The sequence below is a fragment of the Cryptomeria japonica genome, chromosome 9 (genome assembly GCF_030272615.1).
Source record: "Cryptomeria japonica chromosome 9, Sugi_1.0, whole genome shotgun sequence".
Taxonomy (NCBI): domain Eukaryota; kingdom Viridiplantae; phylum Streptophyta; class Pinopsida; order Cupressales; family Cupressaceae; genus Cryptomeria; species Cryptomeria japonica.
Genome location: NC_081413.1, coordinates 493,345,811 through 493,417,899, shown reverse-complemented (window position 1 = coordinate 493,417,899; position 72,089 = coordinate 493,345,811). Strand labels below are relative to the sequence as shown.

The 72,089-nt window shown below is 35.9% G+C and overlaps 1 protein-coding gene across 3 annotated transcripts; it reads right to left on the bottom strand.

Moving 5' to 3' along the window:
- Window positions 1–43,231: 43,231 nt before the first annotated feature.
- Window positions 43,232–49,401, bottom strand: LOC131079681 (uncharacterized). 3 transcript variants are annotated; one of them, XM_058017698.2, is made up of 2 exons: window positions 49,072–49,401; window positions 43,232–46,317 (listed from the first exon to the last, which is right to left on the bottom strand). In XM_058017698.2, the coding sequence occupies exon 2, from the start codon at window positions 46,042–46,044 to the stop codon at window positions 43,519–43,521; it is 2,526 nt and encodes an 841-aa protein (XP_057873681.2). In that variant the 5' UTR covers window positions 46,045–46,317; window positions 49,072–49,401; the 3' UTR covers window positions 43,232–43,518. The 3 variants fall into 3 exon arrangements, with proteins under 3 accessions (XP_057873681.2, XP_057873682.2, XP_057873683.2); XM_058017699.2 differs by having other exon boundaries at window positions 43,232–48,991; window positions 49,072–49,396; XM_058017700.2 differs by having other exon boundaries at window positions 43,232–48,986; window positions 49,072–49,396.
- Window positions 49,402–72,089: the final 22,688 nt, after the last annotated feature.

The window sequence follows — 72,089 nt, the reverse complement described above, 5'->3', positions numbered from 1 at the left end:
TACCAGCATTTATTTAATCCAAATTCCAACCATATAAATGACTAAATTTAATAAATTTACTAGCAACTAAATAATCTAGATTTTATTTAATTAACTAAAATAGATTATGATTTTTCCTTTTCTGCAAATTTAAATGACAAATTTTAATAAATTTAACAGCAACTACATATAACTACTTATTTTATAAATATGGAAACCTTAGAGATGGCTATAAAATCCTTGCTCTTATTTTCTGCAAATTAAAAAAAAAATACAATCATAGATAAAATAAATTCACAGGATTAAATAAACTGATTTTTTTTTTGCATTTTCCTGGATTGATCTAAATGCTTTTATTTTCAGCCTCCTACATGCATGCAAGTCAAATTCATTTCTTTCCTAATATTTGAGTTTAAATGCATAAAAGGAATAAACAAATCTCTTTTCTTATCAAAATATCCTAAAACACAGCAATGTTATCTTTCAGAAATTTTAAAAAACTAAACCAAAGTTACTTCTTTCTTTTCTGCAGTATTGCATGAATAATTATTACATAACGTTAAACTTATTTACAAGACTTTATAGTCACTTTACAAATAGGTCTCTCCTTTCAAACAAGTGAGGACTTCCAAAGTACATAAATTACATTTACACCATTTTTCTACAACAACTATATCTAGCCACATCTACTTGTCTTGCTATTTTCTTCTAACAACCTGCAATTAAATCAAAAGCTATGACCATGGAGAGCTCACCTCCCAGCCTAGGCTAACTAGTAGCCACCCCTGAGCTCGGAGAACCAAGCCCTAGACAGGTAACACACATGCAAACACAATAGACAAAAATTACACAAACTCAAACACAATCCCAACCCAGGCTTCACTACACGACTCATTGTGATGTCCTTTCAAGGGTGGTAGTGGACCAAGTACCCTGAGGAGACTGCAAGTATGGAAAAACATATAGCCACCTCATGGAAAACCAAATACATCAAGTATCACAACCCCATATTCCTTATGCCCCCCAAGGCATTCATGCCTTATTTCCCTCCTTATGACCCCCAATACATAAACAAGCCATGCAGCAAGGGTCACATAAAATCCCTTGTGATCACTCTCATAACAAGAGCCTCTCACTCGAGGGTTGTCACTTCTACCACCCACAAGATCCTCCTCTCTCTCAAGAGTAGGAGGTCTTGATTACTCCTAAGACACATACAATGCAAAAACACAAAACACCAAATAAATTTCCAAGAAATACATGTATGAAAACTAGTCTTTTACACAAACATTTCTTTCAAAACACATGCAATAAGAAATCATTATAATAAAAATGCAACCAACCTTAAACTGCCCAAAGGTATGCTAGATTTGTTGAAGATGAGTAGCCCAATTCCACGGTTCTTCTCTTTCTACCCTTAGCCAAAATCCTCAAAACCAAATTCTATCTTTTTTTCTTTTTTTTTTCAAAATTCTCGTCTCCAAAAATGGAGAGTGGGTGATTACCCACTAATTTTCTAATTCTTTCTTAAGAAGCCCCTTGTGAGAGTTCTCACAAGTTTCTAAAAACTAAAAAGGAAGGTAAGGTAAAATAGGAAAGGGAAATCTCATTTGAAAAGGAAGGTCTTCAACTTAGTTCAAGTCTTCTAGTTCAATTTTCGCACACCTTAGAAAAGTCACTTTTTAAGGTGTCTAAAAGGTCACATGGGAGTAGAAACTTGCCTAAAATTACCCCTAACCCTTAGGTATACCTTATGGGCTTTAGGAAACCCTATTAAACTACCCCTAGGTGTCCATTTAACCCTTTTTTAACCCCTCTGAAGTTTATTTTCGGGTCAAACCTATGTTGACCATCCCAAAGATTCTTTACCCAAGGCATTTATGACATCACATTACATTAATTGAAAAAGCTATAGTTAAACAATTCCCACCAAGAGACAAATTTAAAAATTCAAACATAAATCCACACATGTGTCAAGTGACACAAAGAAAATACTTTTACAAATTTATACATGAAATTGTGTCTCTTGTGGATTTTACATAAATCAATTAAATAACACTTAACACACATGCATCATTTACTGTTACGAATAAAATACAACACAAATGGGGTGTTGTCTCTCCAAATAGACAAACCCTGGCTTTATGAACATACATAGGTCTAGGTTTGGTTCTCCATAATATTTCCATGGTCACATGGATATCTTTTCCTGCGCCACTCAAATACACATTAGTAATTTCCGATAACCTCATATAATATTAAACACATGAATTAGAATACACATCAAACACTTTGCATACAATTTACATTTGAACAATTCAATATATCTCATATCCAAATAATTCCACATAAGAATTTATCATAATTCTCCTAATTTTGGTCCACACATAAAACATACATCTTAATTCTATCCTCATAATAAAGTCCTGCAAATCCAATAATGACATACATCATCTCCAATTTATCCTATTCTAGAATCATATAGAGTTCTATATCATGAAGCATCAACATTCATCAATGTTATCCAAATCATGGAATCATATAAGTTCTAAATCCAAACATAGTTGAAATACGTTAAATCAAGATTATCCAATCAATGGATCTTTTAGGATTTCAAATTCATAACACATCAAAATGTACACCTCAAGGTGCAATAACTCTATAACTTGGTTCAATTACTTTTCTCACCAATCTATCTGTCTAACACAGTCCATTCTTTTGAATTATAAAGCATTTATTAATAGGGTCAAACATGGTCAACTAAGTTAATCAAAGCTTGGTTTGGGGAAGGCCTTACATTATCACAAAGAGATGAATCTACACCTGTTAATCTAACTAGATACAAATCTATGATAGGAGGTTTACTGTATTTAACACAAACCAAACCTGATATTATGAATGCAGTATGTATTGTTTCAAGATTTCAAAGTAATCCTAGAGAAAATCATGAATCAGCAGTAAAAAGGATTTTTCGGTACTTACAAGGCACTATAAATCTTGGATTATGGTACCCCAAAGATGAAAACTTTGAATTATGTGCATACACAAATGCAAATTGGGTAGGAGATGTGGATGATAGAAAAAGAACCACCGGCGGAGCATTCTTTCTTGGAAACAGATTATTCTCTTGGTTGAGTAAGAAATAAAGTTGTACATCTTTATCAACAGCAGAATCAGAATATTTTGCAGCAGCAACTAACTATACACAGGTACTCTGGCTTAAGCAAATATTGAAAGACATAAAGGTAAAATGCAAGGAACCTATTACTATCTATTGTGATAACACTACAGCAATTGATATATCTAAGAATCCGGTATTACATTCTAAAACCAAACATGTTTCTATCAAACTAAATTTTCTAAGGGAAAATGTTGAAGCAAAGGAGATAAAACTGGTTTATGTGAATACCAAAGAACAGATTGCAGATATTTTCACTAAACCTTTTCCTAAGGAGACTTTTGAATATCTTAGAGATCATCTTGGAGTCATACCACCACCGGTAGAGACTTAGACAGTTGATGATTATCATCAACCGGTAGAATTAACAGAGAAATCTTTTATTCTGGTCTTTGATGGGAAGCTACTTCTCAGGGGGAGTAGTTGGTATACTAAATTGATTGGTATTTTGTATATGAACTTGGTTTTGTTGTAACTTTGGCATTTGATGTCAAAGGGGGAGAGATTGGTATGGAAAAACTTTGAAAAACACAAGGAAAACACATGTTGCTCCCAGGGGGATAAATTGTTGTTTGGGAGAGATCATTACTCTCTGTATCTATATTTTGATTTCTAGTTATGATCTTTTTAGAAATTGTTGGTTTTTGGTATTTGGCATTTCTGTTTTGGCACTTTGATGGTTTTTCCATCTTGTGTTGCCATCAATTCCAAAGGGGGAGATTGTTGGTATTTTGGTATGGTTTTGTCATTGATGTCAACACCTACTAAACTCTTATCAACTCTGGCACTTTGGAGAATCAGCAACATTCACTGGCAAGCAAGTGACTCATGCACAGTCACTGGTATCTAGTACACCGGCAAGATATAATGATCACCGGCACTTGGAATGATATGGAAAACACATGGTTATGTCGAAGACATCGTTTGGACATCTTGTCCTGGAGTTCTGTTTATTAGTATATTCATATTTGCATATTTGATGTTACCAGCAAATAGGTCCAGCGTTACACCGGCAGGTTTATCTTTTCTAGATCAGCATGGCACGCTATGGAGATGATTAATTATTGTTGTAAATGCATTAAGCCGACATGTTCAATCGGTTATTGCATCGGACATTGTATTGTTTGTAAAATGTTTTTATTGTAATATCTTGTAGAGCCGACCTAGTAAAATTGGTCATAGGTTATGGTATAAATGTAAGATCTTATTTGTAAGATCAAATGTGAAATACGAAAAAGGATTGTGTGAAGGTATATGCGAGAATAAGCAGAGCTATACACGCAGACATCATTTGAAGATTGAAGGAGGGTTTTTGTGAAGACAATCAGAACTACACCGGTACTGAATCCAGCATATGAAGATGCTATTTTGTGCAGTACATTCTTATTGGATGTAACCATTCAACTGTAGTCAGTGTGATTCCCATTTTGTGATTGAGCAGTGAGCTCTAAGTGGTTGGCCTTTCTGCATGTGCAGACCCCATTTATGTACACTTACTATCTGCAGTAGTATCATCCGATTGTGGGTAAGGTTTCCCACCGTGGTTTTTCCCCTTACAGGGTTTCCACGTACAAATATTGGTGTTATGTGTTGTGGATAACTTTGTGTTTATGTTTCATGCACTAATCCTTACCGGTATAGCAATTAACTGTTAAAACTATCTATCGGCATATTAAACTAGTTTACCGGTATTAAGCATTAAGTTGGTTAAGTTGTTTTTGGTTTGAATTTATTTGACAACCGATTCACCCCCCCCCCCCTCTCAGTTGTCTCCAGGACTTAACACTAATGTGAGAGTTGATGAAAGCAATATGAGATAGATCAGATCTTGCGAATATGATTTAGATGATCAAGATGTCAGTTTAGATAAAGAAAAGCAAGTGTAGACCCAAAATCAAATTTAGATTATTTTGGAAAAGCCTGAGAATGAAGGAGAAGGTACAAGTGCTAGTGCAGAAGAAAGAGCTTAAGAGTCTGGAAATCAGGAAAATCCTAAGACTCCTAGGTATGTAAGGTTGAATCATTAAAAAAATTAGATCATAGGAGATAGAATAAAGGTGTGATGACTTTAAGAAGAATTATTGAATAATATTGCTTGATTTCTATCAAATGTTGATGACAAAAAAAGTACTAGTGGTGGTGCATTTTACTTAGGAAAGAGATTGGTTTCTTGGATGAGTAAGAAGTAGAATGCTATTTCTTTATCTACTGCAGAAGTTGAATACATTGTTGCTGCTAGCAACTGTACTTAGGTGGTATGGTTGAAGTAGATGTTGGAGGATATTAAAGTTGTTTTTGATGAGCCTACTGCTATCTATTGTGATAATTCAAGTGTTATCAATATTTTTAAGAATCTGTTGCTGCATTCAAAGACCAACAATATATCAATCAAGTTTCATTTCTTGAGAGAAAAGGTGAATGAGAAGGAAGTTATATTGGAGTATGTATCTACAAAGGAACAAATTGCATAATCTTCATGAAGCCTTTGCCTAAGGATATTTTTTAGTATCTCAGAGAGAAGCTAGGGGTGATTTCCCCTCCTAGTGAGAACTAGGATGCATGGATTTGCATCAGTTTGGTGGAATTCACAAAGATATCTTGTGATGCAGATTGATGAGTGAAGTGTTGACATCAATGACAAACATCAATGCAACACATAATCAATTCCTCAAAATTGCCAACAATCTCCCCCTTTGGCATTGATGGCAACACTAGATGTTAAAAACATCCAAGTGCCAAGAAATGCCAAACAAGTCTCCCCCAATGGAAGACATCCAAGAAATGATATATCAATGAAGTTTTGAACCAAATAACCAAACATGGACTAAACTCCCCATGTGATTGATATCTCTGTTAAGCTTTGTTTTTCACATGTATATATCTCCCTCTTTACATCAATGCCAGAAATTTGACATACACATCAAAGAAAAACCATTGATCCTCTAAACCACACAGTTGACTACTCCCCCTGAGTAGTAGCACCAACTCATCAATATGAAATGAATGATAGTCATTGATCGTTATGCTCATTATTGATGATTTCCTTGGTATGTTCATGTTGTGCAATATTATTGGTTGACTGGATGATTATGGCATGTTGTGGATGTTCATGGCATGATTGTTGAAGGTGTTACGCCTTTGAGGCGATTGAGTTAGATCTATACTATGTCTTAGTTGACATTGTTTTGGTTTGCATGTAATGTTGTAGCGTGTATAGTTATATATTTATAATTAATGATGAGTGTTGAGCCAACCTTGAAAGATAGGTTGATAATTTATATAAATATATGTAATAATCATATGAGAGATGTATCTGTGTGGTATCTACGAGTGTATCTAAATGTGTGTGATTGAATAAGTGTGCGAACATGATATTTTGAAAGTGTGAAGAAGTGTGGCAGAGCAGATCAGATTGTGTGCTTAATTGAAACTGTAACCAGACATGGGGAGATGCTACCTTAGTAGTTAATGATCTTCTAGATGCAATCCAAATGTTTTTGTAATGCAGTGAACCATCTAGGGTTGTTGCCCTTCCTCATTTGAGCAGTGAGCTCTAGGTAGTGTGTTTGAATGCATGTGCATTCCACATTGTAATATTTATATACTTCTAATAGGGTATATTTATATTGTGAATCTCAATCTAATTGTGGTTTTTCCCTTAACCAGTTTTCCACGTTAAAAATCATGGTGTTCTATGTTATTGATGTGGTATTATTTTGTGCTTTCATTTTTAATTATCAGATATGAAATTTAGTTTGAGTTGAATAAAGTTTGTGAGCAAACTGATTCACCCCCCTATCAGTTTGTTGCCTTGTTGCCAACAACATATACATATACACATACATACATTAAAATATATATATATATATACATATACATATACATATACATATACATATATATATATATATACATATACATATACATATACATATATATATATGTATATATGTATATGTGTGTATATATATGTATGTGTGTATGTATGTATGTATGCATGTGTGTGTGCATACATATTACGAATTCTCCTTTGTTTTCACTGAATATCCTCTAGAAAATGCATAGCTTAGGAAAGCAACGCTAATATGATCTGGATTTCATGTTTTCATAAATCAATATACTATTTCCATTCAATGTACTTAGTGTCTAAAATAGTTTGAGGCATACAATTTATAATATTTTTCAGTCAACCATAAAAAGTCATAGGGTCCAAATATATAAACAACAACATTAGTCATTTTTTATCATATTTTTATAAGTTTGTTCTCTATTGTTATACATACATACATATTTATGCATGCATGCATATACATACTTATATATATTCATGTGTGTATATAAATACATACACATGTATATGTATGTATATATGTACATATATACATATGCATATAGCTTCATGAAAAGTTTTTAATAGCCATAAATGGTTATAAAACTCTGACCATACGAAGCCCAACTTTGCACATCCTTGATTGAAAGGTGCTTATTAATGTTGGGACACCCTAAATAACTAAATTAATATTTTCATAAATCAAATTTATGATATATATATGTTGTTAAACTTTATATGTATGTATGCATATGCATTATGTATGTATGTGTATGAATATGTATATGTATATTTTCATATTATTGGTACATGTACGTTTTCATATGTATATGTATGTATGCATATGCATATGAATGTATGCATGTATTTAGCTTATTCAATTACATGATGTGAAATATTCATTCTTCTTCTTGTACACAAGATTGTTGTTGTGCGTGCAATATTGTAAGGATGATTTGATACGGGAATATTACTTCCCCTAATTGTTACAATTTTTTTGTAGACATGCGAGAGCATCAAGAGCTAAACCAAGTATGTGGATGATCAACATTACAACGAAACTATGTTTGTCAACACACTAAATTACATTGGGAGATTTTAGTCTAAATTCATTGACATTTTTATGATTCTTGGTATATTGTGTTCATATATTTATTGTTCTTATGAATGCATATTTGTTTGGATGATTAGATCTATGTATGTTGGACTGCCAATTGCATCTTAATGTTTTGGTAGGCATGTAAGGACTTCTCGAAATGGAATAGAAGACATCAAGTGTTAACCACAGCTAAAGTCTTTGTGACTTTACTTTGGTAATGATCCAGTAGACAACATGTGTTGTTATGTATTATTATAAGTTTGTTTTCTATTCTTATATGTTTGTTATTTAGTTTACACAATGTAATATGTTTGCTATGTATGTATGTATCTGTGTATACATGCACACACATATCAATATATATACAGACACATACATATAATTTGCATGTTGAAATGTTATGTTATCTAAATGTGTGTGTGCGTGTGTCCACACACACACATATACATATACTTATACATATACATATGTTGGCCATTTGGTGGAATTGATTATGTGTTGCATTGATTTTTTGTCATTGATGCCAACACTAGTTGTTTGAATGCTTTACTAGCACCCTTCTAGTCCTACTAGGTTGACCGGTTTCTGGTTGATCTGGATCCGGCATGATCTGCTAGGCTCCAATATAGTTTGGTGATGGAATTGGCTTGTTCATGATACTCATTCTTATATTCGATCAGTTGGTTTTGGCCTGGTCATCAGATGCTATCATGCTTGCTTAGAAGCTTTCTTTCTGGTTCCGCGAGGGTTTCACCGCTAGAGCTCTTGATGAAGATCTTTGATGAATTGCATAAGTGGTGATGGTGCAACTTCTAGTGGAGCTTCAAGATGTTGTTGGTGAACATGTTCGAGACTTGGTGGATGGAGATTATTGGTGTAGTGTGTGGACCTATACTAGGTCCTGGTTGATCTAGGTTATGGACTAGCTTTAATGTAACGTGTGGATTGTGCCTCTCGATGTATTTCTAGGATTTCCTAGGTGTTGGATATTGTTTGTATGGTCTAAGGCCGATATGGTTTGCAATTATGTAATGTAATTGATTTATTATCTAGTGGTGGACCTAATTGTTTGGTCTAAGGCCGATATGGTTTGTAATTATGTAATTGTAGATCATCATGGTTATGTTAGAGCTCATGTTCAAGGAATGTAATGTGTGAATAATGTAATATCATTCAGGCAGAGGATTTGGTCGATCATTGGAGATTGAATTGGGTTTATGTAAGAGTATTTAGTCCCCTGGCATTGAGCTTAACTGGAACTGTACTCAGGCATATAAGATGCTATCTTTTGCAATTCATCACTTCTCTAAATTGTAGTCTGGATTTCTATGTAGTTAGTGAGGCTCCTTTTGTGATGAGCAGTGCGCTCTAGGTTGTTAGCCTTCTGCAAGTGTAGGCCCCTCAATTGTAATTCACATACTTACTGCAGAAGTATTATCTAACTATGGGTAGGCTTCCCACCGTGGTTTTTCCCTTTACCGGATTTTTTGCGTATAAATCTTGTTGTCATGTGGATGGCTTTTATTCTATGATTATTGTTTATGCTTAATTGGTTTAACTTCTATTTCGGTATTAATGTTTTGGGTTCCGGTATTAAAGTTTCAAATTGCTAATAGATCTGATAATCTGTGACAATTGATTCACCCCCCCCCCCCCTCTCAATTGTCTTCCGATTATTTAAATTGTCTTACAATTGGTATCAGAGATTTGGTCCTCTCTACAGAAAGCTTAACCGCTTGAGGAAGATCCTATGGCAACTAACAATTCAAGTTCATCCAGTTCTTCTGGAGCTATCTTTTGGAGGGATATTCTGAGGCTTGATGGAACAAATTACACAGTATGGAAGATTTGTATGGAGACTCATCTGAGATGTCTTGGCAAGGAGATTTGGGAGATCACACATAATGGTGTCACACCTTATAATCCAGGTTTTGGCAATCCTCCTCCAGTAAACCTGGACAAGGAGCTTGAGAATGATTATAGAGCAAGAGAAGCCCTCTTGTGTGCACTTTCTTATCAGTTTTTCACATTCAGTGTTGCCATCAATGCCAAAGCGGGAGATTGTTGGCAATATGTTGGATTTGGTTAAGTGTTGTCATTGATGTCAACATTGTATCCCGGTTGGAGACTATCCTGGTTAGAGACTATCCTAGTTGGATTTATCCCGGTTAGTCTTGGTGATCTTCTTGGTTTTGGCTGTGATTTTGATCTGGTAATGATCAGATCTCTGGAATCGATCTTGGATGCTTATTCTGGTGGGTTACATGCTTTCTATATTCTATTGGTTCATGATTTGGTGTTTTGGTTGTTATCGCTTTTGGTATTTGTCTTTACCAACTTGCCTCTGCTATCCCGATTAGCTTTACCGGTATGCTATTTTGGTGACTTGTTCAGTGGATTTTGGGTTTGGCTTATGGAATCGATTTTTCTCATGTTGAAGGTGTTTCTTGATCATGTCCCGAGCATTTGGTGACTTTGCATTGGATGGCGTGTTATTATGATCAAGTCAGCCAAAGACCAATCGGTTCATGATGAAATGTGTAAATAATAACATGTCGACCCAAATCACCAAGAACATCTTCAATTGCATAAAACTTCACGTAGTTATATCTTGTTTTTCTTTTACCAGTTAGGGTTGCTTACCAGTTATATCTTGTGATCTGTTACCGGTTTTCGGTATCTTGCATGGTGTTTTGTGTTATGAGTTGCAAGGCAGGGAAATCCTTCATTGGATCTCCTTACCTTGACTGTGTCAAGTGGTATCAGAGTTGGTTTGTGAACCTATTGATCGAAGAATACATGAATATTGTTAGCATTTGACATTATAACAGACAATGGAAGATTGTTGGCATTTCAATAAGGATATTGAGAAGGTTGTTGATGATTATGGATATAACTGATTAAGGATGTTTACTATCTTGATATTATTATTTTGTCATCGATGTCAAGAAATTGATTTTCTAATTCAGTATGATGTTGCCATATCTTGAGAAGTATGATTTGAAGAGTATAAAGATGTCGGTAAAAGACACAAAAAGAATATGATGAATAAGGGGATGAATAAGGTATTCAATGGGCAACTATTACCGAGTCAAGCAATGATGAGATCATGATGTTTAGATTGTTTTAACATCATACATATGTTGTAAATTGTAAGGTTAATACTATACTATGTTACCGAACAAGGAACCTAGTTGGTAAACCCTAAGGTTATCGCTATCGGTTAATGAAGGCGGAATGTCTACCGAGTGAAGTTTAGTATTCACCAAGTTGTTACCAAATTGTTACCGAGCTATTACAGAATACATTAAATGGTTACATGCATTATTTAATGAAGGAAGTTGATGAGCTGGAACTGATTAAATGATTGGTATGTTGTGCATGAAGTTTGTTAATGAATCTATGGTAAAGGAAAATCAGCATGAAGATCTACAGCTCAGATTGAACCGCAATACCCTAGCACAAGTTCCAAGAAATGTATGCAAGTTCCAAGGCAGGGTAAAACATTTTTCCGATCAAAGGATTCATTGAACCTGGACAGGATTGAAGATCTGATGGCTATGATTGATCATGGGAAATGTGATCAAGGAGATTAAGCGGTTAGCTAATTGTTTATAAATAGGGAACTATTGATAAACAATGTATGCGGGCAAATGTATGCACAGGGATGCTACATAGTGATTACCGAGCACAGAAGCTTGAAGACCTGTTTGAATAACAGAGTATAGAAGCCCAACAAATGGACAAGATTAGTTCTATGTCTAGATTGTATTGAACAAATAATAATCTACTTTAGTATTTTAGATGTGAAGTTGCAGATAGATTTTTATTACTGTTATTTTGTGAAAGTGACAGAAAATCTCTTAATCGAGTGGACTTAACAGTCTTATTTGTAAAACCCTCTAGCAAGGTGACATTCTGATTGAGTGTTTGAAATCTTTTAACAAGGTCACTTCTAACAAGGTGAAGATCCTAACAGATCTGAGGAAATCCCTTAACCGGGTCACATCTAGCAATGTGTTTGTAATCTTTAACAAGATTTGCTTTTAACCAAGCATACTCTAGAAGAGAATGTTTCTTAGTGGGTCTGAAATCCCATAGTGGTTTTTCCCTATTTGGGTTTCCACGCTAAATCTGGTGGTATGAGGTTTATGATGTTTATATGCTTTTGAGTTTGCATGTTTAGCAGTTTTGGTTATATTACTGAAGTATATGTTACCGAGGTTGAATCTGATGTTTTTATGGAAGATTAAGTTTGTATGATTCACCCCCCCCCTCTCATCTTGTTGGCTATTGGATCTGTACTTACATTAAGTATCTGAACTATCAAATATGTACTGGTTAGTTGGAAAGAAAGTTGAGGTAGCTTGTAGACTTGTTCAGATCATCAAACATGAGGCAATACAAGGCTTGCAAGTAGACCGTCAAACCTAGAGCTTGATCTTGAGGCAGTTAGTGGGTGGAGACTTGAACAAATTGCCAAACTGAGGCAGGCTGCAGAGTGGACCGATAGATCATCGAGGAGAGGCAACTGGAACCTGTTGTTACTACTTATCAGATTGCCATTAGTTTTATGTCAAAGTTATACTATATACTCTAGTCGGTCACTATTACCGAAATATTCAGTCAATATGCACAATCTAGTCGGTTACAGAAGAAAGCAGTCACAAAACATAGTATACACCGAGCTATCTATGGAGTATCTTTTCATATCTATCGAGCAGCAAAGATGACACACCGAGTTAAGCGTGTTACCAAATTCATTGAACCTGGACATGCATATGAAAACATGTTACAAGATCAAGGCACATCTAACCATTATCACATTGGAAATTGCACTAGAAGATTGTGTATGATCTCAAGGTCATCTAACCAATGAAATATTTTACATGGTTATAAATTGTGTTTGTAAGATCAAAGCAATGAATTGGGTCACCGTCTTAAGAGATCTATTTATACAGCATGAGTTAAGGGCATATGTATGAATGTAAGAAGACTATTACAGAGACACAGAGGTCACCGAGAAGGTTTTTAGAGAACAATCGAAGAACTGAGTAAACAGAAGGGTTTACCGAGTTACTATATGGGTTACCGAGGTATGCTACAAGCAAGGTAATCTATTCTAAGCACATAGAATCTGCTATAACATTTCAGATGTAAAGTTGCAGATATTTGTAATGATTTTATTGTAATATTGTGAAGTTGTAAGAGAAAACTTTAACTGGGTAAAAGACTCTAATCAAGTTTATAAATTGTAAAGCCTCTAACCAGGTGCAACATTTAGATTAAGTGTTGTAAAATCCTTTAGCAAGGTAGATCTAACAGATCTTGTTACTCCTAATAGGGTAAGCTATCAGAAATAGCTAAACATGTAGCTCTAACTAAGCACTCTTTATTATTGCAGTAGTGAAGTTGTGGGTGCCATCCCCACCACAGTTTTTCTCTCTAACCAAGAGTTTCTACGTAACCAAAATATGTGTTATGGAGTGAATCATGTATGATTGTTATCTATTTGTTTTAGCTTTATTTTATGTTACTACACTATTTGGTTTATGCATAACAGTAAAGATATTATTCAAGAAAAGTTTTGGAGTACTGATTCACCCCTCCCCTCTCAATACATTAGCTTTCCATATTGGGCCTAACACCTGTAGTCAGATCGTCGAACCCCTGAGGCAATTGCAAGTACCTACTCACAGATTGTCGAACCAAATCAAGTGATGGGACTCACTTTTCAATAAACCCCGAGAGTCTAATGCAGGAGCACCAGAGTAGTTCAAACTGGCACCTTGGATTTGATCCCGTTGAGACATCGATCCCAGTATTGGCCCAATATTGGTGTGCTCCTACCGGTTGGTTTTGAGGTGTATGGAACGAAGAGGAATCAGGTTGCGGGTGATTTTTGTAACTTGTGGATCATTGAGAGATGTTGTTTTGGGCCTTGTCTGATGTTCCTGGAGGACCACATGAAGTTTTATGCATTTGAAGATGTTCTTCGTAATTTGGGTCGACATGTTATTGTTTGCACATTTCATCACGAACCGGTTGGTCTTGGGCCGACTTGATCGAGTTGTTATTGCTTGCAGATGGTATAAAGGGAAAGTTTAGATATTCATTTTGTAGGATAGATGTCAGAGAAAGTAGAGACCAAACAAAGATGTATTTTTCGGAGACATTCTAGTCTAGGGGGACTGAAGTTCGGATCAATGCAGAATAGTGTAGACTGTTATCGGAGGCCTATTTGTCGAGTAGAAGATTTGTGGATCTTAGATTTATGTTATATGGATTGTTTTGTAATCTTGGGTTGTGGTCCAATATGTGTAGCCTTTGAAGGCTTATATAATTCTTTAAATGATTGTAATAATGGATTTATTTGTTACCGATTATATCTTGTTTTCCTTCTACTGATTAGGGTTTCTTACCAGTTATATCTTGTGATCTATTATCAGTTAATGATATCTTGCATGGTGTTTTGTGTTATGAGCTACAAGGTGGGGATGTCCTTCATTGGATCTCCCTACCTTGACTGTGTCGCACTCAAATAGTTTGGATGAAGCAAATGTTGAAAGATATCAGAGTAATTTATGATGAGCCTATTGTTATATACTGTGATAATTCCAGTGCTATAATCATGTCTAAGAATCTAGTTGTGGAGAGTGAGTTAGTGCTAAAGGGGAAGGGAATCATGATTTTCATATGTCCCTTTTGTATTGATGTCAAAGGGGGAGAGAATCATGTGAAAAAATGTATAGTGATCTTAGGGGGAGAAATTATCTGGTAAAGGGGAGAGAATATTTGTATTATGAAGGAGATTGTTGAGAGTTGTTGATTTCTTTATCGCTAATTGTTTTTCACATTCATATGCTACCATCAATGCTAAAGGGGGAAATTGTTGGATATTGTTGAGAAGTTCGCTGAAATAATGTGTTTTCATTCATGTGAACATATTCCTCTATGTGTTTGTGTTGTAGTTAGATTAACTGAGTTGGTTTGGCCAGTGTGTAGCAGATGAGTTGTTGTGGATTAAAGGGTTTTAAGATAAGTAACTCTAGTTGATTCAGCTATAGTTTCAAAGGTTCGCATGGAGATTTGATCGAGTTATGAGATCTGATATTGCGGTTGGTTTTTATGTTGCTTAGTGTTGATCAATGTTTTGTATTTTCCTCCGCATTTCAATATCTTGGTTTCTAGATTTAGCAAAGTGTTTGGGACGTTCATATGTGTCCTCCATTTAGATGGTTCATTATTTGGACGTCCGCAAGTGAATCTTTTAGTTTGACAGGCAATATAGTTGATATTCTTTAGGTTCAATATAATGACAATGGAGATTCTAGTAAGTGTTGATGTTGTGGTTGTTGATGTGGTAATTCATGATGCTTGTGGATGTTTCTAGATTGTGTCATATCCTTGTTGATTGTCCTCATCGATCATTATGCTCATTATTGATGATTTCCTTGGTATCTTCATGTTATGCGATATTATTGGCCGACTGGATGATTATGGCGTGTTCTGGATGTTCATCGCATAATTTTTGAAGGTGTTACGTCCATACTATGTCTTAGTTGACATTTTTTTGGTTTGCATGTAATGTTGTAGCGTGTATAGTTATATCTTTATAATTTATGATGAGTGTTGAGCCAACCTTTAAAGATAGGTTGATGATTTGTATAAATATATGTAATAATCGTATGAGAGATGTATTTGTGTGGTATCTATGAGTGTATCTAAATGTGTGTGATTGAATAAGTGTGCGAACAAATGTTTTGATATTTCGGAAGTGTGAAGAAGTGTGGTAGAGAAGATTAGATTGTGTGCTTAATCGAAACTGTAACCAGACATGAGGAGATGCTACCTTATTAGTTCATGATCTTCTAGATGTAATCCAAATGTTTTTGTAATGCAGTGAACCTTCTAGGGTTTTTGCCCTTCCTCATTTCAGCAGTGAGCTCTACGCAGTGTGTTTGAATGCATGTGCATTCCACATTGTAATATTTATATACTTTTAATAGGGTATATTTATATTGTGGGTCTCAATCCAACTGTGGTTTTTCCCTTAACCGGTTTTCCACGCCAAAAATATTGGTGTTGTGTGTTATTGATGTGGTATTTATTTGTGCTTTCATTGTTAATTATCAGATTTGAAATTTAGTTTGACTTGAATAAAGTTTGTGAGCAAAATGATTCACCCCCTATCAGTTTGATGCCTTGTTGCCAACAACACACACACACACACACACACATGTGTGTGTGTGTGTGTGTACATACATATACATATATTATATATATGTATATGTGTGTATATATATGTATGTGTGTATGTATGTATGTATGCATGTGTGTGTGCATACATATTACGAATTCTCCTTTGTTTCCATTGAATGTCCTCTAGAAAATTCATAGCTTAGGAAAGCAACGCTAATATGATCTTGATTTCATGTTTTCATAAATCTATATATTATTTCCATTCAATGTACTTAGTGTCTAAAATAGTTTGAGGCATACAATTTATAATATTTTTCAATCAACCATAAAAAATCATAGGGTCCAAATATATAAACAACAACATTATTCATTTTTAATCTTATTTTTATAAGTTTGTTCTCTATTGTTATACATACATACATATTTATGCATGCATGCATGCATATACATACTTATATATATGCATGTGTGTATATACATACATACACATATATGTATGTATATATGTACATATATACATATACATATAGCTTCATGGAAAATTTGTAATAGCCATAAATGGTTATAAAATTATGACCATACGAAGCCCAACTTTGCACATCCTTGATTGAAAGGTGCTTATTAATGTTGGGACACCCTAAATAACTAAATTAATGTTTTCATAAATCAAATTTATGTTATATATATGTTGGTAAACTTTATATGTATGTATGCATATGCATTTTGTATGTATGTATGTATACATATGTGTATGCCTATGTATGTATATGAATATGTATATGTGTATTTATATATTCATATGTATATGTATATGCATATGTATATTTTCATATTATTGGTACATGTATATTTTCATATGTATATGTATGTATGCATATGGATGTATGCATGTATTTAGCTTATTCAATTACATGATCTGAAATATTCATTCTTCTTCTTGTACACAAGATTGTTGTTGTGTGTGCAATACTGTAAGGATGATTTGATATGGGAATATTACTTCCCCCAATTGTTACAATTTTTTTGCAGACATGCGAGAACATCAAGAGCTGAACCAAGTACGTGGATGATCAACGTTACAAGGAAACTATGTTTGTCAACACACTAAATTACATTGGGAGATTTTAGTCTAAATCCATTGACATTTTTATGATTCTTGGTATATTGTGTTCATATATTTATTGTTCTTGTGAATGCATATTTGTTTGGATGATTAGATCTATGTATGTTGGACTACCAATTGCATCTTAATGTTTTGGTAAGCATGTAAGGACTTTTCAAAATGGAATAGAAGACATCAAGTGTTAAACACAGCTAAAGTCTTTGCGACTTTACTTTGGTAATGACCCAGTAGACAACGTGTGTTGTTATGTATTATTATAAGTTTGTTTTCTATTCTTATATGTTTGTTATTTAGTTTACACAATGTAATATGTTTGTTATGTATGTATGTATGTATGTGTGTGTGTATGTGTGTATACACGCACACACACATCAATATATATATATATAGACATACATATAATTTGCATGTTGAAATGTTATGTTATCTATATGTGTGTGTGCGTGTGTACACACACACACACATACATATACATATGCTGGTCATTTGGTGGAATTGATTATGTGTTGCATTGATGTTTTGTCATTGATGCCAACACTAGATGTTTGGATGCTTTACCGACACCCTTCTAGTCCTAGTAGGTTGACTGGTTTCTTGTTGATCTAGATCCGGCATGATCTGCTAGGCTCCGGTATAGTTTGGTGATGGAATTGGCTTGTTCATGATACTCATGCTCATATTCGATCAATTGGTTTTGGTCTAGTGATCAGATGCTATCATGCTTGCTGACAAGCTTAGTTGCTGGTTTCAGCAAGGGTTATTATGATCAAGTCGGCCAAAGACCAATCGGTTCATGATGAAATGTGTAAATGATAACATGTCGACCCAAATCACCAAGAACATCTTCAATTGCATAAAACTTCATGCATTTATATCTTGTTTTCCTTCTACCAGTTAAGGTTGCTTACCGGTTATATCTTGTGATCTATTACCAGTTGTCGGTATCTGCTTGGTGTTTTTTGTTATGAGTTGCAAGGCAGGGATGTCCTTCATTGGATCTCCCTACCTTGACTGCGTCAAGTGGTATCAAAGATGGTTTGTGAACCTATTGATCGAAGAAGACCTGATTATGTACCGGTTAGTTGGAAAGAAAGTTGAGGTAGCTTGTAGACTTGTTTAGATCGTCGAACGTGAGGCAATACAAGGCTTGCAAGTATACCGTCGAGCCTAGAGCTTGATCTTGAGGCAGTTAGTGGATGGAGACTTGAACATATTGCCGAACCGAGGCAGGCTGTAGATTGGACTGATAGATCACTGAGGAGAGGCAATTGGAACCTGTAGTCAAATTGTCGAACCCCTGAGGCAATTGCAAGTACCTGCTCACATATCATCGAACCAGATCAGGTCATGGGACTCACTTTTCAATTAACCCCGAGAGTCTAATGTAGGAGCACTAGAGTAGTTCAAACTGGCACCTTGGATTTGATCCCGATGAGACATCAATCCCGGTATTGGCCCAATATTGGTGTGCTCTTACCGGTTGGTTTTGCGATGTATGGAACGAAGAGGAATCGGGTTGCGGGTGATTTCTATAACTTGTGGATCTTTGAGAGATTTTGTTTTGGGCCTTGTCTGATGTTCCCGAAGGACCACGTGAAGTTTTATGCATTTGAAGATGTTCTTGGTAATTTGGGTCGACATGTTATCGTTTGCACGTTTCATCAGTAACCGGTTGGTCTTTGGCCGACTTGATCGAGTTGTCATTGCTTGCAGGTGGTATAAAGAGAATGTTTAGAGATTCATTTTGTAGGACAGAGGTTGGAGAAAGTAGAGACCAAACGAAGATGTAGTTTCCGGAGACATTCTGGTCTATGGGGACTGAAGTTCGGATCAGTGCAGAATAGTGCAGACTGTTACCAGAGGCCTATTTGTTGAGCAGGAGATCTGTGGATCTTAGATTTGTGTTGTATGGCTTGTTTTGTAATCCTAGGTTGTGGTCCAATATGTGTAGCCGTTGAAGGCTTATGTAATTCTTTAAATGATTGTAATGATGGATTTATTTGTTACCAGTTATATCTTGTGTTCTTTCGACCGATTAGGGTTGCTTACCAGTTATATCTTGTGATCCATTACCAGTTGCCGATATATTGCATGGTGTGTTGTGTTATGAGCTGCAAGGAGCGGATGCCCTTCATTGGATCTCCCTACCTTGATTGTGTCACACTCAAATAGTTTGGATGAAGCAAATGTTGAAAGATATCAAAGTTATTTATGATGAGCCTGTTGTTATATACTGTGATAATTCCAGTGCTATAATAATGTCTACGAATCTAGTGCAACATTCAAAGACTAAGAATATATCAATGAGATATAATTACTTGAGAGAGAAAGTCAATGAAGAGAAGATGAAGTTGTAATATGTATCTACAAAGGAACAAATTGTTGATATTTTCACTAAGCCTTTATCTGTAGATACATTTGTCTATTTGAGAGACAAGTTAGGGGTGGCCAACCCTCTCGATGAGAATTAGATGCATTGAGTTTCATCGATCCGGTGGAATTTAGAGCCTTATTCTTTTATCCCGATTGATGAGTTGGTGTTTCTCCTCTGCTGGAGTAGTTTGTTGATTTGGTTGTGTATCCCAAGGAGAGAGATTCATGATTCTATATTGAGAGTTTGATTTTTTTTTTTGGAGATCTTTGGCATTGTTGTCAAAGGGGGAGAGAGCTCATGTGAAAAACTGCTTTATCTATCTTGATCTTAGGGGGAGTTTGCTGGTAATATCTTCTTTCTTTGCATTAACTATTTTTTCACATTCATATGTTGACATCAATGCCAAAGGAGGAGATTGTTGGATTATTGGGGAGATTGTTGGATTTGGTTGATCATTGTTGTTGCTAGGATATGTTGTTGTCGTTGATGTCAACATATTCCTGTGAATTATTCTGGTGAGTTTGGGAAGAGTTTTTTATCTGGTTTTGTATTTTGGTTTTGTTGATCACTGTTTTGCAGAATTCGGTATTTCCTCTGGTATATTCCGATGTGATCAGATCTTGTGTTGAAACTTTGTATTATTATTTGGGATGATCTCGGATATCTTTATTTCAGATGGTTTGTGATTTGGTGCTTTGCAAGTTATCTTTCGTCGTGGCAGTTGTTGATTAGTTGTGTTCTTGAGCTTTGAGATGTTGACCGATAAAGATTTGAAAAGAGGTGTTGGTGCAACTATTCTGGATGATTCTAACACGCTTGCTGGTGTTTCCTAGTCGTGTCCTATTTGTTTTGGCAATCCGCATTGATCGTTGTGCAATTTTTGGTGATTTATATGAACCGATGGATGATTTTCGTGTTATGCGGTATTTCTGGTGGTGTAGCATGTTGCGGTTGATCTTGGCTGGATTTACGGTAGATGTAATCATTTGGGAATTTGAATTAGGTCCATGCTATGTAATGTAAATCATAATATTAGTCTGATGGTCGATCTTTGTATTATGCAATGTAATTTTTGTTTGTGAGTTGAGGGTTGAGGGTTTAGTTGACCTTGTTATCAAGGTTGATGATTTGTATATATAGGTGGGATGCTTATGTAATTTAGGTGTTGGAATTATGTATGCATTATCAAAGAGAGGTGATTGTGTGAACAAGAGAGTTATCATTCAGTGAAGTGTTGTGGTGAGATTGGTGTTGTAGAGAAAACAATTGTGCTTAACCGAAACTATCATCAAGCATTTGTAGATGTTATCATTGCAATTCATTCCTTCTGGATTGTAGTATAAATCATATTGTAAGTCAGTGAAACTTCCCTGAGGGTTGTAGGCTTCCGGGCAAATATCTTTTGAGCAGTGAGCTCTAGGCAGTGTGCTTGAATGCATGTGCATTCCCCATTGTAATATCTCCACATACTACTGCAAATAATCATCTTACTATGGGTAGGTTCCCATCGTGGTTTTTCCCTTAATCAGGTATATTGGTGTTGTGTATTGTGTTGTTAATTTTCTTATCTGTTATTGCTACAGTCTATCAATTTATGTTTTGAAGTTTAATTTGCTGAAATTCGATGAAGACTAATTCACCCCCCCCCCCCCTTCTCAGTCTAGTCTTCCTTCTTGATTGCTACTAACATTAATATGAGCATTTGTTATGAATTCTTGAGTACTTAAGGAAATATTTAAATAGATGCCTTGTATCTTCTTATGTGATTGCATTTCATTGTGGGATCAAGTGGATCTGTTCTCTTGGGAGCATGACCAATTGAGTGCCTTATATATGGTGGATATGGCATTGTGAAAAAAAAATCTGATATTATTGAGATTATGGCAATTGAATCATTGTATTGTGTTTTATTTTGATACCTCATTCAATTAAATGGGATAAGCCTAGGTCTAGGTACTAAAGTGGGTCTAGGGAGTGGCTCCCAACATGCATTCGACCCAAAGTAATATGCAAGCAATCACATTGCAGAGTTTCTTAATCAAGTGATAACATTAATTAAAATTTCAAATGGGATTAAACATCAATTAAGATAATTGGTGCCTCGAACATGCCTTGAGCACTAGTACGAGGCCAAGGATGTATTGGGAAGGCATACTTGCACATGTAGGCACTAGTTCTTACCCAAATTGGTATGTTTGCACATGTAGCATTGAGACTTGCATGATCGTCGTTCTCATTTGTATGAGATAATTCTCAATTCCATATGGTGCTTCCTCATGCACACACATGATGTCACCCCCTACACTAGCACTCTAGTATGTAGATCCTAAAAGTTGAGTAACACCCTATGGATTTACTATTTCTTGACCTTTTGGTTATCTTGTTGTGATATATGCCCTTGGCACATTTTATGTTTCTTTTGTGGGTGCCTCCTTGCCCTTATTGTGTTGACTGAGGATGCTTCCTCATTCTTTTGGTATTTTACATATGGTTGCTTGGGCACCCTCTCTTACTTAACTTTTGCTCTTTGATGCAAGCGATGCATTGTTGGCATTTCCATCTTGTTGTGGTTTTATGACTCTTGTTGGGTTGGCATGTTCATGTTGAGTATTTGCTCCATGTTTGGCTTTTGTGTAAACCCATTTCTCTCATATATGATTGTTTGGGTCATGTGACTATCTCCACGAGCACGGTGGAGTGGACCTAAGGGTACCACATGACCAAGTGGCCTTGCCAACCACTATTGGGGATCGGAGGACTTGGTTCATGACTAACTTGATGGATTCTACCTCCTTCCTCAGTACTGGATTCTTCTCATTTTCTTTTCTCTTCCTTGTATGATGTAATCTTTGTATATTGAGACATGTTATATCATTGATCATGTATGTATTGAACACTCCAGTTGGAGATGGATGTAATCATTGTTATTAGATATGTATTGGTATTTCTTTACGTGCACTAGTGTTGAAATTGGGCACAAAGTATGAACTCTTATGTTTCTCTATTCTTGATGTATCACGATGCTATCATAGGAACATTTCAATTGGTGTTTTAAAATGAACGTAGATATGTTTGGTTTAGTGTTGGAGGTTGATTTAGTCGTCTCCTAGTGGGTCATGATATATTGATTTGGTCTTGGATGCGTTGCTAAGGAAGTGACATCGGGGAACCCTTAGAGGTGACTTAAGTTATCTTAGATGGAGTTCCATGACTTCCGCATGTGCATAGTTGGTTAACAAATAGTTGACCTTATATTGAGGTTGAGTGTATACTTGTATATGTAATGGATGGTGACACTTAATTACTAAATATGATAGTTTTTAGGATCATACTAAAAGAATTCATCTTCACAAGCATCTATTTGGTCTAAATCATCATCTTCATTGCACCAAATGTCACATCTTGAAATTCCTTGTCTTCAATAAGCATTGTATCAACAAAACACTTTAATGAATCTATTACTATTTACTAAGTTGTCATTATTTTTATGTCCAAAGTCATTCTATATACTCTAGTCGGTTATTACTACCGAAATATTTAGTCGGTAAGCAAAGAGCAGTCGGTTACAGAAGTTACAAGTCACAAAATTTAGTATACACCAAGTTGTCTACCTAGTAACGTTCTATGACTACTGAGCAGCAAAGATGGTATACCGAGTTAATACACACCGAGTAAAACGTGTTACCAGATTCATTGAACCTAGACAAATATGGGAAACGTGTTACAAAGATCGAGGAACAAGAAACTGTTTGTTGGGTCTCAAATCAACAGATTGGATAGGTTCTAAAGAAATGCCAACTCCTATGATCGAACCCTCCAATTGACTTGGCCAACTTATAGAGTGAACCTATTCGGTTACTGACTCTCTCACTTTAGGCTCTGCAGGACCTAGGCGGGTATACCTATTCACCAGTTGTTTTGAATGACCAGTGCCTTTTATAGCAGATTAAGTATCTTGATCTGGTTTCCTCCTATCTCAGAATGGCATAAGCTCCTAGGATGGAGATATAGCAGATGAGTTCAAGATTGTTGTTGTAGAAGCTATTCGATCTATGTTTCCTGCTCAGTTACTCCTATTTCTTTAAAATAGCATATGATGAATATGGTGATAAGTGTATTTTATAAATAGTCAGTGCCTTCTTTGTTGTTTGGGCTACAGAGTCTTTATATTTTCTCTAGGACTTACTGTGCGAACTTGTGAGACAGCTTTTAAACCCACCCCTTTGTGGATCTGTCAGTTACTATTTCTTATGAGATCAATTGAATGCCTATATCATAAGTTGCTTGAACAAATTTAACCCTACCTTTAAGGGACCATTCAAGTAAGCACTGCAAAGAACAATTACAATTCGCAAGCAGAACTTTTATTTCAACCTTATAACATACAACATAAATTTCACTCAAAGAAAATGAATAACCTTATCTCCTTTAGATAATATCACAAGCGACTGCCAATAATAAAATAAAATAATCCACAACAAATATGCAAAGAAAAACGACTGATCATAGTATGTATTCCATCAAAATTTGTATAACAGAAAACTTACAGGCTGTCATACATTGCTGTCTTTTTTTTATATGATATCTCTCGTCCAAATATTACAAAAACCTCTCTCATATATATATGAGAGAAAAAGTTATTTATGAAAAGACATGTCTTTTTGAAACACTAATTGTTAATTTGAACATTCCTAACAAACTTAAGTAAAAAGAGATTAAGAATTCCTAAATGATGAATGTAATCATCCTCTTTAAAAGTCTTGATCTTATTACTCTGTTTCTTCAATTCTTCTCCTTGTGAAAGGTATTCGAATATCATCTGGTTGACGGTAGGGGCCATGTCTTTGCTTCGATCCAACCTTGACAGAGCCCGATCCTTGATGCTTACAAGTTCATTCCGCAAATCTTCCATAGACATTACTCCTCCTTCTTTATAAATCAAGGGCATTCCAATAGGGCTCCCATCATCCAATTCTTTAAGATCTCCTTTTAGCATATCCTCAAATTTAACATGATCTTCTATATACGAAGTCCCTTCAGCTTTCTCCTCTAGCGTCATCACATCAACATTGTTTATCACTTCATGCAATCGTGTTTTTAACCTTTCATGCTCTCTTAATGCCTTTATGGTTCCAGTGTACACCCTCCAATAATGTTCGACATGTATAAGCATGGTGTTGAATCGGTGTTCAATGAGATCATTAACCAATTTATCCATCTTTTGCTGGATATTTTTTACCTGTTTGGTAGCCTTATCCACTTGATACTTCCAATATAGAACATCAGAAACATCATCTAGGCTCTGTCCTGTGGGATATGAGGCATATTCACTTAAAGGAGTTCCTGTCTCAAGTTGTAATATCTTCGTTTGTAACTTTTGATTCTCCTCTTTAGATCTGTCATATAAGCCCTTATAGGTAATGTTTTCCCTGACCAAAAACTCTATCTGATCCAAATTTAATTTGGCTACATCCAGGTTCAATTTTGCAGTGACCCTAGGGTCAGTCTTTCCAACCTGATGAATCATAAGGTGTCCAAAGGTTTCTTCAATATCTACAATAATTGGTCTTTTTCCTTTCGGATACAGTGCCCATTGTAGGAGAGCTTTTTGATCAGGATCATATCCGGAGCCTAGGAACAATTTATCTATTTCTTGAGGCAACACTTGTTGATTCAAGTCCTGCTTCTTCAAGAATCCATCAAACAGAAGTGTTGAATTTATGTCCCAACCAGAAAAGATGATAACACCAGCCTCTTTTAATATTTTCCTCCCTTTCTCAGGGGTCATATCTTTCATGAGGGTATCGATTTCATCCTGTAGCCTTTTCATCTGTTCTTCTTCTGGTCTCCCAGCCATACTTCGTTTCACATGAGCCCCTTTATACTGGTACAAGAATGAAAGGAATTCCCTTGAAGAAGCAAATCCGTCATCAGCAACAAAGTCTTCATGCTCTGTCATGCTTATATCAACTACATCTTTAATATTAAATTCACCAGTGTCCACATCTACCTCTGCTTCAAAACCAGGGGGATAATCTTCTCTAGGGGAGTCAGCAGGGATGCTACTAGCAGTAGATTTTGGTGACATGTGAGCCAATGGTTGACTATCCTTTTCAGTGTTGATAAAATGGAGGAACTGTGGGGGTACCCTATGCATAATCTCTACCTCATGCTGAAGTAGTTTTTTGGCTATCTCCAAAGGATCTTGGAGGTTTCCAAGTAGGTCTCCCTCCACCATCCCCCTTGCTCGTTTCCATTTGAAGGCTTCCCAAGTCATCTCACTTCTTTCTCTCAAAATCATGGCCTCTTCCCTTTCAAGGTTCTTGATTAAGTCATCTGGCATTTTAGCCACATGTATTCCAGCTTTTAGTTTCTGTGACGCCCTTGCAGCTCTTATATATCCCTCAGGATCAAAGTTCTCTCTAAGATCACCCAGAGTCATGCCATAATAATCTAATTTATTTTGAAGTAAATGATAATTTTTGGAACTTTTAACAATAAAATCAGAAAACCCCAATAACCCTAGCACAATGGATTGTTTACCAAAATCCGTAAGATGTTTGGCACTGACAGCAGATAATTGTCTCACAATCTCTAGGCTAGCCACCCTGTTTGGTACTGTAATTGGAAGCATGTATGGCTTTCCTTCATACCCAAATACTCTGATTTCTGTATGATTAAGGTGGCAATACCAGTCACCCCAGTTGTGATCAATTTGAGACTCTGGAGAGAAATCTTTTGGCCTGAGGAATCTCTTAATTTCAGGAGACGGAGTATAATCTCTATGTTGTCCAAAGGCCGCACTAAGAGGTTTCACAAAATATTCCTGAAAGTGCCAATATTGGTTGTTTATGAATCTTTGATCCCATGCAGAGACCCACAACTGAACTGGTTTCTTCAAACCATTCTTATCATAAGCTCTGATGCTGAAATCATCTGACCAGAAATTGATTTCTTGTCCACAATAAAGAATGATGTGCATTAATAAAGAATACAACGAGAAATGGACATTTACAAGGTCTCCTTTCAACTTTTCCAACCCATGATTTAGGGCTTCTACAACATAAATGGCATAGTCAAATGACCTAGGGTCTTTCGATTGTAGATCAGCACATAGAACCATAACCCCAATATCCATGAGAGGATGAGCCTCTAAGCCTAATACTTGGGCTGCAGCATAGTATGTATACTTAAAATACGGATGGAATTGGTTGACATCAAATGGCACTTTGTCATCTTTACTGAATGGAACAAAGGACCCTCCTACTTTTGGCCGGTGAATGGGTAATCTCCATGTCCTGTAGATGTCCTCCAAATTAAAGAATTCTCACGACAGTTTCTGTATATCAATTATCTCTTCTACTTCCCAATCTAGATCAAACACCATATCAATAGTCTGTTTGTTAATCACCACCATGGGATTCCCTCGGTGGTCACATATGGTTTGGGTTTTTGGATCATAACAATCTACTAGAGCCTTCATTAATTCGACATCCACAAATACATTCGGAACTACCAAATTCCCTAAGTTTTTCTTCCACGGGTTACTTATGGGCTCAGGAGCATCTCTTCTCTTGTAACCAAATAAGAACAACTCATGTCCTCTGATTTCAGTCCATATATCTCCTAAGTGTTCAAATCTATCTTCCAACCCTTCTTCTTCACTCTTGATTTTCTTGGACCTTACACTGGATGTTGGGCACTGGTCTAGCAAATCCTAAGTTAAAGCTCTACCCTCCTTTTTCTGTCGTTTGGGCTTCTCTTCAGGGTTTAATTCTTTCCCTTTTCTACTCTTTTTATAAGAAGAAGAAAGTTCCATAATTTCAATTAATACGAGAAATCACACTTACTTGGAGAATTGTCAAGCTCTTCTGATTGTCGTTTACGAACTTCAGCAAATTCCTTGTAATTTTCCGTCTTTTGGCATCAATCTGGTTCTTATGAAAATTCGATCAATTCAGCTGAAATTGCATGGGCAACTTGTGCACAGTTAATGTCCCTGCGTTTATAATGGCTATTCAAATGTTTAAACTTAATTGCAGATGTGACATTCTCCACTTGGGCTTTTAACTCCTTCGCGGGAAGTATTGTTCAATTGAAATGATCGTGAATCGAGTTTTCGATGAAACCCTTGTCTTCGGCTGAATACTTTGATCTTTCATCGAAAGTTCACTTTCATCGATATCACCTTATCGGCGAATGGCCTATGTCGAAAAACCATTTTCTAGTCTCCTCGAAATCATCTTTTCTTCGATGAACTTTCTTTCGATGAGTCATTCATGAGTTTCATCGAAATCATATTTCGATGAGTTCTATTCTTCGGTGAAAGTTCATGCAAGCCCTCCGAAAGCCTTTTTTCTTCGATGTCCTTTTTATCGATAAAACCCCTCTGTTTTTGTTCGATATAATGTTATCGATGAGATTTGCTTTTCCATGAATGTTTTTTAAGTTTCTTCGGCAATTGTATTTCCTCGACTTCACCTTTTGCTTTTTGCTTTTCACTTTTCGATGAAACTGGAGTATCGATGAGCGGCTTCTTTCATTTATCGAAAGAGATATTCTGCCGAAGACATCTTAACTTAGTGTTTTACATGTCATGTTCCATTTCGATGAAAGTATTCTTTCGGTGAAACTCCTTTTGAGATGCTCGACATGATATTTTGGCCGATGATCTTTTAATTTTTCACGTCTATGGAAAGATTTTTTTTTTTTTATTTCAAATATACTGTTCAACACCGTTAACACATTGGAAATTGCACGTATAGATTTTATATGATTTTGAGGACATTTGGCCAATGAAATAATTTTGTATGGTTATTCATTTAATGAATCATGTTTGTAAGATCGAAGCATGAACAAGATCACCATTACAAGAGATCTATTTATACAACATGAATTGAGGATCAAATGTGTGTGTGTGAAGCAAGACATATGTGAAAAGAAAAATCATGGGAAAGCACTGAGTGTTATGACTGTTACGATTGACAGAAATACACAGAGGTCACCGAGAAGGATTTCAAAGAACAGTCAAGGAACAGAGTAAATAGAAAGGTTTACCGAGTCAATTTATGGTTTACCGAGGTATGCTATAAGAAAGGTAATTTCATTTTGAGCACATAGAATCTGCTATAACATTTCAAATGTGAAGTTGCAGATATTTTGTAAGATTTTGATTGTAATATTTTGAGTTGTAAGAGAAACCTTTAATAGGGTAAAAGACTAACAAAGTCTATAAATTGTAAAGCCTTTAACCAGGTGCAACATTGAGAATAAGTGTTGTAAAATCCTTTAGCAAGGTAGATCTAAAGATCTTGATACTCCTAACAGGGTAAGCTATCAGAAATAGCTAAACATGTAGCTCTAACCGAGCAACCTTTATTATTGCAGTAGTGAAGTTGTGGGTGTCATCCCCACCGCAGTTTTTCTCTCTAACCAAGAGTTTCTGCATAACCAAAATATATGTGTTATGGAGTGAATCATGTATGATTGTTATTTATTTGTTTTAGCATTATATTATGTTACAGCAGTTTCCGGTTTATGCTTAACAGTAAAGTTATTGTTGAAGAAAAGATTTAAAGTACTGATTCACCCCTCCCCTCTCAGTACATTAGCTTTCCATATTGGGCCTAACAATTGGTATCAGAGCTTGTATCTTGGAAAAGGGTTTAACTACCTAAAGAGAAAGATCTTATCAATGGAAGGCTACAAACAATCTCGGAGAATTGTGAATCTTCAAAATGAATTGGATCATGCTAATCAAGTAATTGCAGACATGCAGAAACAAATGCAAAGATCACTGAAAGTTAGAAGAAGATTGCCTGATGATTTGCAGGACTCTCAAGAGCTAGTGGAACAAATTGAGACATCATCTGAGAACAGTGTATCTAAAGAGACTGAAGAAATGATTGGAGCATTGGAAGAAAAGAACAAAGCACTGACTGATCAGCTAAAAGCAATGAAAAGAGAACATGAACATTTCGGCACACAGATGACTGAAAATCTTTATGCATTGAGGACAGTCGAGGATAACATAAGAGATATAGAAAGAGAAAAATAACAACTTAAAGCATTAGTGTCTAAAAAGAATGGTGAAATCACAAGGATGTCTGGAATTCAACAAAATCTATCTGATCAATTGGGTTATGCACATCATGAAGCAAATCTGAAAGAAAATGAGAATCAAGTATTGAAACTTGAAATATCAAGATTGATCGATGAACTTGAAGCAGAAAATAAATCCAAACAAACACTGAAGAAAAGTTATGAAGCATCAAGGATGTTGAATGAGCAACTAACTACAAGAAGACCCAACAAAGATGCAAGACTCGGTTACAAAGGAAAAGACTCTACCGAGAAAGGAATCCACATCACCGAGAGAGGAGAATCATCAAAACAAGTTGTAAACAAGAAGAACATCAAAGGAAAGAAGCCTATTTACAACTACTGTGGAAAACAAGGACATATTGCCAACATGTGTGAAATTAGAAAAGGTAAGTAACCTAATGTCATTAGGTCCAATGGTTATTGTTACAATTGCAATAAATATGGTCACACATCTAACCAATGTAGGACAAAGTCTGCTAGCAATTATCAAAAGGCAAAATTCAAAGGGTTTTGTAAAAATTGCAATAGATATGGACACAGTACCGAGAAGTGTTGGTTTAAGTAGAAGAACTATATGTGGTCTGCACACCGAGCAAATACTAGAGGCTACCGAACTCACACAGATCTTAACCGACAGTATACTTCAGTACCATGGGATTATAATACAAGGATATGGTGTGAATGTTGTGGAAGATATGGACATATAAGTGCCAACTACTTTATAAGGTTTGGAGTGAACAACCAAAGATCATGGAGAAATCCTGGTATGGCACGTTTTCATTGTCACAAAGTTGGACACTTGGCTAGAGATTGCAGAGATCAACCTAGAGGAGATATTGAAGAAATAAAAAGCAAATTCCAGATGATTTGGAAAAAGAAGGAAATTGTGTCAAATGAAGAAAGCACCTTACCTACCGAGTTAGGTGCATCTATTCCAAATTAATCGGTAAAGGTATGAAGGGGCTGCATTCTCTCAAGGTTAAATCTTAACAGTTCCTATTTTATCATGTACTTAATTCAAAATCTGCATAGCTAAGATGCATTAGCAAGTTTGAAATTTTATCAAGTCTTTTGGAGCACTAGTCAAGTCGGTAAATGCAGGAAGCATATCAAGTCGGTAAATGCAGAAAGTCTGGCTACTCGGTAAATGCACAAAAAGGAAGGTAAATCGGTTTAGTGGAACCGAGTGCATTTAATGTTTTCTGACCTAACTGCACAGAGCCCGATAAGGTAAAATGTGTACTTAAAGCTTTTGCGCGGTCATTTTACACTTACCAAGTTTTCAGAAAGCAGAGCAAAGCGATTCAAAGGCGATCAAATCTCTTCCGAAGCAAAATTCAAGGTATTTATATCAATCACAACGCATTGTCAAGCAAGTTAACCGATCATATCAGTTGTGAATATCTGTTTTATATTTACTAAGTGGAAAGCATCTGCTGGTTAAAAGTTTTCAAACCCTAAGGCTCTTTTGTTAGTGATTATCAAAAGTTTGAAATGGCTCCTAAGATTCAGAAACCCGTTGTTGTTGAGAACATTGAGAAGCCCTCACCGAAATACTCACTACCTCCCAAAGTAGCATCTGAACCGGATGATAAAACTGCATTTTCACTCATTCTGAATAGGGTTTTATTAGTTGAGGATGTCAGATTCTTCACGAAGTGTCGTGTTGAGGAACTAGGTCACACAGAGATCAAGGACACGTATGATGAATTGTGTACCGATGGAAAACTGGATAGCAAGTTTGAACATATTAAAGTCAAGGGATTGATCGAAGCCCTAACCTACCCACGAGTCTTCAAACCCCAATGGGTTAAATTTATTTTGAGCATAGTTCATGATGACTTTATGTGGTTAGAGGAGCAACCATTCAAGATCACCAAGGAAATCATCCACTTGATCACCGATTACCCTATTTTTGACCATGCCCGAGCTCAGAAAATGATTTCACAGAAGGAATTGATCACTTTAACCAGAGTTGAATCTGATTGCAAAGGTCTGAAATTGAACAATGTCACAGATTTAGAGCTGAAGTTTGCAATTAGAGTCATAGGTTATTGTTTCTTTCAATCGGCAAGGAAAAACAATGTACCCTGTGCTGCTGTTGATTTAGCCTATAAAGTTGTGAAGAAAGGTATAAAGATTGATCTATGTGAAGTGTTGTTAAAAAATCTGTTTGAAAATCTCAACACCATAAGGAAGCCGAAGAAGAACAACTCAGCAAACACACTGAAGTTTGGATCACTTTTGGTATGCATGTTTTTCTATTTTAAGAAATTATTTCCATCAGTCGGTAATGTAGTTTGGGAGCTACACCGACCAATCACCCATCAAATCAATGACTTCATCAAACAACTAGGTGATAACTTCAATGAGATTATGGATGATTATTTTAGCAAGTTTCAAGAAAAGATGCATAACAGGTACAGGATACCACCCCAGTTAGTGGAAAAATATAAGGACAATATATGTTTTGAAGTGGACACCGACTACTGCTATGTCAGTGCGGTAGAACCGAGAACTCAATCTTTGCCGCCTATGGGTTATGAGATTGATTTTGACATTACACGGCAGCAGATAGATGCTTTTCTTGCACTGCCAAGGCATGCTACCGAGATCAAATACGGTACATATGAAGAAGTTAAAGAAAAAGTCAAAATGAGCATTGTAGTACCAAAGGCTACAAGGAAAGCAACAAAAATGATTAAAGCATTAACGGAGAAATTTGGAGAAGGTTCTTCCTCCACTCTTGTCAAGAGCGATCAAGTCATCACTGAGGAGGAATCTGAAGCCCAAGAAGCAGCGATTACATTAAGCACTGAGTTGCCAAAAGGCAAAATTTTGAAAAGGAAGAAACAGGATACATCTCAGGTATCACCTACTCCTCCAGTGAAGCGCCCCAATACTAGATCATCTGCAGTATCACCGAGTAAGAAGCAGAAAAATGTTGCAATACCTAAGGTAACAAAAACTTATAAGAAGTCTACTCCGAGACTCATTTTAAATAAAAAGTCAAGTGACACCGAATCTGAAGACAAAAATAAATTTCAGATTGTCAAAAGCAAAAAGGAAGATGTACATAGTGTTGATAATTTTTGTGCCAATTTGAAACAATATGGTGGATTTGGGTCATTTAGGTATGTCAAATATGACTCTCGGACAGAAGAAGAAAAGAGGCAAATAGAAGAGTTAGTTGTATGTACACTTCTTAAATTCCGATTAGTCCCATTGGAAGTAACTAATTTTCTTCCAAAAGCATTGTACTTACACATTGATAATAGGTGGAAATATGCTATGGACTCGGAAAAGAAGATGAGAGAAAGAAGTCTGGTACATCTCTTTCCAGACATGTCGGTAGATGAGATAAGTGAACATCTGAAAAACTACTAGACAAACTTCCTAGTCAAGCAAAGAGCCTTGAAACTAATGAATGGCCTTTATCTTGAAGTAGAGAAAGAGACAAAAGAAAAATGGCAAGAAATTTTTCGAATCAAGAGTGCTGATGAGCAAGGTGAAGTTGAAATAGTGGATATCACCGAGCAAGATCCCGCTGAAACTATACAACCCGATGAAGATGTCATGGATATCGAGGTACAGGAACAGGAAATGATAGAAGGGAATGCTTATGCCAAATTGGTATCAAGTGAGTCAGTTTTGGAACAAGTCAAGTCCTATCCTCTGGTAAGTCAACATGTTTCAATCAAGACACCTCAGGATACTAAACAAGGAAAAGAGGGTCACCAGTCTACAAAAGGAGAAGCTACTTCTCAGGCCACCGGGGAACAGACTTCTCAAGCCCCTTCAAGTACTGACAATGTTACAACTGAGACCCCGAGCAAGGATTCACCGAAGGTTACATCTGAGGCTAAAGAAATTGACAAAAGTGTTGCCTCTACCGAGCAACCTACTGAGGGTGAACAAGCCTCCCAAGCCATTGTATTAGTTCAACTGGTGAAAGCCGCCTCCTCTAAAGAAAAGAAAATGAAAAAGCATAGTTTCAAGTTAGATTTGTCAAAACCAATTGTGTTGTCGAATGTAGACATATCCAAATTAAAAGGGCAAGCACTTATTGAATTCGGTGAACTATGCAAAGCCAAAGCCGAACAAGAGAAACAAATGGCTATACAAAAAAAAACAGATTACTTCAGAAGGTCAAAGCACTATTAACACAAATGCTACCTGAAGCTACAGTGACAAAAGATGCAGCCATCCATATTCAACTGGATGAACTCCTCAATAAGATCGAGACATCTGGAGTAGACGCATCTGAATACCTGAGCAAATTGAAGGACAAAGAGCTCACTACAAAAATGATTGAAGAGGTACAGAAAGCCATTGCTATCGGTAAAGTAAAACTTGTCAAATTTATTGCTGAGTTGTCCCCTCAACTCAAGCACATTCTTTATTTATTTTAGAAACTATGTACATTTTCTTTATTCATTAAAGATATCAAGAATAAAATAGAAGTGATTGAGAAAGAGATCACTGATCTCTCCAATAAATTGACCACTGAGCCAAATTCTATTCAGAATTTCTATACCAAGTTACAAACGCTCATGGTTCAACAATTGGAACTTAGGAATGAAGAGCACAAAATAAGGATGGACATTATGACTCTTCAAACCTTATTCATTCCACACTTGTCCTCCGTCCAAGAACAGATCAACAAGGCTACCTCCTTATCCACTCAGCCAGAGGGAAGCACTTTAGATGGTCTGATTTCATTGTTAGTTGATATTACAACTCAGAATTCACTCATGGATAGTGTCAAGGATGCACTCTTTGCCGCTCTCACCGATGCAAGAACAGTATAAATCTATTTTTGACCAGTTGCCTCCACCGAATGGTAACTAGTTTTGATGTTTGTCAAAAAGGGGGAGTATAGTGTATACAAGAGGAGTATACAGAGCTTTGATCTTTCATTTAAATTGAACATACCGAGCAGATCAGTATATTCGTGTATACAGATAATTTTGACAGGGGGAGCAGTGATCACCGAGCAATGAGCCGAGCAATGAATACAAAATATTGATCACAGCGCATACATATTCAAAGTTATGTATAGTATATTGATAAGGGGAGTATATCTGAGTATACTATTTTATTGACAATTGTATATACTGTCAGTTTAATCAAATTTTGTAAGTATATAGATTTTTTGAGTTATGACTTTGAAAGAAGTTTTGTCAAACATTTCAAAACTAATGTCAAAAGGGGAGATTGTTACTATTTGCTAAGTTGTCATTAGTTTTATGTCCAAAGTCATTATATATACTCTAGTCGGTTATTACTACCGAAATATTCAGTCAGTAAGCACAAAGCAGTCGGTTACAGAAGTTACAAGTCACAAAGTTTAGTATACACCGAGTTGTCTACCGAGTAACGTTCTATGACTATCGAGCAGCAAAGATGGTATACTGAGTTAATACACACTGAGTAAAACGTGTTACCAGATTCATTGAACCTAGACACATATGGGAAACGTGTTACAAAGATTGAGGAACAAGAAACCGTTAGCACATTGGAAATTGCACTTATAGATTTTATATGATTTTGAGGTCATCTGTCCAATGAAATAATTTTGTATGGTTATTCATTTAATGAATCATGTTTGTAAGATCGAAGCATGAACAAGATCACCGTTACAAGAGATCTATTTATATAGCATGAATTGAGGATCAAATGTGTGTGTGTGAAGCAAGACATATGTGAAAAGAAAAATCATGGGAAAGCATTGAGTGTTATGACTGTTATGATTGAAGAGATACACAGAGGTCACCGAGAAGGATTTCAGAGAACAGTCAAGGAACAGAGTAAACAGAAAGGTTTACCGAGTCAATTTATGGTTTACCGAGGTATGCTATAAGAAAGGTAATTTCATTTTGAGCACATAGAATCTGTTATAACATTTCAGATGTGAAGTTACAGATATTTTGTAAGATTTTGATTGTAATATTTTGAGTTGTAAGAGAAACCTTTAACAGGGTAAAAGACTCTAATCAAATCTATAAATTGTAAAGCCTTTAATCAGGTGTAGCATTTAGAATAAGTGTTGTAAAATCCTTTAGCAAGGTAGATCTAAAGATCTTGATACTCTTAACAGGGTAAGCTATCAGAAATAGCTAAACATGTAGCTCTAACCGAGCAACCTTTATTATTGCAGTAGTGAAGTTGTGGGTGTCATCCCCACCGCAGTTTTTCTCTCTAACCAAGAGTTTCTACGTAACCAAAATATATGTATTATGGAGTGAATCATGTATGATTGTTATTTATTTGTTTTAGCATTTTACAGCAGTTTTCGGTTTATGCTTAACAGTAAAGTTATTGTTGAAGAAAAGATTTGAAGTACTGATTAGCCCCTCCCCTCTCAGTACATTAGCTTTCCATATTGGGCCTAACAGAATCATGAGGCAACTAACATGTATTACACCAAAATGAAGCTTCTTGAAGATTTATATAATCCTTCCTCAAGGAATCAGGGGTTTGCCTCTCTCCATATCCTTCGTTTTCTTTTATTGGAATCAATTGCTTGTCATTGTGACCAAGTCTTTTAGACTAGTTGCATTTGTAAAGTTTATTATACAATCTTTGACATTTATCGAAATAAGTGGTAACATTGCTTAGAGGTAATCCCTTCTCATTTCTTGCAACCCTGTATGAGAGATCCTTCATAACCCCAATTAATTTATTAATTTTGTCTTCTATTGAAAGGGGTGTGTTAGAAATTGTTACACAACTTTCAAAGTTTTAAATAAACTCATTTAATGCTTTTATCAAATTTTCTTGTGTTGATTTCTATAATGTTAGTCATGGCATAAGCTTCTCTAAATGTTTGAAGGTTTTTATTTTGCAAACAGTAGCTCAATTTCATATCAAATGCTCCATAATATAAAACACAAGACACAAATTCATTTAGCCTCACATGGGCAGACACTTTTCTCAAAGACATCACAAACAGGCATTATTGAAATCAGCAATTACCTCATTCATCCCATTTTTATTGTTATCATCTCATGAATTGCAAACTTCACATTATAAATTCATCCAAATAAATAGTCTATGTTATTATCTAGGAGACTCATATACTATTCTTCTACACTTTTTTCAAGTGATTGTACAAATAGTTTGATTATAACATCTTCATCTTCTATTTTATTCTGACTTGTTACATTTATGAAACATATGAGGTGGTATTCACCAATGACAACATTGTTCTCCTAAAATTTAGGCACTTCCGTCTAATCTTAGTTGAAATTGAACTACAATATCTTGGAATGATATATAATTCCAATAGTCTTTATTTTTCATTCGTAATGGCTATCTTACTAGAGAAAATATCTAAGCTTTTTTCTTGGGGTTAACTCTTATGTCTTATCCTTGCTAACAGTCGTGTTGATTTAGTTTGACATGTGTGCATGCTAATTTGGAACATTTTGTGCATTGTTTTGATTTTTTTAATATGTTGTTAAGCAATATTTTAATTTTGGTTTAGCAATTGTGCATTTAGAGCTATTTGTGTTTGTTGTCTTTCAACATCTTCCATTAATTCTTGTTGTCTTTGATGCATTTGGTCTAGCAAGTCGATTTCTTGATATAATTCCCTTTCCCTACATTCATCTTCCAATTGGGTAATTGTATCAACATCAAGGAAAAGAGGATTTTATTCAACCTCATCTCTATGTAATCTATTAGGAGAATCTACACGTAAACGAGCACTTTTCTCTTCCACATTCTCCTTTCTAACATCATGACATCATCTATCCATTATAAGTGTTACTTCTATTTCTTCTACCAACCAAAATATCATTTCTTCTAATCTCAAATTTAGATCTGTAATGTTTTGGTTGTTCAATCATGTTGTAAACAAATTCATTAGAGTATAATGAAAAGAGGCCTCTAATGTTACTCTACCCAAGTTACCTACTTGTTTGGTACCTTGAAAATCATTCACATGTGACTTAACTAAATTTTTAGCTCTCCAATCAGCCTACCATCTCCTTCCTTCAATTGGAATTATATTAGGTTGTCTTTGACTTTTGGATTGTTGTCCTCTATCTATTGCTGATTTATATCACTTGCAAATAATATATGGCTTTCCTTGACAAAGTCACCACTCCTCAAATTAAGAGAGAAACTTTACAATAGCAATGTTGTGGGAAGTAAAAACCAATGACCCATTTTCTCAGTTGCATTGTACCCATTAATTGACTAGAATCTTCTAATTAAATACTAAGTTAAATTGTTTCCCAATAATAGCACCAATTTGTTGGTGATTTAAGTTGTGAGTCCCAAATCACTAAGGCCAGATAGCCTCCCAAGTGCCAAGGGTGTCAAACTTGGGAAGAGTACCACATAACTTGCATTTACGTTGGCCAACCAAGGACCAATTATTGAAGTGGGTAAGACCTCCTCCACTTTTAGATCCATAAGACCAAGGGGGATTTTCCTTGTTGGAAACACAAGAACACACATTAATCTGCAACACCAAATAACCTCTACATGACAAAAGAGTAGCAACAACAAAAGATGGTATTCCACCAAATAAAGAATACAATATGAATTGATACATGAGATGTGATATGTTACAATGCTAGATGTGCCTCCCTTATGTAGGCAAGGTAGAGGCATAAGATTAGACAAGAACATGACATGTCTTAATCTTATAACACAAGACAACTAATATAACAAATATTAAATGACCTAGGTAACAATCTTTAAATAAAGATAAGATATGATAAGATCCTATGTAGACAACTAATGCTTCTAGAATGACTCATTGGACCTAAGAAAAAACTTTAGTCATTTGAATAAGTCCCCACTATGAAGTAGCAAGGTAGAAGACCTTAAATAGGTACAAAACGTTATGTGTAACTTAGGGAGGAACAAAAAACAATGCAAAAGTGTCAAAGATTTAAAAGAGATAGGTCTTGACAACAAGGCCTAATGAGGTACCCATGAACACCTGCAATGTAATCTCTCACAAACGGAGAAAAGGAGAAAAACATTGTGCAAAGAAACTCTTCTCTAAAAGAGAACATGAAGAACTAATAAGTCTTCAAAATAATTTCCCAAAGAGAAGAAAAATGTGAAGAACATCACTGAAGCACGAAGAAACTATAAACAACTGTCAAAAGATGATTGATATAGTGTTTTAACTGAAGAACCTATTCTGAAACAAAATGATGAAGATAAGAAAGACAACAATCCATATGAGTGCCCCCAACAACACTACTTGAATAATGATCAAATGGCAATTTGCGATTATCGACGCCCATTTACATAAACAATGTTTATCGAGAAGAAAAATTAGGTAGAATTGTTACAAGGCATTAAAGGGTCATCAATGGCTTTCTAAAAAGTGCATAGAGAAGGTAATTTTAAACAATGAAAGGTGTGGGAATTTTGGACTTCGGAGGTTGGGGATACCTTATGATGAGTACCTAAGCAAGGAGTAGGTTGAAACCCTGATTCTAAATAGCTAACTTAGTGCGAACGATAAGGAAGTCAAGGATTTTTGGAAAGTAGAAGGTACCATGTCAAAGGTACTCAAGTACCAACAAGCATAAGGTAAACTAATGAATGTGATGAACAAAAACTTTCAATATTGAAAAGGTTGAGGAACATGGTAAGCCAAGGAGGAGAGTTCCACAAGTCAACACAGGCATTTTGGATTCTTATGACTTCCAACATATTGATAAACACAAGTCGAGGTGAGGAACAATATCTATATAATCTTTGGCCAATGAAGACCCATCTAAAATTATCTCAAACCAATTATATATGATGGGCTGAACAATGCCAAAATGAATAAAACCAACGAAACATAGAAAAATGAGACCCAGCAAAATAAGGTGCCAACACAACCATTGAGAGAACTTTTATCCAAAAAACACTTGTTTCATTACCTTAAAGAAAATTACCAATACCCCTTGTCCTACTCCAATAGTGCCTCTTCCAACTGTCATTTGTCTTCTCCTCCCTAGTGAGGAAGGCAATCTAGTCAACAATCCCTTTACACTTCCACTAGTTCAACTCCTACCATGCCTGCAACTGTGAGTCATTCACCCATCCAACCAAAATGAATAATTGTGCACCCAATGTTGGTGGTATGCTACAACGAAATCCTTCTAATATAAACTCTTTGCAACATTGCCAAGGTGATGGCACAAGTCATGTTTGCTTCCTCATCTTTCTCGTTGTTCCACTTGTACCTTCAATGAAAATTACAATCCAGATGTGTTATGAAAAATGAAAAAAAAAAAAAAAAGCCTCATGATTGAAATTGAAGACGAAATGGATGCACTACTAATGTATAGATCAACCTTAAAGCCCACAATCTTTGTCCTGACCACCTCTACTTCTGCACCATGTTAAGATCCATTACCATTGTTATGGTTGTGTTTGTCCTCATCCTCTACAATTTCTTTCGGTTTGTTAGTGCGAGAGTAACTCACATTTATCATTTTATCTCATCTTCAACAAAGGAACACAATTTGACATTGCAGTCGAAAAACATGATAGATCATTCGTCGAGGTGATTTATATCTCCACTCATCTTCAGTCTGTAATAGTTGCAAATAACAGTCCCTATAATTGGATCTTGGTGCATAATGCTTCCGAATTGTGTCCTTTCATCTAGCAAGTTAGCCTCCACTTCCTCAAATCATTATATGATAAATACAAGCCTAAGATTATATATATAACATTTTATATTTCAAAAACACAATCAATTGAAAAAGAATGTTTTATACCCTAACAACATTGACTTAAATACATTTGCAAAACAATGTTTCACACCATAAATTGATAAACCTTACACTAGTAAAAAATAATTCAGCACTTTTGTTCATTAAAAAATAAATCAACATAAAAAGGGAAATTAAGTAGTTTTCTATGTGAAAATTAGTGTTACAAAAACCAAAACAATGATTTTTTCATACCCTAAGTTGATAAACCCTCACTACTAAAAAATAACATTTTCGTATAAGAAATCAGCGTTAAACAACATGAATACTGAATTGAATGATTTTGAAACATTCTTAAATATGTAAATGTCACATTTAAGAATAAAATGCTATTTTGGAAATATTTGGAAAAAAAGAAAAAATACTGACCAAGAACTGAAAAATTGTTAACATTTTCTGTTCTTGAATTGCCTTCAAACTTGTTTAATCACTCAGACAGTCAATGTTGCGAATGTAGTGTGAGAAATGGTGTAGAGTCAGATGGATTTAACCATGCATTTAGTGTGGTCTTTGGATTGCCAGTGCATTTGGTGAATCTGAGTTGATGACTTGATGACTTGCTGAGTATTCGCAAGTACTCACGCTGAGTTTACACTACAGACTTACCCAAACACTCATGCATGTTGGCAAGATGCTTGCCTGCGCTCTCACAGTGGAATACCGTCACTGGTGGGGAAGAAACTCGCAGGAGAGTTGGAAGTTTTCTGTGTTTTGATTTATTATTATAATCACTTGTTCAATGAAGACTAAAGTTTTGGGCAAATGCAACTCAAAGCTCTGCAATCCTTTCAAAACTGAGTGGAAATAAAGATACTGTGATCTATCAGATTCCAGCATCAAGGAATTCAAATTCAATTGCAAATATTATTTACCCAAATAAAGAGATAAGACAAACATGTGACAATCTTACAGAGCGAATATAGGGATGTCTTGCTATAAGAAACAATGCATACATTCTATCAAAAAGGTGTTCAAGGTGTCATGTTTAGCTCTATATCTATTACCATTAAATATGAGGGGCAAATTCCAGATAGGATTCTACATTGTATAAAATGGTTTATGGCCACTATTTAATTCATCCATGGATTCAAATGCATTTGAGCTTATAACTGCTTACCTACTACGATAGTTCAGATTTCCATGGTACTTAAAAATATTTCATCCTATAAGCAGAGCGGTGCCCCTAGATGCAAAGCCAGGTTGCTCCACAACTGTTTAAATATGATGATATTGACTACAAAAATGACAAAATTAAGAATCCAAACAACATATAGGTGCTATAACCAAAAAGAAACGAAACAAACTACAGCTCTAATAATTACTTCTCTTCATATAGCATTTAATACTTCTGTAGATGTTGCATGAGATGTTTCCAGATTTGATTGTGTGAGGCTTTTTCATTGAAAAAAAGTTCACATAGTCAAATCCAAAAACATCTCATATTACTATCATGGACCTGAAATTTTATGTCTTCAACTTCTACAGATGCATTAATTTGTAATGTTAACAAAGAAAAACCAAGACCACGTCCAACATTTTAGGAGCACTATAAATAAAAAGCTATGGAGGAAAGCTTTGGGTACTGATTAGCAAAGGCTTACACTTACATGCAGAAAAAGCTCTCAGTCAAATCCAGAAACATCTCATGCTAATATCACAGAGAGGAAATTTTATGCCTGCAACCTCTACAGATGTATTAATTTGTAATGTTAACAAGGAAAACCAAGATCAAATCCACCATTTTAGGAGCACTGTAAATAAAAAGCTACGAAAGAAAGGTTTGGGTACTGAATGGCAAAAGCTTACAATTACATGCACCCCCTATCATGGACCTGAAATTTTATGTCTTCAACTTCTACAGATACATTAATTTGTAATGTTAACAAAGAAAACCAAGACCACGTCCAACATTTTAGGAGCACTGTAAATAAAAAGCTAGGGAGGAAAGCTTTGGGTACTGATTAGCAAAGGCTTACACTTACATGCAAAAAAAGCTCACAGTCAAATCCAGAAACATCTCATGCTAATATCACAGACAGGAAATTTTACGTCTGCAACCTCTACAGATGTATTAATTTGTATTGTTAACAAGGAAAACCAAGATCAAATCCACCATTTTAGGAGAACTGTAAATAAAAAGCTACGAAAGAAAGGTTTGGGTACTGAATGGCAAAAGCTTACAATTACATGCACCCCCTAGCATCTTAATAATATTAAATATGCAGAAAGCAAAAATAGAACAGGTACAGTAATCATCTACAGATTATTTTCACAACCCAGTTAATACTTGATCTGGAAGCTCGTTGATAACACAATCTGCTGTTGAAGGTTTAATACAATTTTGTTTTAGGATATACAAACACATTTGTGCCATGAGATTCATAAATCTGAGGAAGTTTTAAAGCGTTCAGAGACAAAAATCATTTAGAGATATCATTTTGGGAAGATCTATAAACTGTTTAAGTCACATGGCTCATAAATTAACGTATTAAGAGGGTGAATTATTAAATAAATTGAGATTTCTGAAACCATAACTAACAAATATTTAGAAACCATCAGTGCATTTCAAACAACATAAATGAATTGTCTGGACGCTAGAACTCTAGAACTACCATGTATTAACAGGGCCAATGATTATTTACAGGGACAAATTTCTGCAACTTCAAGACAGAGACAAATACTTGATGAATTACAATTACATGGGGGTTGTGCACATCACAGATGGACATTTTACAAATAATGGAAAAGTTAACTTGAGGTCCACACCCTGAACATATTGCACATTACTAGGTTTATGCAGTTTGGCATTTGGACTTGGCCAGCAACATGTTTAAAACTTCAAAATGACTTGATAGTTTCAGTGGACAAGGGCAGCATCCAACTCACATCTAACACCAGGAAGCATGTTCAAACATTCTGTTTTGCTCACCTTGAACTGATCGTCCAGCATCTCCAATTCCAGATCCCCTTGATAGCATAGCCATGAGACCACCTCCATGCACTCTCCCTTCAGGAAGTGACAAAGAGTTGTTTTCACTTATACCAGAAGAACTGCTTTGTTTTTCCATCTGCAGGGTATTTTTCATTGATAAAGGTACTAGCACTTGAGGTGGAAGAAGTGGTTGGTGAACTCCACGGCCCAACCTTGGCAAAGAACTACCACTGCCCAGTTCAGCATGCAAACCAACTACAGGTGCAGACGGTCCAACATAATGACCACCCACACGTCTCCCTATCACACTGCCCCCCAAACTAACATTTCCATTGCCGTCAACAGTAGGTAAAAATGGCTGAGAAAATGCCCAGAAAGCCGGATACCCTTTGTCCTCAACACCTAATGTATTTGTGTGCCTTTCATCTGACCCTATAGAGGACAATGGAAGTTTGTCCTCTAAGCCATCCATATTCTTCTCTCTGAACTCAACCATGTCAACATCATTAACAGCATTGTTTCGATTCTGCTCAAGATTAAATGTAGCAGCAGAAGAGGCACCTATGCTATTTGGAGATTCTGATGCACTGTTCACAAAGAATTCAGATCGAACATTTCTCCCAAACTGTGGTAAGCTAAGGTTGGCAGGTGGGTTGGGACAGGAGGCATTGAACCCCTTCAATGTGGATGCAGAAGCCAGTCCACGAAATAGACCTGGACCAATACCTGGGGCAAGAGTACCTGCACCATGTACCCTCCCATCCTGGACAAGAGCACTATGTGCTGCACAGAGACCAGTTTTTCCTCGTGCAAACCTGTCACATGGGCCTTGTACAATCTCCCCACTCTTTCCCTGAACAATTTCTTTCGCATAAGGTGAACCCTCTGCACCCCAAAGGCATCTCTTGCCTCCTCCATGTGCCTTACAAAAATCAGTACTACCTTGTGCACTTTTTCCACAGCCTTCAAACTTGCACCGCTTGCCTCCACCATGTCTAACACAAAAATCTGTCCTTCCCCTGGCACTCTTTGTGCACCCCTGAACAGCACATCTCTTACCACCTCCATGAGCTACACAAAATTTTGTACCACCATGAACACTTTTAGGGCAAATTCCACCTCCCTCAAACAGACATCTTTTACCACCACCATGACCCTTGCACAAAGGGGTGCTTCCTTCTGCACCTTTATTGCACCCTGTGACAATACATCTTTTGCCACCCCCATGTGCTTTACAAAACATAGTGCTTCCCTGGGCACCTTTTGTGCAACTGGTATATTGGCATCTTCTTCCTCCTCCATGAGAAATGCAAAGGCCAGAATATCCTTCTGCACTTTTTGTGCACCCTTCCTTCGTGCATCTCTTACCACCACCATGCTTTATACACAACCCAGACTTCCCTCTAGCAGCTCTATCACAACCTTCATTACTGCACCTTCTGCCACCTCCATGGCCAATACAATAATCTGTTCTTCCTTCTGCACTTTTTGTACAGCCAAGATGTTGACACCTGCGACCTCCCCCATGGGCTTTGCAATACACTGTCCTCCCTTCAGCCCCTTTGTTGCATCCAGCTTTCTGGCACCTACGCCCTCCACCATGGGCAATACACAAGCCCGATGCACCTCTAGCTCCCTTGCCACATCCTTTGAATTGACATGTTTTTGAACTAGTGGTGCGTTGCTTCTTTTCGGTGATTCCAGATACATTACTTAAAGATGATTTTGCAAGGTTGCCTCCTTTTATGCTTACCGAGGGGTCAGATTCCCTCTGAATAGATGGCATAGAAGAGGGAAACCTTGATCCTGCTGTCTTTGCCATTAGCAAAGATGGGATGTATCCCCCAGACTTCCACCTTGCTGAAGTAGAACCCTCATCTACAACAGGAATATTATTCATGTTTATAACAGTTTCTATTTCATTCTGTGCTTGCCCTAATCCTAGAGCACAATCAAACTCTGTTAGAACACAAGATTTCCCAGATTCTGTAGGGCCTCTTGAAAGGCTTAGTTGAAGAAGACTGCCAGAATCCATATCCCTCATTTTAGGAGCCACCTCTGAAGAATTCTTTTTCGGGGAGTTATTCTTGGCATTTCCAAGATGAAGTTGGATTCCCAACTCTAAATCCACAGATGATTCTTCCTCTGTATTCTCTTTACAGGACGTACTATTAGAAGAGGTACCAGAGTTCGCCTTACTATCAGAGGAGCTTGTAGAAGGACCCAATCCCAATGCCAAACTAAACATTGCAGATGAACTTCCACTCAAATCACTGGAAGAATACTTTCTCTTTGTCCCCTTCGGTGATGAAGGAAAGCTAATGAAATCGCCAGATCCATTCATGGAGATCAACTGGCGATCACAACCCTGAGCTTCCAGTCCCAGTGCAGGAACAGTAGCATGCTCAACTCCATTAAATGGTTTTGATGTATTTGATATAGGGGGTTTCCCCATGAAGCCCAAAAATGGAAATTTGTCCATTCACCTTATTTAGATATGGGCTTCTTTATTATTGTGATGTATAAAAAATATGCCAATGCAAAAAAATAACTGTGGAAACAACTAATGAGCAGGCAATGCTTTCCCTCCACCACTAACAAAACCAGATGTGTCACACCTATCCATTGTTGTAAAGACTGATAAATACCAAATAATCTTAATCTGTCATAAGCGCTCAGAACATTTCATAGATAATCTCCTCGTGCAAACAAACATGATCTACACGAAGCATGCATCCTCAAGCCTTTCCAAAACCTGCCAAATAGAAATGAACTTGAAAATAGATTAGATACTTCAAGAACACAGAAATTTTTCCTAATTATTATAATATAGCAAATTCCAAAAGAAGAAAACACCAGCCAACTATCAAAGTCCCTGAGATTTTGCCAATACAGCTAATACAAGTCTTCATTTATAAAGGGGATCAAGTTCCTTAAGCTTTTGTCAATAGAGTGGATATATTGCACAACTGCCAAAACAATACATCTCCTTACAGAACTGTCTAGATGATTAAAGTTGAATGATAGATCAAATTGATTAGTGTACTTTAAAGGACACCATGTAATATAACTTGTCCATTTGGTTCTTGTAACAAGTTTCCTTTTGGACTATTGTTTAGTGCAACAAATAAGCAGGAATTCATATATTGCATGAAAGAAATTTGATCTCCAAATCAAAATGAGTTTAATTTAAACTACATTCAAGGGTAGTAATTCAAGGATTCTTAAGAAAATTGAACTCTGAGAAAAGTAATTATTCAAGCAGACAGAAACCAGTTCACACTTAATACAAAAACAAAAGACAATATGTGGAACCCATTATCTGTGCAAGATCAGAATCACATACAAAAAAAGTACAGATGATCTCAGGATTTAAGAAGTTCAAAATACTAAAAAAGCCAGAAGTCATATATTGCAAAAAGGAAATTCATCTCCATATTATGGTTAGTTTAATTTAAACTCTATTAAACAGAAGTAATCCAACCTTCCTCACAAAATAAAACTCTTTTGAGAAAAAATTTATCTTCATTATTGCAGTTAACAGAAAGCGGTTCAAACTTATTATAAAATCAAAAAACAATTCATAGAGTTCATAATCTTCAAAAAATCAGAGTTTCACATACAAAAAAGAGGCAACGATCTCAAGAAGCAAGGAGTTCAAACTACAATAAGCAGAAATTTACATATTGCAAAAATGAAATTTGATCCCCACATGAAGTTTAGTTTAATTTAAGCTCTATTAGAGTCTAGTAATCCAAGGTTCCTACAAAAAAAATTAAATTCTTTGAGAAAAGTGGCATCTTCATCACTGCAGTACACAGAAACCAGTTGAACTTAATCAAAAATAAATAAAAATAGGTAGAAGTTAGTAATCCTCAAAAGATCAAATTTTCACAATCAAAAAGGAATAGAAGATCTCAGGAAGCAAAGAGTTCAAATTTACTATAAAAAAATTTTTAAAAATGCAGAATCCATAATCTACGGAAAACCAGTTTTTGCACATATTCAAAAAAATAATAGATCTCACAAAGAAGGAAGTGTAAGTATAAATTCTAAAAAACCAAAATATAACTACTCAAGGCAGATCCCTACTTCTCAACTTTTAGGAGTCAAAAGAAACCTAGACCTGAACAATGATCATCAATCCAAAAAATGAGAGCTTTGGAATTTTAACAATAAACTGATATCTTCTACAAAAGGGAGGATTGAAGTGGTTGTCGAAGGGTGGGAATCAGGGAGAAGGAGCTGAATGTTTGCAGCACACAAACTAACCAAGAATAAAAAGATAGTCTCCAAAGTAACACATGTGCAGCAGTTCTGGCTTCTATGCAACATCTCAATTTCATACCGAAGTGATATTTAATCAAGATGAGTATACAAGGCTTTAACAAAAATCGTCTTCAGATAATTATCATTGATAAAACATCAGGCATGAGGTCCAACACTCTTATCATTAATATAACAGTACTACTACATCCTTATCTGTGCAGATGCAATTAGATGTTAAAAAGCACTATTAAACATGTCTAGTTTTATCTAGTTCTTAAAAATAAAGGAAGAGTCCCATGCATAAGGACCGACATGCAAAAGCACTGATAAACATGTAAAGGCTTGTTCAGCAAAGGAGGAGGTCGGTCAGAATATGATTAGCACTAAAGACAGCACAACCCGAAGAACAACAAACATATAGAGGAAATGAATAAACAGAACTCCAATCATTAAATCCCCATCACCAAAAGAGCGCCTACATCAGTTAGTCATTAAATCCCACAACCAAAAGACCCAAGATTTGTATGCGTTAACTGGACAGTAAGTCCAGTACACAGAAACGTCTAAAAACAACTAGACAGTGGCCGTGAGTTCGTAAGGATACATGCAAACACCAATAAACAGCGGTATAGCAAAAACCAGAGCCACAGAATCATGTATAACTTCTCACTTTAAATTCCAAGAAGAAAAGTGAAAGAAGGCAATTGACCACATAGAAAGTAAAAAATCGTAACTAAAACCAGTGACACAGACCACACACATAGAAAACCCAGCACATATAGACCTCATCAATGAAAAAGAGTGAACAGCAGTTGTGACTTAGAATCCCAATCCCGACTATTGAAAAAAACCTACAGAAGAGTAAGATATAAATAAAACTTCTACAAATTCATCAAACTGATGTCATGCTAAATACATATCTTTACAAAGTGAGAGCTTGCAAAATGGGTGTCCTTGCATAGTGGGGACGTACGAAATGGGTGTCCGAAACGCTATTCAATGTCGGAATTTGTGCCCCAAAATCGATCTTAATACCCACGAACCTAGATCTAAAACCTAATTTTTGTGTAAGCCAAAAAGAACAAGTAAACAAAAACAACATAAACTGCAATTCCAGACTCTTTGAGATCAACAGCATGTAAGCCCTCCATTGATCTGATCTGCCCAAAAGAAAAAACAATCCCAAATCAAAAAATCAAAAAAAAAAAACAACAAACCATAAAAACAAATTTGAACAGACCTGTGAAAGTTCCAATTCCAGTTTCGAATCCCCTCGAGATCAGCTCCCTTCTGTTTGACCTCAATGGACAGAACTCCTGACCGATTTTCCTCCTCCTTTCTTATATTTATTGTTCTTCTGACTGTAAAAATCAACACTGGCTATAAACAGTGTGTATACGCTCCCCGCATACAATCAGCATAAACTCGACGCCGAGGACGATCAGAGTAATAATAACAGAAAACACTCAAGAGTTGATTGAGCAGCCGTTCAACGCGCAAAATAATGACAACCACACAACATATACACACAAAATATCCTCCGCAACACAAAAGAGGAAGGAAAAAATGTTCCATACGACAGAAATTTAATAAAACAATAAGTAAAATCATAGATAATAACTAGGTTTAAGATTTAGTACCTTTATCCTTCCAAACTTTTTCCATATGAAGAGATGAGTATTTGCTTGTTTTTTTCATTGGATTTTTTCTATTGATTAAAGTTGGAGAGATCACCAATTTAATGTTTTTTTCCAATATATTTGAATATTGTATTGTAATAACTTATCAAATAAATCTTTTAAAATTTGTTAGAAAAGAGAATTAAAGATAAATGGACATTTATTTTACATTTCATACTTATTTGTAATTTGTTAATGTTTTGAATTTATTATTTAATCTAATTATTATAGATATTAGAATGGGTTTTTATTTTTAAGGAATTAGGTTATGATATTTAATCTAATTATTATAGATATTAGAATGGGTTTTTATTTTTAAAGAGTTAGGTTATGCTAATAATTAGTATTAAAAGATATTCTATTGATATATTAAAGTACTCAAGTTAATATAATTTTCATTTTTTTATTATCAAATATAAGGCATATGTGTTTGCTTTTTCAATTTTTTTGGTGATCGTTGCAAATCGTTGCAATACACTACATTATGTTGTTAATTATATCATTTCATAACATATATTTATCTAGTGAGTGAATCAACATTATCTCTAAATCAACCACTTTCATAGTCATACAAAATTCTGCTTGCAAGTTAATATACTTCAACATCCAAGAGATCATCATTCCATGTACAAAGAAGTTACTAATGCAAGTCAAGATCTCATAACCTAAATAAACATTAACAAGTCAAGTAGCAAATCAATCGTGCACTTATAATTGTGGAAGCACAGTAGAATTAGATGGAAAATTTGGATTGTATTATAGAATATACAATGTTGCAATGAATGCAAGGCCAAAAAAATAAGATATGAACTCAGAGACATTAAGTTTCCACGATCCATGTTAATGAGTATTGGAAGCTTTTGGATTTGATTGTGTGTATCTTTTTGTGTCAATATTTTGGATCATACTCCATGGTCCATTATCAAGATAGTGAGCTAGAGAAGAGAAATTGATGGAGTGTGATATGAAATGTTGACACAAAAAGATACTCACAATGATATCCTAAAGCTTTCAATACTCAAGATATGAACCCAATTAAACTAAATTGGATTGTGTTAAACTATAGACTTGGTTAGTATAAATTATATATGAAATATGCTAGTATAAATGGAAATAAATACATATGTATATACATAAATGTATCCAATAAAACCTATTATAAATCCATATGAATTGAGATGAACCTATATACATGTCGTGTCAATCGATCCTTAATTATCTTGTTGCTACTTTTTTAAAATGCAATTTAATTGGGCTATGTAGAAAGATTCTAAATCCTCCAACCCTTGGATGTCATGTCACCATTCCAGGATTTTTAATCAACTTAATTAATTACACCATGACACATGTTAACATAGTGCATGTTAAAAAGATATCCTTAATAGAGATAGATCTAAAACATATGTCTGCATCTCATACATTTGGGTATCATCCTTGTCTAGAATTTGAAATCAACCAATTCAAATGAATCTTAGCAAGAGAGAGTGATACTCTTTAATGAATAATAATGATAATCAAGGGATCCAAAATTCTTCTTGTCTTTAAATGAGTAGTAATGAACTTTCAAGCTTAAAGAAATAACTTACAAGTTCCAAACAAAAACATGTTTATGCCACTACTATGAGATTTATATTGTTTATCGAGATAGAGAGATGTTTAAAAACCATTTATATTATCAAGCAAGGTAAAAATGCTACAACTAGATTCTCTTACATCACCACAATATCAACAAACCTAAAGGTAAATTAATTGATCAAACTACAAACTATGCCAATGGGCCCTTAATTTATTGGTGAAGTTGAATGGTGCTAAATGAGCCCACCAAGGATCAAGTCTTGCTTAGTGCAAAGCCTTGACATCATAAGAGATGAGGTCGGGATTGTGCCCCAAGTGAATTTGGTGGAATCGATACCCCTTAGTCATTGGCTTGTAGTTGAAGAGGTTTCAACCTAGAAGGCTCGCAATCTCATATCAAATTCCTAAAATGTCTTTGTAAATGATATAAAATCCTCCATCGAAAATTTAAAAAAAACTATAAAATCTAGATCAAAACATACCCTAAAAGTTTACAACAAGAACAAACTACCTTGAGTGCAGGGCATCAACATCATAAGGGGTTCCTCTCTGAGGATTGGGGTAGAATCATAGATATGGCTACGGTCTGTAAATGGCCCCGTAGGTCTTAGTTTGTTGGATGGCCCCTTAGGTCTTAGTTTGTTGGTTGTTGGATTTTGTTTTTTGGAATCTCGAGGTATGCCCTTGTTACTTATATTTCTGCTAAACTCTCGATTCGAACTTTGTTTTTGATGTTTTGATGTTGTTTATGTGTTGTTGATAGTCTTCGATTGTGTTAAGGGTCAATGCTCTAGTTAACATTGCTTTACTAATCAAAACATCATAAGTGATTAGGTTGGGACCATGCCTTGGGCGAATTTGACAGAATGGATATCCCCCACTCTTTGGCTCTCAATCAAGGAGACTTCAACCTAAAAGACTCGTGCTCTTATATCAAATTGATAAAAATATCTTTATGAGTGATATAAAATCCTCCATAAAAAAACTACAAAATCTAACACAAAACATACACAAAAAAATTTACAACAAAAAAAATGCTACAATATAAAAACCTTATCTATAAATTACTACAAAATTGCTTATAAACCTAAGACACTATCCATCATTACATGAAAATGTCCATCCATTAAATTAAACTGTAAAAAACTTCAATTTTCTAAATGCTCATTCATCAAACAGTGACCTATCATAATCAAAAGGCCCTCTATATGCTACACCATTAGAATTTGTACTTCTCCCAACGCCTTATCTCCCCACCCACAAATAAAATACTACTTATACCCCACAATTGCTCTTATACTCCCTCCGACCAAAACTCCCCATCAAATATCCATCCAATTTAAAACCAATAATGTCCCAAAAAAAAAAACCTAAAAACCCGAAATGAACGGCAGAAAAATATAAAAAAAAAAAAGAAAGAAAGTGATGAAACCCACAAAAGTCAACCCTAACGAGGACAAAGGTGTGCTACCCTTAGAACGAGATTACTTTTCAGCGGGCGGTCACGTGGAAGGGATGGGGCATATATTCATTCCCACATGGGCCCAATTAAACCCCGCATATTAAATAAAATTACATTAAATTTGACCTCCGCGGCGATGCGATCGGTGGAGCAAGAAAACGACGCGACGCTTGCCGCCGGCGACCGCATCAATGCCCGCGGTCACTATCGGCCTGATGACGTCATCTCTTACGTAAGAATCGAGATGCTGACAGCCCATACCATGATACCGGTGGGCATGTCATTGGTGGGGGCCATGCAAACTAATTTTTTCTTTTTTTTTCTTTTCTGTGGGGCCCAGATTAGGGTTTCCTGTGGGCTGCGCCTCTTTTGCCTTTATAGCTTTGCTTTATTGCGGAAAGAGAAAAAAAATATTGGTGGTGGGATAGGGGGTGACGTGGCACAACGGAGGTTTAGGAAATTATAATGTTGTTCTGATGAGGACACGTAATGCTTGTGTTCGTTAGTGGTGTCCTACTTGGAAAGGAAAGTGCTAGGTACCTAAACTATATAAAGAATCCTTTTTGTTGTGTGGTCTAGGGTCTTGAAATATGGGAATTGGGGATTTTTTAATGGGTTTTTTTGGATTTTTTAATGGGTTTTTTTGGATTGGGGTTATTGTTGGACCTTTCAAGTGCATTTCAATTGGATGCTAATGTTTTTTAATATTTTTGGTTGTGGGGTCTTAAGAACACTTTAATAAAGGGGGCTTTTTTATGAGTAGTTATTTGTATGAATAGGAAAAGGTTTAAGAATTGTATTTATATTTTTAGTAGGGAATAAAAATGTATCTTATTGTCAGTGGGTCTTCGGTTTGCTGATGAAATTGAATGGTTCTTAATTAGCCCACTAGGGATCAAGTCTTGTTGAGTGCAAGGTTCCAACATCATAAGGGATGATATGCCCTAAGCGAGTTTGATGAAATGGATACTTTAGTTGGCATAAATTTTATTAATTGACATAAATTTTATCTTTTCCTTCATCCCAACTCTCTTCTCTCATTTATAGCTACTTATGCAGTCCTATTACACGCTTTCCTCTTCGTGATGATGGACCATTGAGCGTGATCTAAAACGTCAATAAATAAGCAGAGACGGTGTAACCCAAAAACTTTTGCATCTTAAATGGATATCTTGCAATCCGAAATTGAAGAGGTGTTAACCTAAAGACTTGTACTCTCGTATTGGGTATTTAAACAACTTTGTGGATGATATAAAATCCTTGATAAAGAAATGCATCTTATTGCAAAGGGGGAATAAAATATGGTTTACATAAATTTAGGATAAATAAATCAATAATGTAGAATAGTTAGAATGTATTTTAGATTAAATATAGTTGTGATTAACAATAGAATTGAATTGAAATTATTGAAGTAGAATAATAAGATAGTGGCATTTAGTTGAAATTTTGATGTAGATAGATTGTTATAGATGTTATGAAGTAATTTATTTAGGTATAAAAGATAGTAAGGTTTATATGACTATTATAGAACTAATAAAATTTGGTATATCGTTATAGATCAATTTTGTAATTGCAAGATCGATCACACACCTATGATTTTGATCTATGTAGGTATATATTAGATTTGTGTAGATCTTTGTATGTTTGTCTTTAGATTGTCATAAAATTGTGTACCTTTTTTATAAAAACTTGGTTGTGTGGTTGAGAATTTCTATGTGATAAGGATAATACATCCCTTATGTTGAAACTCATTATTGAGTCAACTAGTTTGAAAATGATTGAATACAACAAGCAAATGTGCAATAAATGCCCTAGAAATTTATGCAAACTAGTGATGTGGAGCATGTCAATAAATTGTTAGGACTATGTTGTGTTATACACCTTGCAAGTCATATGTCCAATTGTCATTATTTAATATTTGTTAATGTGTTAATAATGTGTAGACATAGAAAAGGGCACCACAACTTGGATAGAGTCTTGAGATTACATAATTAACATCCTTTATGTTTGTCATTAGTCTTCTTATGATTGTAAAAAGCCACGTAATGGGGATTTACTAAGTGGACTATGAAAAACATTTTTTACTATATGTTTATAAGTATGTGTAACTAATATTATTACACCTAAATGGGGCATTAGAGAATTAATTGGACCCCACTCAATCTTGGGGATCAAACTGATTGATCAAGATTTACCTTCTTGAAATGGATGGAAATGAGATCTTAGGCCTATGGATGCAAACTAAGATCTTAAATTTTCATGACATAGCATTGGAACATGAATAGAATGAATAGATTCAACTACAATCCTAGTAAGAGAGTTGAACACTAGAATTATGTTCCTTTGTTGCAATGGATTGAGATTTGAAAGGAAGTTAAGGTAGCAAAACAACTTGTTATACTAACCTTAAAAGAAGGGTTATGAAAACTTTTCAAATTTTTATAATAGTTATAGAAACTTAACAAAAATAAACATGAATACCATGCATACTACAACACAATGATTTACGTGGGGAAAAAAATTCAAGAGAAAACTCCACACTCCAAAGCCACCCAATATATTATTAAGAAATCAACAACAAATTACAATATACCTGTAGAGAAAGCTTCTCATATGAATATCACCAACAGAGATTCAAAGGCAACTCAACAAATATCAAACTCCTGGAATAAATCACAATACACAGTCATAATAGAATGCCCTCACAAAATAGGGTTGTCTTATAGGGAAAACAAAGCACACAAAATATTCATTGTTAGATTGGTGGCCTAATGATAAATGGTCAAAATTTACAATGCTAGGTTATACATAAAATGTGGCTTTGGGGGTGTTGCCTTTGAAATATCCCATCGAGGCACATGAACCTTGAACCCCCTGCTAGGGGGGGTCATCCCCTCGGACCCTGGAAGTGGGGTACCCCCCCTTACAACCCCTCATTCTCATTTATCAACAGTAAATTTTTATTATTGCAAGGTTGAGACACCATTTTCTTGACAAGACTATAAAGTATGTGTGAATGAACTAGGTTAAAGAAGCTTAGGTTAAGCAAGATTTTAATAATACAAAATGTATATAGCAAAAATATAGAAGAAAAATGCAAACCTAGAAAGGAGATACGGGGAGGAACCTGGATCTTAAATCAAGAGTTGAAAGTGTTAGACACAACTATTGGGGACCCTAGACTGATGGTGTCTGAAACTAATGGAGGCGAGAAAGAATGCAGTTTAGAGGCTCTAAAATGTTGTCTCCCGCTAGTTCAATCTAGAACAGTGGGATGGGGGTGCCTAGTGAATTAGTATGAGGGTTTTTGCTTGTTTTAAATCTATTACAACTTGTAACAATCTACTCTACACTCCTATACCACTTTTGTTATTGAATATGAAACTAGACACACACAAAATGGGGAAGAATGGTTGTGTTGTATAGGGGCTTGCCTAAGTCAAATTCCATATTGGTGTTCTCACCTTCGCAACGAATATGATGAGAGAAAAGAGTGTGTGTCCTAGGAAGGATAGCGGAAAAATAGTAATGAACTGTTGAAATAAAATGATAATACTTCAGGTATGAAACCCTCTCATGGAGTTTCACATAAAGGTGGTGATATGATGCTCTTTATGGAAGTCTTGCAAGTGTTATTGCAATAGCCCGATAAACACAAATGATAAAAGTGAATCCATACTTGAATATAGAATGTGTGTTGTTCAATATGTTGATGATTTAGATTTATAGTGCTTTAATGATAATTTTAGATCAACTTAATTCCTTAGACCTCTTAGGCTTTATAGATTATAGAAGATGTGAATTGTATAGGGATCACAAGCTATTTTAGAATGAAGACTGGAAACCAACAATCAAATACAAAGATTGAGATTGGATCACAAATGGTAGAGATCAACACTCAAAAATATTTAAATTTAGATCCCTTTAGGGGGCTAGGGCACTAGGCATCTAAGTCCATTGAAAAAGGGACTAACAAAAGGGGTAGAGATGTGTCAGGGTCCAAAACATAGGACCTAGTCTCAAAATTATCATTTGATGATAACTAAGTTACAAGTTTAACAATAAAATTTTAGAGTAGAATAGGGCACATATAGACTTAAAATGATCTAAGAGAAATCACACTAAAGTAGGTACCAATTAGAGTGTGAAATTGTAAAGGGTATACAATTTATGATAGTTAATGTAACCCTAACTTTAGTAGGAGTATGAACTTATGCACATACTCAAGATAAAGGAGAGAAAGCAGTGAAGAGCAAGACATGCTAGGTATAGGATGTCATTAATTTGAGAGAATCAAGCCCCCAAGATTGCAATCCTATCAACTCACACAAGAACATCCAAAGTAGGATACACGTAAGAAGAAAACACGATATACACAAAGCAAAGAAAAAAAAAAACACAGCAAAAAATGAAGCAAAAGGAAAAAAGGACACCAAGAATGTTAGTACCAAAATAAAGGCTCCAAGTCAACTTGTTGAAGAGACCTCGACATCAAGATTGTCTTAATCGCTAAGTATCATCCTCATAATGTTATTACAAAAGCACAAGTGGACTTATAGAAAGAGAAGAGCATACACCATTGCGAAGAAGAAAGAGATTAGAAAAAAACCTTACGGTCCAATCAACTAGCAAGTTGTGTTATGCTAGGGGTCCATAGATGAGCCATGAATTCCGCTAGCCAACAAGTTGTCTTATGCTAGGTGATTCTTGTATACAAAATGGATTCCACTAGCCAATAAGTTGTGTTTTATTGGGTGATCTCTGTATAGCAACAAAATGATCACACTAGCAAGCCACGCTATATTAGGTAATCAACATCTCAAGGAGTGTAAACAAAAATGATCAAACTATCAAGCCTAGCTGCACTAGATGACTAACGCCTCAAGGAGCATAAACATGTTCAACAAAGGATCAAGCTAGCAAGTTGTATTATGTTAGGTAATTCATAGATCACCAACACCTTAGGGAGCACAAACAAGCATCAAAAGAGCCAACCACATTGTATTAGATGATTAAGAAAAAATTCATATTCTATAAAAGTTACTAGAGATAGATTGATAACCATGGCTTGTGGGGAATTATGTGACACAACACCACCACTCAGGGGGTACATCAATGAACACAACAAGCGACAAGGAGGCTCATATGCCCCTTTAAGATGTCAACATATTGTTCCATTGATATATTAAGGATACGAAAGAGATCTATGTCAAGGATACACACCTTTAACACTAAGAATATATCCTTAACAAAAATACATGTGTCCAAGCTAGGAAGGATAACCCTGTGAATGGTACACACCTCCAAGCAAGGAAGTGATCATTTTAAAAGGAAACATATTGTAACAAGGGTAAATATTGTTGGGAATCCCACAGATATTGAGAGGGGGGGGTAAATCAGTATCTAATTGGTAATTAGGATTTCTTAACTTAAAACATTCAAAACATATTATAACAGAGTACCGGTATGCAAGAAATAATGCAATAAACAGAATCAAGAACATCCACATGAAAAGAACACCATAACACAAGGATTTAATGAGGAAACCCGGTGTGGGAAAAACCTCGGTGGGATTTGTGACCCACAATATTCACTCACTAGCCAATAAGAGAATATTACTTACAATAGGGGCCTGCACATGCAGGAAGGCCAACTGCCTAGAGCTCACTGCTCAATGAGAAGTCTCACTGACTTACAATGTGGATTATACAAATCCAATATCTTGTACTACTTTACAATAGTATCTATAATGCCAGATCCAATACCGGTTGCTGCTCTGCTTCTTACATAAACCTTTTAGCCTATATTTCGCATAATAGGTCTGCTTATATTTTTCTTTTTTTTTTCACTTTCATTACTTACAAAATGTCTACAATGTTCTCTTTTATATATAAGAGTCATCTTACAACTTCTCAAGTTGGCTTACAAAGTTTTTACAATAATAAACAAAATATAATATAACAAAATCCTGTCGGCCCCTGTGCCGATATACTTCCTTTCTTTGTGTCGGTGCCGGTGTCCTGAGTGCCGGTGTAGAGTGTGATTTGTTGATGCTGGTGCACTATCCTATTGGTGCAATGCCTTGCCGGTGCCATAGGATTGCAAGGTTGCCATCAATGACAAAACCTTCAATCACCTAGAATGTCTCATTGGAGTGTGCATTTGCCAACAATCTCCCCCTTTGGCATTGATGGCAACACTCATGAGAAATTTCAAAAAGTGTATCCAAAAATTATCCAAAAAAGGTGAAGTCAAAAAATGTTACCAAAAATCTGTGTGCTCCCCCTGAGCATGTGATTCCTGTGATGTTGAATTTTCTCATCCCACTACTCCTCCTTTGGCATCAATGACAAAGGTTGTCAAGATGTCAGTAGAGTTTGTGGTTTCAACCTTGTAACTAGGTAGTTACAATTTGAAATAGATCCGCCAAAATCAAGTTTATACTCTCCATAAAATTTTTGCTATCTCTTATTGTTGTCTCTGTTCTCTTAACTGTACCGGTGAGATGCTGCAAGTGCTCTGTCGGTGTTTTTTGTCCCTGAATTAGTGCCTCGGATACTTCCTTCCGTAGTGATGCTAGATAGTCCAATCTTGGACTCAGTTTTAATCTTAGATGTTTTGCCTTATTCACTATTCTTTCTTTCTCTCTTTCCAATTTAAGTAAATCTTCTTCAAAATTTGTTATCTTCTCCTCAAAAACTGATAGTGTATCAGGTGAGTTAATAAAATTATCCGCAAGTTTATTGATCTCATCCTATACCTTGTTCATCTTCTTGTCTATATCTATAGTCAAAAGGTTTGTCTAACAGGTGTCTTTGTACATAGTTTTGTACTCTTTTAATAAATTACACAATTCCAGTAGAAGTGTGTCAAAATCTCTATTACACTTCTTTATTTGCTCATCAAAGAATTTATGCTTTTCAATTTCTACTTTATCTGTCAATGTCTCATCCTTTATTTTCTCAATGTTTTCTGTGATATATTTACACAAGGTATCAAGTTGCCCTAAAGAATCTTTATTGTCTATATTACAATTAGGAGCAATTACCTTCAAAATTGGTATGGTGTCATAAATTGCCTTATAAGCTTGTGAGTTGCAATCTGTTATCTTTTTAATTGAGTCTAATAGTACCTTAGTCACATTAGTTGATTTGTAGCCTGATGATGAACCAACATTCTGAATACCGTCAGTGGAAGTAACCAAGCTTGTATTGACCTCTGGTAGGTCTGTTTGTGTCTGTATTTCCTTAAGCAATGGTTTTTCTACTTCTCCAGTTGCTGGTGGCACTGTTTCCTTATGAACCTGTTCCTGGGCCTTTTGCTCTATTTGTTTCTCTATTTGTTGCATTGTCTCAGTTTGGGTCTGAGTCTCTATCTTTTGCTCTTTGTCTTCTGCCGGTCTCTCTTGTGTGTTATCAGTTATCTCAACTCCCAGAGGCTCACTAGCCATGTCAGTCTTATCAGCTGTATCTTTGTCTACCACAATGTTGATCTTTTGAGTATCAACATCCACAGTATATAAGACTTCAGGATTAGGATTACCATCCTCTACATCCATACTTTCAGCTGTAGGTTGATCTTTTGTAGTTGTTGTTTTTATCGGTGGAGTAATCAAAGGAGGTGGGGGTAAGTTGTCTTTAACCTTGATGCTAGGTGGTCCACCAACTTTACCTTTACCCTTGTCTCTTTCTTTCCTGATAAACTTTTATAGGTTTGGGGTTCCTATATTCTTCTTGTTTTTCTTTTTCCACAAGGAAAATGTCCCATGCATTTTCTGTCTCCTTAGTTACCTCATTAACTCTTCCAACCATTAAAGCAATGTGTCGGTGTGCAGTAGAAAATACTGACCTGTTGGCTTGAGCGATTAAGTCATCAATTTCTTTGGGTGAATTCACCGAATATACAACAAGTAGCTTTTCAATCTTTATTTTCTTGTCCATTTCTATTACTGCTTGTCTTCTTGCTTCCAGTCTCTTAAATAGTTCATCTGGAATTTCATTTACTACTTCCATCAAAAATTTCTTATACATATCCATATGCAATATAACATTGTTTTCAACTTGTTCTTTTTCATCAGCTGTTAGAGTGTCATATATTTTCTCTATATTTTTTAGTTTCCCTTCCTCTGTTATTTCATTCAACAGTATGTCAAGAGGTGCCAAGTCCTTATTTATCCTCTTCTTCTTTTTGGGTGTCAGTTTCTTCTTCTTTGGTGTAGCCTTTCTTACCGGAGATCTCACTGCTTGTTGTTTTTGTCTTGTCCTCCTGGGTGAGGGTGTGGTTGCCGGTGAGGGGTCTCTTTTCCTTACAACTCTCTTGAAAGTTGCAGGCATGTTACTTTCTAAAGAAGTACCTACCGGTGATAGGTGAGTTTCAGGTTGTGTAGCTGCTAACTCATCCTCTGTTATACCGGTTTGCTTTAACACATCTTCTTTAATGGCCTTTGCTTGTCTAGAACCTTTTCTTACAACTGCCTCAACCTTTTTCACTCTTTTCTTTGATTGTATTTGGCTTTCAATAGTTTCTACACTACCAAATATTTCTTCCTTAGGTTCTCTAGGGGCTTCTAGAAGTGCTTTAACATAAGTTTCAATTATATGATCATCTGTTTCGTAGCCCATCTCTGTTACCCAAACAGTCCTGGGGATGACTGCTTCCATCCAAATCTCATCTTTCTTGATTACAAAGCATATTTCATCCTTATATTTGTCAACAATCTTTTGTGATAACCTGATTCTTTTCTTCATTTTGACTTTTAGTGCTTGAAAGAAATCATGAATATTGGTTCCCCTATCTTCTCCCATATTATTGAATAGTCCAGTTAACTATTTGCCTACCGGTATATCATATCCAAGTTCTTTGTAGCCTATACTGGGAACCTGCTTGGTTATATGTAGCATCAAACATACTAGCAGATTTCGAAACCTGAAAGTTCCTTTATTGTCCTTCTTAATCTTTCCAAGGTTGTCAATTAATTCATCCTTTAACCACTCACATACATCAATCTTTGCATTATCAGTGACCATATCATAAGCACTCTTAATGCATAAACTTGAAACTGAATTAAGTCTATTTGCATGAGTAGCTTTATACCCTAACATCATGTTGATAAATCTCACATTAATGTTTGTTACATCATTTACTCTTAGGGACCTTTTATCGAATGTGGCACCAGTTAGGTTTGTAACTAGGTCATTGGATACCTTCTTAGTTTTGTCTGGTCTTTTACCGGTGGTCGGTAACCTTGTGACAACTTTCACAGCTTCCTTAGTGATTTTGTGGATTGCATCTAGCCAAAAAAATTCACCATGTACCCTGCTTAAGACTATCCTAATAACATCCTTGGGAAATTCAGTAATGCTAAGGATCTCTGTAAATCCCAGGGTTTCAATGATCTTGTGTTCATCTTTTACATTGCCAGATTCATCACATATCACAGTTTTAAACATGGTTTTAATCTCTTCATCTCCTAATTCCTCAATGTTGCAATGGATGTAAATTTTGGGGTCTTCAGCATAAACAACTCCCTTAGGAATTTGAGAAAAAGTGCCTAAGGTATCATCTTTCTTTGCTATTTCGGGAACTAATTGAAATACGGGCCTAGGTCTTTTTATCACTTCGACAATAGTAGGGTTTGCTATATATTCAATTGCAGAGGTGGATGCCATGATAAAATACCTTTTACTGCCTTTAGGATGGATGATTGCTTGAAGTGTTCTTGCCTCTAGCTCGAAAATGCCTTAGCTCGGAATCTTCACGCTCTTCGTAGGTTTGAAATCTCAGTGAAATGAAATGGAGCCAAAACCTCAAATTTATAGTATCTTTTTGTCATCTACCACATTAAATGCATGTCGGTTAAGTATTCACTTAACATTGTCTGCTGATAACAAGTAATTTCCAACTTCTTATCTCTAACCGAGGGAATAATAGCACATGTGTCATTAGACTGCCAAACCCTCAAGGAAACTGTGAGACATGGACCAGCTCTGATACCATGTGAGATACCAGTGCCAATTCTGTTGATGTGTATTTTGTACACGACCAAACACAGAATAAAATACCTAAAGGTACCTTATCCTCTCTTGAATAAAGTCTCTGAATGCTGAAGATATCGCAAAAAGGATCAATCGGAAGGACTTCAAGGTTCTACTATGTAGGATCTCTACATGTGGATAAGCTCTATGTGGTATGATGTGATTTTGTTGGAATCACAAGGGGACTTACACTTGATGACCTAAACGTCTGATTTGCTGGAATCACAGGATTTCACTAGTCTAGATTTTTGAAAAAAAGTAAAAAAAGGATGAGGGCGAGGGAAGGATCTATCCATCCAATTCAAGACAAGGTGTTTGAGGTATTGTGTACCATCCTTGATAGGCGGATTGAGATCAAGATAGATGTGGACATACAAGAGTTGGAAGACAGAATCAAGGTCATCTTTTGCAAGGAAGAGAACATCATCACAGAGAAGCAACGAGATCAAATGTATACTACTATGTTCCTGATTGAGAAGACCAAAGGACTTGAACCTGGATGGGAGACAACTCTTCTCATTTCTTTTGATCAAGTCCTTCACTTGGAAGAATGAATGAAGAATCTTCCTGAGATTCCCATTGTTGAGATTGAGGGAATTGTGTCCAGATTCATTGAATATGCTAGAAAAGAGCATAGGTAAGGGAACAAAGTTCTAGATGAAAAGTTGTTATAGGATGATGTGGCAACTTAATTTCTATTGGTCTATGTTTCCTCGATATTTGTGCCAATTTTTTTATTGGCTATTGATTAATAATGTTTATCTAAATGGGGACTTTTTTGTGACAAACCCTAATTAGGGTTTAGGTGTCAAAATCTCAGTCGTTGATCTTCTTTTGATCTGGGCCATTCATTGTATTTGAGGATGCTATATAAGCCCTCACTCATTTCATTTTAAGGAGTTAGAGAGTTTAGAGTAAAAAAAAGTTAGAAAGTTGGAGAGAAATAAGTTATTGTTGTAGCAAAATTGAGTAGTGAAGAGAGAAATTTGAACAATTGTTGTCCATTTGGTTATGAGATCAATAAAATATTGAAGTTATGGTATTTTATTGCAATACTTGTGGCTATCTTCATGATTTTTTATCTTCTTGAATCACTTTCAATTGAAATAGCATTTAAATTTTAAGTTTGAAGGATGAATTGTTGTGCTTGATCTTTGATAAGATTCACATTCCAAACCACTAGCTTCTTACTGATTGTAAGAATGCCTTGTGTGGTCAACTGGAAACACTGAGATTGATTAAGAATTCAATCATCATTAGAAGTATTGATATGTCTCTCCTTAATAATATCTATATCCTTGATGATTTGAAAGTTATTGAATCCCCTTAGAAGATCACATCAATTCCAATAGAGTTGTAATCTCTTGGCGATACTGAAATTGGTAGAATCTTATCAAGTCTAGCCTTCATTGAGTCATTCTTAGGAATAGTTTAAGTATCTCTTCCTTGAAACCCTTATCTTTTGATATTTTTGAAAATCTGTCAGCAGAAGGAAAATCCTGTTCCCTCATTTGAAAGGAAGTAGCACGGACAAGCTTTCTTTGAAAGTACGTAAGGCCCCTTGAAGAAACAACAAACACAACGACCATTGGTGCTTATCCACAAGTAGAGATCCTACAAAGCAAAACATTGAAGTCATCCCGATTGATCCTTTTGCGACATCTTCAACATTCGAAGACTTTATTCAAGAGAGGATAAGATATCTCTGGGTATTTTATTCTGTGTTTGGTTATGTACAAAATACACATCAACAGAATTGGTGCCAGAGGGAGGGGATTTCTTGCTAAGTTGGAGGCTAACTTTCAGAATTTGCTAAGGTTTGGAGGCTAGTGGAAGGTGAAGTTCTTTTGAAGACTGATTGAGGCGTAATTCATCCAAAGGAAGACCAGAAATTCAATCCTTATCTAGCAAATTTTGATCTCCTTTTCTTCATTTTCCAAGGTTGATAGTTAAGCTTTCAAAGAAGAGGTATGATAAATTAATTTTTTGAAGTTCTTATTCAAGATTTATTTTGATTTCCATAGCGATCTTTTAAAATCTAAGTCTTGTAAAATCTGATTTCCATTCATAATTAATTTGAAAATTTATAATTCTTGGATTTATCTTGTCATTTTCAAATTAATATCTAAATTATTCCCTTGAAAGGTCTTAGATCCTATACTTTAAGATATTATGCTCAAAGACTAATTTTATGTTTTTGTGTAGGCATCAAATGACGACCCCCAAAGCCGAAGGATCTACTACACACCAGGCTCTCATCAAGGAAGATTAGAGGAATGATGAATTAGAGACTAGGATCATGTCCAAGTGGAATAATATCGGAGATACCAACCTAGGAAACTTCAATGTGAGGAAGTTTCGAGAGGCCCCTTACATCGGAAATCCATCACCTATTGCAAAGAAGATAATTGAGAGTGGCATCATCAAAGCTGCAGGTTTCCCTCCCGCAGTCAAGTGTCATGAGTTGATGATTGAGTGCGCTCGGCACTATGATTCACACTCAAGGACGAACGTGGCCGATGATGGAACTATCTTAGCCTATCTTTCAGAGGAAGCTATAGGTGAGATTTTTCATCTCCCGAAACATAGAGACATGGTCTACAAAAGTCTAGAAGGAGCTAGGTCGATCTATGAGGATGATCCTGATTCCTGCCTGAAGGTCGATCTAGGAAATAGGTGTGGGTAGGTAGGAGAAACAATATAATATTCCACATGAGGTGGATCACCCACTGAATGTGGAGTGTAACAACAAGATCACACCATAAAAGGTGGAAATTCTCCTACACACACTATCCCAATGTGGCACAAACACCCAAGTGTCTCATACCCAAACTACTATGAAATGCATTTCCCAAGTAAACTTAAGGTGTAATAATATACAAGATGAATAATTGTTTACACCAACACCCCCCCCTTAAGTGCAACTTAGGGGAATGCACTTAAGTTTACAATGCAACCAAGCAATGCAAGATGGGTCCCAGCTACGAGGCCATGTTAAGTACCCATGTACAAATGCAAATGCATGAAAACCAATGCAAGGAAATCTCTCACAAAGTGGGGAAAGAGAGAAAAACCCAATGGGAAAAAACCCTCCCCCAAAAGAGAGATGAAAACTAGATACAAAGAACTCTCATAGAAGTATGTGAAGGACAAAACCCCATGTGGGGAAAAAGTCCCCCCCATATGAGAGAAGAAGAAGAAGAAGAGAGACTAGGAAGCCCCCCCTCAATCTGGAATCTACACCAATGATAGAAGCTCGAAGATGAATGAAGAAACTGCTCCACGAACGTCGAACAACATTCCTCCCCTTAGGAAGAAACAAAACCAAAGGTGGATCCAAAAAGTCTCCCCAACCATGAAAGGAAGATGGAAAAAAAATACTCATGATGAAAGGAATCTCTGAAAACTGCTCAAGTGTCCCCATGTCGATGCTGAAAGGTACCCCCTCCAAAGGTGGTAAATTGTGCCACACTGCTGAAAAAGGCACTCCAAGATCTAGTGGAGATGAATGTAGAACAATATCCAATGACTCATATGTCTCCTCAAAAGATAAAGAGACCTCCTCCAAGTGTTGTACAAAAGTATCCACAATCATGTCAACCTCTAAAGATTGATCATGTAGAGAATGCACAAGAGGGTCAGAGTTATCCCTCACAACAATCAAAGAAGGATCATCTTCATCAAAGAGAAGATGAATGTCATGAATGGTGTCTCCCAAACCTGTAATGTAGGAGTCCACAAACAAACTTGCAATGTCTGTCAAGTAGGCATCCCAATCAACTGAAGTTGGAAGACATGAAATATCCTGCTGCACTGAATCATAAGAAGGCAAAACTGTTGCACTAGTTGCATCATCAGGTGCAATAGGTGGTGTGATATCAATAGAAGGAGATGAAATGCAAGGCTCAAGAATGGGGTCACATGTGAGAATCCCCAAGTTCAAATGCCCAAAGTTCTCCTCAAAATATGAATCATCAACATAGGTAGAATCAACCTCATCAATAGGACCAAAATCTGAAAAAGAGTACAACCAAGATGAATGATCAACCACCCCATTCACAATGATAGCTCCACTCTCCAAGTATCTAATGATAACTGAATCAGGTGTGAACTCCACAGTTTTCCTAGTTGCCCCATGTGTGATTTGATAGGTGGAAAGAAGATTATTTGTCAAGTGGGGTACACACAACACATCATTGAAGGAGTTATCCCCAATGGCAATAGATCCTTTCCCAATCACATCCATGTATGTATGATTGCCCATCAAAATCTTCGGCATGTGGTAAGGCTCAAATGTAGAAAACATAGACTGCGAAGATGCCATATGATGAGAAGCCCCTGAATCTAGAAGCCATCTCCCTGAATCATGACTTGTAGTAGCACAAAGAGCTTGTCCCTTTCCTTTATCTGTCCCAAAAGAGTGATCATTTCCTTTATCCTTGGAAGAAGAAGCCGATGTAGACATTCTAGAAGGTAGGTTGATTCTGTTCTTCTCAAGAAGATTCTTCAACTCATCAATATCCTTCTTATAACAATGATGTTCATCATGTCCTGACTTCTTGCAATATCCACAAAACAAATTGTCCTTATATGACTTCCTCTTAGGTGAGAATGGTGAATCACCTTGTTGTGGAGAGGAAGATTGTGCTCCATCTTGTTGTGGTTTAGACTTAGGTTGCTTTTGATTCTTGCCTTTTCCTTGATTACTTTGATTCCCTTTGTTAGCCACCAAAGCTTGTGACTTTGAAGATTTGAGAATCCCCATTGTGGTCAACTTAGATTGCTCAAGTGTCAACATCTCCGTGAATGAATCAAATGAGGGAGAAGAGTATGAGGAACCTTGAGCTAACCTATGGGTGTGAAAGCTAGATACAAAGGGTGCATACTCTGAAGGAAGCTTTTCCAACAAGTTATAAACCAATTGAGCATCCTTTTTGTCAATTCCACAATCCTTTAGCTTTGCTCTTAACTCAGTTGCTTTTGTGACATAATCTTGGATTATATCAAAATCCTTGGGATCCAAAGTTGTGAGTTCACTATCAAGCTTGTAGCCCTTAATCTCATCAACTTGACCATACAATTTCTTAAAAATATCCCAAGCCTCTTTTGTTGTACACTTATCAATGTGAAAAATGAGGTCATCTGATACATACTTTCTAAGAGTTCCAAGTGTCATAGCATTCTTAGTAAGCCATTCAATTTGAGCATTAGGATCAGCCTTAGGATCAGGTGGTGCTGTAATAGTTTCATTTACATAATGAATGAGTCCTTTTTTCATTAGTTTACTCCATGCCTTAATTTTCCATGATGCATAATTATGAGGAGTTAAAAGTGGAAATTTGGGAGAACCCATAGCACCAAAATGAAAAAACTCAAGATAGAGAGAGGCACAATCACACAAGACACCCCCCCAAAATACTCAATCAAGAAATCCCCCCAAAATGGTGATTTTGACACTTTATACTTAGTGCGTATACAATGGGCCACTTGCAAAACAAGGCAAAGTGGAATTTTGATTTCAATGTACAACTTCTCAAAATGAGATCTAAGAGACTTCAACAAATACTGCTAGTGATCTAAACTGATATCCAAGCAAAATCCAAGTACTAAATATGCCAAAAATGGTCAAATATTGAAAGTACAATTTCTACTTAAAATCACTACAAACAGATGGCAGATTATGAAAGTAGATGAAAAAATAGGCACTTTCAAAAAAAACGGCACCTGAAAAGGAGTCCATATGAGCCCAAATGAAGCCTCCAAAGTTGTAAAAATCGGGATTTCATGATTTCTGAAAAACTTGTATCCAAAAATCAGAAAACTCATGCACCACTGTACAAATCACAAAATTCTACCCCAAAAAAAAAAAAAATTCTCGAAAAAACGGGTCCGGATGAGTGAGATATCGCTATTTGAAAATTGCCTACAAAATTATAATTTTTGGAAAATTTCTGCTGCAGCGTCAAATTTCAAATGCCTCTAGATTTGGCCTCCGAAGTCTGATTTGGATGAAACAAAAGACAAACCTGACTTTCTTGGATCTTCTCAATCCAATGGTGACCTCGGATTTGACCTAACAAGCTCCAATAAAAACCTGCAATAGAAAACTCCAAAATGCAAACCCCAAATAACATCAAATTTTTCTCAATTAGCAAACCAATGACACTCTAATGGCTCTGATACCGTGTGAGACATGGACCAGCTTTGATACCATGTGAAATTTTGCCAAGATCAAGAGGCAATGGAAAGCATAAATAAGAGAGACAAAATATATGATAGAAATAAACTGTATTCTATCAAGATGAAAATACTGATCAACTGGATCATCAATCGTTGTTACATACAATGAATATGAGCTTGCTTATATAGGCAAGGCTACATGGATATGTGAGCACACAAACATGACATGTGGCTCAATAAGAAACAAGGGTAGGTAGGAAATAGGTGTGGGTAGGTAGGAGAAACAATATAATATTCCACATGAGGTGGATCACCCACTGAATGTGGAGTGTAACAACAAGATCACACCATAAAAGGTGGAAATTCTCCTACACACACTATCCCAATGTGGCACAAACACCCAAGTGTCTCATACCCAAACTACTATGAAATGCATTTCCCAAGTAAACTTAAGTAAGGTGTAATAATATACAAGATGAATAATTATTTACACCAACAGAAACTTTCTTCAATTTGATGAAGAACTTCCTGCCGATGGAGCATTGCTCTGTCCTGCCAGAGAAGCATCACTCTGTCCTGTTGGTGAAGCATTGACTGGTTCTACCGGTGGAGGAGTATTCCCAATATTTAGATCAGCTTTTCTAATCCATTGTTTTGAGAATTCTTGCTTAACCTCTTCAACTTTTTCTTTGCCTTTCAAGCTAGAACTTTTGTTGTCTACTGATGATCCTTTACTTCTACAGAATTTTGCAATATGCCCAATCTTGTTACATGCATAACAAGTTACATTATTCTTCTGAATAGCTTTCTCATAACCTATGCCGGTTTGTGTTCTACACTGATTAGATAAATGTCCAAATCTTCCACAAACATAACATCTCACATTCATTCTGCAATTTTTAGAGTTGTGACCAACTTTGTTGCATTTTGAACATTGACCGGTGGGTGTGTTGATATTCTGATAATTTCTAGATCTACATTCATTTTCTCTATGACCATACTTATTACAGCTAAAGCATTTTCCATTGAATTTATAAGCATTAGGTTGTCTTACCGATTTGTTGTGATCCTGAGTATTTGCAGTACCGGAGCTTTCATCAACTTCAAAGCCAATTCCAAAAGTGTCACCTTTAGGTTTTTGATTCTTCAGCAAGGTGCCAAGTTCCTCTAAGCTTTTCTTGAATTTTTCTTTATGTTGATTTGCAGTTTCTAGTTCTCTTTCTAAGACCTCTTTCTGTCTCATTAGTTCATTTGAGTCATTCTGAGTATGCATCAAATTTGTCTTCAACATGTCATTTTCATAGCTAAGTCTTGTGTTCTCATTTGCTGCATCACTTAGTCTTCTGGTCAATTCTTCTTCATTCTTCTTCCTATCCTCAACCTCTTTGCAAAATCTCATAGTCATATCCTGCATCTCATTCTTTGTTGTCATGTTCTCTTGTTTCAGCTTGCTTATCTGATCATTAAGTGATTCCTTTTCATCATTCTCATTTTGCAACTTTTCACAAAGTTATCTTCTCTTATTTCTTGCAACAATAAGATTCTCTTGAAGTGCCTGAATGATATCCTGAGCTGCCCTTAAAACATCTTCTACTTTGATATTTTTCAATTTCTCTGCATCATAGTCTGAAAGAGCTCCTTCTAGTTGCTTCATCAGATTTTCCATCTTTACCAGTGTCAAGATCTTCCTCAAGCTGTTAGGCTTCTGAAAATAGAGGACCAGGCTCTAATACCAATTGTTGGGAATCCCATAGATACTGAGAGGGGGGGGGGGGTGAATCAGTATCTAACCGGTAATTAGGATTTCTTAACTTAAAACATACATAACATATTATAACAGAGTACCAGTATGCAAGAAATAATGCAATAAACAGAATCAAGAACATCCACATGAAAAGCACACCATAACACAAGGATTTAATGAGGAAACCCGGTGTGGGAAAAACCTCGGTGGGATTTGTGACCCACAATATTCACTCACTAGCCAATAAGAGAATATTACTTACAATAGGGGCCTACACATGCAGGAAGGCCAATTGCCTAGAGCTCACTGCTCAATGGGAAGTCTCACTAGCTTACAATGTGGATTATACAAATCCAATATCTTGTACTACTTTACAATAGCATCTATAATGCCAGATCTAGTACCGGTTGCTGCTCTGCTTCTTACATAAACCTTTTAGCCTATATTTCGCATAATAGGTCTGCCTATATTTTTTATTTTTATTTTTCGCTTTCATTACTTACAAAATGTCTACAATGATCTCTTTTATATATAAGAGTCATCTTACAACTTGCCAAGTCAGCTTACAAAGTTTTTACAATAATAAACAAAATATAATATAACAAAATCCTGTCGGCCTCTATACCGGTGCCGGTGTCCTGAGTGCCGGTGTAGAGTGTGATCTGTTGATGCTGGTGCACTATCTTGTCGGTGCCATAGGATTGCAAGGTTGCCATCAATGACAAAACCTTCAATCACCTACAATGTCTCATTAGAGTGTGCATATGCCAATAAAGATATCCTCTTCAAGGAAACATAGCTACCAAAAAAGGTAGAGAGGGAGAGGGAGGACTCTTGTCTAAGGATATCTACTCCTTAAAGAAAGAAGAACCTAACATAGTGATGAATTTTCAAGACTAAGGGCGAGAGGAGATCTCAACTAGTAATATGTACCTTCCCAAGAGCTAGGAGAAGGGATTATTGATGAGGAATGCACACTTTCAACTCCAAGAAGATACCATAATAAAAGATATATACTATCAAGTAAGGAAGAGGTCCTAATAAAGAATGCATACCTCCAAGCAAAGAGGAGATCCGCATGAGGGACATATAATTCTATTAAGGAAGGATATATTATAAAAGATAAATCTCCAACAAAAATTAAAGGGGGTCCTTAAAAAAGATTATGTTTCTAAAATACTCCTACCCCTAGTGTATAGTCAAGAGAAATTACACCATAGGTTATTAGTTTGTTGACCAAGTATGATTGCACATGAAATTGTATCACCATGAATGACAATGAGCCCCCAAGAGGTAAGATACTAATGTCACATAGTGAGGAGAAACATAATAGACACAAATATTATTCAATTGCATGAGAAATTAGATGAACAATGAGTTGAATGTCACTTCTTACATAAATGGTTTCATTCCTAAGGAATTTTCTAAATTCTCTCTTAGAAGCTCTACAATCAACAACAGTATGACCTTACATGCAATGATAAGAACAAAAAAATAAATTTGTGTGATCTTGTAATTGAGATTCATAATCTTTTAGGGGGGGGAAGAATAATAAAGTGGTATTTAAGAGCCTTAACAAGGTTT

What these genes read in the sequence shown, in the direction of transcription:
- LOC131079681 (XM_058017698.2), bottom strand. Translation starts at nt 46,044, where the DNA reads ATGGACAAATTTCCATTTTTGGGCTTCATGGGGAAACCCCCTATATCA.